At 32.8% G+C, this 72,089-nt stretch overlaps 1 protein-coding gene and 1 long non-coding RNA gene across 2 annotated transcripts; one reads left to right on the plus strand and one right to left on the minus strand.

Moving 5' to 3' along the window:
* Nucleotides 1-23,775: 23,775 nt before the first annotated feature.
* Nucleotides 23,776-25,275, minus strand: LOC108458605 (NAC domain-containing protein 1-like). The gene is made up of 3 exons (XM_017758015.2): nt 24,930-25,275; nt 24,477-24,766; nt 23,776-24,119 (listed from the first exon to the last, which is right to left on the minus strand). Exons 1-3 carry the CDS (start codon nt 25,162-25,164, stop codon nt 23,895-23,897), a joined length of 750 nt encoding a protein of 249 aa, XP_017613504.2. The 5' UTR covers nt 25,165-25,275; the 3' UTR covers nt 23,776-23,894.
* A 9,225-nt stretch (nt 25,276-34,500) lies between these two features.
* On the plus strand, nt 34,501-41,706 carry LOC128291879 (uncharacterized). The gene is made up of 3 exons (XR_008281850.1): nt 34,501-34,625; nt 35,539-35,580; nt 41,608-41,706. It is a non-coding gene; the product is annotated as an uncharacterized LOC128291879 (long non-coding RNA).
* Nucleotides 41,707-72,089: the final 30,383 nt, after the last annotated feature.

The following is a 72,089-nucleotide window of genomic DNA, read 5'->3' on the forward strand; positions in this document are numbered from 1 at the left end:
CTTCGATATGTAATCGCTCCCGAGTAAGTCCAAACCTATAATCAAACACATTTTACTCAGTTAATCCCTTAAAAAATTGAATTGCACAAAAACCCTAAAATAGATTAGACACTTCCCGAGCATAAAACCCTCACCATGCAAACCACAAGCGCTTTCTACTACAATTCGGTAGTAGAACAGCCTTTCACACTAGATTTCTTGCTGTCAAAATAGTTAACAAAACAAAACCTAATTATCATCTTAACACCATAACTTCAAGGCATCAAAACCACTTACCGAATCCGTACCAACACACTCCTCGACACAAGAGAAATCAATACTCAAGAATTGGAAAAGGACAAAAAGAAAAATGGAGGAATTTAGGAGAATTTCGGCAGAGAAAGATGGAAGAAGAGAACGCAAAAATTTTGGAGAAACAAAAATGAAAACTGATAATTTCCCCCCCCCCCCAAATCCCTTGATTATCTCCACTACTCAGAATTTCGATCCAATTGAAATTCTGACAGGCCATCGAACAAAAATAAACTCTCTTGCTCACGCAGGGATTCGAACTCCAGACCACCAACACACCAACACGCATCTTAACCACCAAACCAGCAGGCCCATTCTAATATGAAATTACAATTAGTTTAATACAAGCCTGGTGACTAGAAGTTAAGGCTTAATTCAAGAAAAGGCCAAATTTTGCCAAATAAAAGGCTTGAACTTGGGACCACTCACACTAACCCAGAACACTTAACCACTGAAGCAAATACACAGTTGTGTGTCAATTATTTACAAAAACAATTCTATCAAGTTTTGGGGTGTTACAGTATTTAATATGCAAATAAAATTGTTACGCTAGTAAATAGCAATAATATGAATATAATAATAAAAACAATTCACGATAATGACATAATATATACTACTTTAATACTAATATGAACAATCAAAGAAAAAATAAAATAAAATAACTAATAAAATGACTAATAACAATAATAATAATATCTAAATTTGAAATATATTGAAAATAGTAAATAAATAAATAAATAAAAAGGCACACTAAAAGAAAATATAAAATAAGCCAATGGTAAAAATAAAATAAAGGAAATATTAAGTAAATAAATAAGTGAATATCAATAAAACATTTGATTAAAATTGAAAATAAATAAATAAATAAATTAAACAAAATATACATGAAACAGTTTAAAATAATAAAAATTTTGAAGTTAAATAGACTAAGGATTAAATTGAAATTAAAAGGGAGTTTTGGGCTTAAATTATAATAAAATAAATGCAAAAAGGACTAAATTGAAGTTTAAACAGAATTTTAGGGACAAATCGAGATAAAACAAAAATAAAGGACTACATTGTAGTGCGCAAAAACGAGACAAGGACCGAATGGGAAAATATCCCAACTTCCCTATGTGCATCGTTCAAAGAGACCCAAATAAAAAAATTAAATTAAACGGGGTAAATTTTAAAAGAAAAAAAGAAATAGGACCATATTGTAAATCATCAAAAAAGCGGAAGGGTCACAAGCGCAAATAGCTCGTGTTTTAAAAAACACGCGAATCCTAGCTCTCGGGTCCAGGTCGGACGTGGGTCAAAGGCCAAAACGACACCGTTTTGGCGTCTAGAAATGAAACCCAAAACGACACCGTTTTGGAATGCTATAAAAGAAAAGATTTTAAGAAAAAACTCATTTGCTTCTCTTTTAGAAAAAAAATTATTTCTCTTCGTTTTCTCTGTGGGCACTGCGTAAGATCCGGCCATGGCTCCAGCCATCGGTGCCGCCGTCTCCGGTGGTCAAAAATTTCTAGGAAAACCATCCTTTGATCCTCTTAACCCCAGAATCCAAATATGGGGTTGGTTTTTTAGAAAAGTGGCCAAAAAATCGCCAAAACGAGATAGGACCCTTCAGCTCCCGACGACGGAGAACAAAACCAGGTAATTTTTTACTGTATTGTATATAATATAATATGCAAAAGAAAATTGAAGGAAAAAACCACCTTTGAAAATTTGACTGCTTTTTATTTCAATTTTTTTGTGTATTTCTCAGTCCAAATTACAATCGGTTTTTTTGTGGCTTTATAGCCGATTACAATATCACATGTTTTTTATACTGTTTGCTACTATTCCTCTGCTATTTTTGCTTTTCTTTTTTGTCTTTTTCTTCTTGCTTTGTTTGCAGGTCTAGGCGAGGTTAACGGAGGCGGGAAAGGCGGTCTTCTTGCCTCTTTGGTGAAAGGGTGGCAGACCTCAGGACGAAGAGCCTCGGGATGAGTACCTGTTGACGAGGTACTAAAGTAGCGGGATCCTAGAGCTAGGGTTCCCTGTTTTTCTAAAAATTTTAGGCTATGGACTTGTAAATTTTGTTGGGTTAGATTTTTTTTTATTTTGGGCTTGTAAAAAAATTGAACTTCGACTATTTAGTTTTAGTTTTATTTTTATTTTATATTTATTTATTTGGTCTTGGGTCCGGGCAAATTTGGGCCTTTACAACTGCCCCTCTTTGCCCATTGTCATGTAACGGGAATGAAGCAAAGACTTTAAAAAGGGCCAATTTTGCCAGGTCTTGCCGGATCTCGACTTCTTTGGTGTTCATTTTTTAAGTAGCCTCATTCCAACCCACTGCAACTTCAGAGGTATAAGATTTGTTGCTTTAATCTACTCCACTGCAACTTCAGGGAGATAATATTTGTGGCTTTAATCTACTCCACTGCAACTTTAAGGAAATAAGGTTTGCATCTTCAACCTATTCCACTACAACTTTAGGGAGATAAGATTTGTAACTTGTAGCTTTAATTTATTCCACTGCAACTTTAGGGAAATAAGACTCGTAACTTGTAGCTTTAATCTGTTCCACTACAACTTCAGGGAAATAAGATTAACATTTTCAATTTGCTCCACTGCAACTTCAGGGAGATAAGATTTGTAGCTTGTAGCTTTAGTCTATTCCACTTCAACTTCAGGGAGATAAGACTTGCTATGGTATATTAAATCCGACCTACTGCAACTTTAGTGGTATAGGACTTATCGTTTCAATCTACTCCACTACAACTTCAGGGAGATAAGATTAGTAGCTTCAATCTACTCCACTACAACTTTAGAGATATAAGATTTGTAGCTTCAATTTGCTCTACTGCAACTTTAGAGAGATAAGATTTGCTATTTTAAATTTACTCTACTGCAACTTTAGGGAGATAAGATTTGTAACTTCAATTTGCTCCACTGCAACTTTAGGGAGATAAGATTTGTAATTTGTAGCTTTAATCTGTTCCACTACAACTTCAGGGAAATAAGTTTCGCTATCTTCAATCTACTCCACTACTACTTCAGGGAGATAAGACTTGTAACTTCGACTTGTTACACTGTAATTTCAAGGAGATAAGGTTTATAGCTTTAATCTGCTCTACTACAATTTTAGAAAGATAAGATTTGCTATCTTCAATCTGCTCTATTGCAATTTTAGGGATATAAGATTTGTGGCTTTAATCTGCTCCACTGCAACTTCAAGGAGATAAGATTTACCATGATGACTTCAATCCGTCCCACTATAACTTCATGGGTATAGGATTTGTGGTTTCACTAATCTGTTACATCGTACTTTAAGGAATATGACCTGTAAAATCCGTTTCATGGGCCTATATTTATACCAAGCGATTAGGATGTTATGATCAGAATGAATCAAATGTTTCTAACTAGATGTGTATGAATGATATTTGCATGAATGCAAAATGTCATTTTTCAAGAATGATCCCCTTTTAATGCTTAGGTTGACATTGCTCGTTGTTTATCAAGGCTCTATCACTGGCGCATTACCCTGCCTTCTTGTTTAGCTGGTATCTTTAATAGAAAACCCAAAGAATTAATCATAATTTAGACTATTCGTTCCCAAAAGTTTCCAACTCTTAGATTTGGTTAGTTCTGACTAATGGTCCTATTTTAAGTCCTCATACTATTTAGAAAACCTTTCAAAGCAATATGCAAAACTCCTTTTACTTGAATATTATCAGTCCATTAATCGTTATTTCAATGAAAAATACTTGAAAAAGATCATAATAGTGGACAAGATTGAAATTTATTGGGACAAAGCTCGAAATGAATAGATTAATCGAAATAGAAAATATTGCTAAAATACAAAATGGATAAGATGAAACTAGGTTCCCCAGATATCGTAGCATGAGCTTCTCTGCGCTAACTTCTCGATGACCCTTTTGAATTTGATATGTGTTTAGGAGATCTAGAGTACTTTGCTGATGCTCCAAGATGTAATGTTCCTCCTCCTTGTTAATTCTGAGGGGACAAGACTATCACATGCCCCATCTTCGATCAAAATTTGAGTTACCCTTTCTTGGGTTTTCAACTCAAAACCACTTTGGTCTCAATACGCCCTTTTGGGTTTTGTAACACCCCTTACCCATATCCAACATCGGGATAGGGTTCGAGGCGTTAACGGACTTAAACATTCACAACAACACATAACATATTACCAACCATGCATGGCAAACAAGCATATGCACATCACCAATATCAAACACAACATAAATAGCTAGATTTATAAGTCAGAATCATTAGCTCACTAAAGACCAATATATTTGGCCAAATTATAATAACACATGTTATAAAACTAGGTCCCTATATATGTCACTCACTTGATAATTTTAGCATATGTGTTAATACTGTCAAGATGTTGGCTTGATAGTGTGATACTACCTCCGACGATCTCTAACCCTGAGCTAACCTGACAATACTAAAAGAAATGGAAAGGAGGGGGTAAGCTTTACGCTTAGTAAGCTCGCATGAAATAATAATAAGCAATTTACTAACATGCTTTCCATAGTAAAACTAACCCAATTGTACATTTACACATGTTTTGGTTAAGCTGCTTTCTTGAGTCACAGTCACTAAATCATTTATATCTGGAGTTATGGAACTCCAAATTAAGATCCGTAAATTTTCCTAGAAACTAGACTCATATATCTTTCCACCATAAAATTTTCAGAATTTTTGGTCTAGCCAATAAGTAAATTTTATTATTTAAAGTCTCCCCTGTTTCGTTGTTTGACAGCTTCGACCTTTCTTCACTAAAAAGACTCAGATAATGTTCCCATTTGTTTCTATTAAAAGTAGACTCATCAAAGATTCTAAGCATATAAATTATAACCCATAATTATATTTCTAAAATTTTTAACAAATTTTCCAAGTCAGAACAGGGGATCTCGAATTCATTCTGACACTATCTCACAAAAATTAGAATATCACATAATATACAACTCTTTTGCTCCCATTGTTTCCTTTATATGAAAATAGACTAATTAAGATTTAATTCCATAATTTATTTGAAATTTAATTCAACTTACACAATTTTTGGTGAATTTTCAAAGTCACACAATCTCATTGTCCAACACCGCTTTTACTACTAAAATTCACTCTTACATAATTTCACTTAATCCATTTTGTCTTATCAAAGTTCACTCAAATATCGAGCATATTGCTCAAAATTTTCTTAAACATATACCTGCAATTATTCATCATATAATCATGTTCACATGTATTTTTACTTAATCGATTCTCCCGTTGAACTCTTCGGAATAATAACTGATACTCAGTTGCCTGCACATATTTTCACACTTGTAGCCAAAGCTATCTGGTACGCATAGTAGCCTACACTTAGTACTACACATGCGACTAATTATCCAGTATACGTAGTAGCCTACACTTAGTACTACACATGTGACCTAACCATCTGATACACGTAGTAGCCTGCACTTAGTACCACACATGTGATCGAAGTTATCGGGTACGCATAGTAGCCTGCACTTAGAACTACACATGCGACCAATTATCTGGTACCCGTAGTAGCCTGCACTTAGTACTACACACGTGACCTCACAATAGGTCGTTCGTATCGTTTCTATTCCGAAGGCTCAACCAGGAAATTCCTCACTTTCCAACATGTTACAATTTATTCATAGTCCTTTTTCAATTTGCAATTTACAACAAATAATCATTCTATAAGCAGTCACATTTCATATCATAACAAAATATAATAAAATAAAAAGAATCGATAAATTATTTACGTATAATCTTACCTCAGATCTAGAAATGGCAATTTACCATTCTAGTCCATAACATAGTATTTTCCCGATTTAAGCCCAAATCTCGATTTCCTTGATTATTAAGCTTGGAAGCTTGGCCAAATCCTAAACATGGCTGTTCTTGGTACATTATGCTGTAGCAAGACAAAAGGGGCAGATTTGGAGTTTAAAATTTGTCTTTTAATTCATTTTACCCCTAAATGACCAAAATGCCCTTTTTACTATTCTTTCAAATTTTACCCAATCAAGGCCATTTTTGTCAAAAAAGTTATACAATGGTTTAATTATCATTTAAGGACCTCCCATTTAAAATTTCATAACAATTTGATACCTTTAACATGTAGAACTCAACTTTTGCACTTTTTATAATTTAGTCATTTTTACTAAATTGAGTGCCCAAACGTCGAAATTTTCGAACGAAATTTTCACGAAATCATTCCGTAAAATCGTAGATCATAAAAATATAATAAAAATGAAATTTTCCTTATCGGATTTGTGGTCCCGAAACCACTATTCTGATTAAGCCCAAAATCAAGATGTTACAGGTTTTCGCCTTGGCCTCTTCTTTTTTTTATTTTTTTTATTTTTTTTCAAGTGAAGTATTTCTTGACTGAATCAGAATTCATAGGATTAGGCAGGTTTTTTTCCATCCATTTCAGTTAAAATCAACGCTCTTTTAGAAAAAGACCTTTTTTTACCACATAAGGTCCTTCCCAGTTTGGCATCCACTTTCCTCTAAAGTCCTTTTATATGAGAAGGATCTTTTTCAATACTAGCTCCCCCTCATGGAATTCTCTAGGGTGAATTTTTTGTCATAATTTCGTATCATTCTTTTTTGGTACATCTGACCATGATATATAGCCCTTAGCCTCTTTTCTTCGATTAAATTCAGTTGATCATACCGGGATTGGATCCATTCTGCTTCATCTAACTTCAATTCTAACAAAACTCAGAGAGTAGGAATCTCGACTTCAATGGGAAAAATCGCCTTCATTCTATAAGCCAAAAAGAAAGGTGTTGCCCTGGTTGAGGTCCTGACAGATGTTCGATAAGCATAGAGGGCAAATGGTAACTTCTCATGCCAATCTTTATAAGTCTCAGTCATTTTCCCCATGATCTTTTTAATGTTCTTATTGGTTTCCTCTACCGCACCATTCATTTTTGGGCGATATGGTGATGAGTTGTGGTGTTTGATCTTAAACTGACTGCAGACTTCTAATATCATGCTATTGTTCCAATTTAATGCATTGTCAGATATGATCTTTTCTGGCATTCCATACCGATATATGATCTCTTTCCTCAAGAATTTGTTGACTACTAACTTTGTGACATTAGCATAAGAAGTGGTTTCTACCTACTTGGTGAAGTAGTCGATGACCACAGAGATGAATCGATGCTTATTGGAAGCTTTTGGTGAAATTGACCCAATGACATCCATGCCCCACATAGAGAAAAGGCTATGGTGAAATCATAACATGAAGTGAATGAGGCATATGAATTTTGTCTCCATAAATTTGACACTTATGACATCTCTTGGCATAACTGATACAATCCCCTTCTATGATGGACCAATAATACCCGAATCTCATGATTTATTTGGCCATTGTAAAACCATTAGCATGCGTTCTACAGATGCCCTCATGAACTTCTTCCAAAATCTTCTTAGCCTCAACAGCGTCCATACATCTTAGTAGCACCTGATCCTTTCTTCTTTTGTATAAGATCTCCCATCTAAGACATAGTCACTGGCCAGTTTCTTAGCGTACTTTTGTCATTCTTAGTTGCTTGGTCAAGGTATTCACGATTCTTCACATATCACAGTACATCGTGATACCAAGGGTGATCATCCTTTTCTTATTCTTCGATGTTGTAACAATGAGCTGGAGTCTCATAAATACTCATCTGGATAGATTTTACATCCTCTTGTTTATTCACTTTGACCATGGAAGCTAAGGTAGCCAGAGTATCAACCATTTGATTTTCATCTCGTAGGAGATAGCAGAAGGTGATGTCATCAAACTCTTCAATTAGCTCCAAAAGCAGCCTTCGATAATTGATCAATTCGGGATCTCTCGTCTCCCATTCACCTTTGAGCTGATAGATCACTAATGCAGAATTCCCATATACCTCTAGCACTTAGATCTTACGTTCTTTGGCTGCACAGATAGCCATGATGCATACTTCGTATTCTGACATATTGTTCGTGCAATCAAAATCCAATTTACTAGTGAAGGGATAATGATCTCCGTTTGGAGATACCAGGATTGCCCCCAATTTCGCTAACCATAACGTTTGAAGCTCCGTCGAAGTTTAGCTTCCAATGATGACCTTCTTAAAAGTCTTTTTTAGTCGTTGCAACATACATTAGATCTTCATTTGGAAAATTAAAGTTCAAAGGCTCGTAATCTTTTAGAGCTCTAATAGCCAGAAAATCTGCTATTGTGCTCCCTTTTATAGCCTTCTGATTCATATAAACTATATTATAATCGGAAAGTAGAATTTGCCATCGGTTTATTCTTCCATTCAAAGCAATCGACTCTATTATGTACTTTAGAAGGTCCAGTTTTGAGATTAGCCAAGTTGTATGGTATAACATGTATTGTCTCAGTCTCCGAGTCTTTCAGATTAAGGTGCAACACAATTTCTCAATTGGCAAGTACCTTGTCTCACATTCGGTAAACTTTTTTACTGAGGTAGTATGTCACTCTTTCTTTCCTACCTGATACATCATGTTGGCCCAGCACGCATCCCATAGAATTCCCAAATCCTGCCAAGTACAGTATCAATGGTTTATCTAAACTAGGTGGCATCAGCACTGGAGCATTGGACAAGTAATGTTTGACCTTGTCAAAATTTCTCTGGCACTTCTCATCCCATACACCTGGATTGTGCTTCTTAAGGAGACAGAATATGGGGTCACACTTTTCAGTTAGCTATAAAATAAACCGGGAGATGTATTAGTCTTCTTAAACCTTGAAATTTTTTTTGAGTACGCGGCGGAAGCAGCTCTTATATAGCCTTGACTTTCTCTGGGTCGATCTCAATCCCCTTTTCACTGATTATAAATCCTAGTAGCTTTTCGGACCTAGCTCCGAAGGTACATTTTGCTGGATTGAGTTTTAGCTGGAACTTTCTCAACCTTAAGAACAACTTCTTCAAGACTTGCAATGCTTCTTCTCTGTTCAGGACTTTACGATCATATCATTAACATAAACTTTGATTTCTTTGTGCATCATATCATGGAACAGGGTTACCATGGCTCTCTGATATGTCGCTCTTCCGTTTTTCAGTCTTAATGGCATCACCTTATAGCAAAATGTTCCCCACTTGGTTCGAATATGGTCTTTTCCATGTCTTCAGGGTGCATCTTTATCTAATTGTATCCAGAAAAACCATCTATGAAGGAGAACAGTGAGTAACCTGCCGTGTTGTCCACTAAGGTATCAATGTGAAGCAATGGGAAATTGTCCTTTAGGCTGGCTTTTTTCAAATCCCTATAGTCTACGTGCTTTTCTATCTTTTTTTTTTGGACGGGGACGATATTGGCTACCTATTCTGAGTATTTAACCACTTGTAAGAAACCAACATCGAATTGCTTCTTAACTTCCCTTTTATTTTCAACAAAACGCCAGGCCTTATCCTTCGGAACTTTTGTTGAACTGGCTTACACTCTTCCTTTATGGGGAGCCAATGTACCACGATATTAGTGCTTAGCCTGGGCATATCTTGATATGACCATACAAAGACATCTTTGAATTCTTAGAGTAACTCAATGAGGTCTCACTTTGTCTCTTCGGTGATGCAAGCTCCAATCTTCACTTCTTTTTCATCACCTAGGCTCACAATTTCCACTAACTCTTTGTAAGGTATGATCTATTTCTCATCCTGTTCTACCATCCTTAACAAATTAGGAGATAAGCTACAGTCTTGATCATCTTCAAAATCCTGAGGTTCCTCCGGACACATATCTTGCTCAAAAAGAAACTTTGAGTCAGTAGTAGTGTCGCTCATATCATTGATATCTGGAGACTTGTTATAGGGATGAAAGAAGACCCAAAGAACAAAATAATCTAAGAATAACTATTTGTATGGTATGATTATGAATGAAATGAAAGAATAAAAGAATATTTGCTCAGAATAAGACACAAAGATGCATTTTATTGAAATAAAGATGTTGGACATAAACCTATTTCATCAAAAGGATTTTTATTGCTCCTAGGCTTAGAGCAATAAGTGTGTTTTAAACACTACTCTAAAATGGTCTTAAAACTATAAGGATCTCATCCACAGTCCAGTTGTTCAGAACACTTCTGGGGATGTAGAAACAAATTCCTGATAGGTTTTTTTAGTTCCTTCTTCAAAGGCACAAACATCTTTCCCTTCTGAACCTTCGATATCTTTAAAGAATTCCAACTCTTTATTATCCGTCAAGTTCTGTACTAGAATTATAAATTTGACACACTTTTGGATTTTATGAAATGCAATGAAATGTAATGTTAATGAATGGAAAAGATGCATGCAAAAAAGGTGTTGATTCTAGTTCAATTCCATTAGAACAACTTTATTAGAAAACAAGTTTCTTTACATAAAGCAGATACATATACAGCTTCGCCTTCATACTCAAAACCTTAACTTTCCTAAGAAACAAAGCTAATTCTCGGCCCCGATCAGAATCCGATTCATATTTTAGTCTTTGAACGGCTAGGGTCTGTAAGTGGTCAGCCACTTCTCGTACTCAGACCAAAGCTTCACTTATAACGTGGTTCATATCTCTAACCTGCCCCTCTCACAGGCTATCACATTTCTCTTGTTAATTTTCCATGACAAGCTTTCTATTTAGCAACTGAACGTGAATCAAAACATTTTTCTATGATGAAAATGCAATGCAATCACAGTCAAAACAAAACGAAACAAGTCAGTACATTTCATACAAAGCTAGAATTTAAAGTAATTATGAAATAATAAATAGAGTACCCATTTAAGTGACCACTAAATGTAACAACCTGATTTTGGGCCTAATTAGAACAGTGGTTTCAGAACCACTATTCTGGGGCCAGAGAAATTATTATTTTTATTATTTTGGTGTTATAGCATGTTTTCATAAGAGCATGAAAATTTTGATGAATTAATTTTAGCATTTGGGAGCTTAATTTCGAAAAAGGACTAAATCGCATAAAGGGAAAAATTTTATTTTACTAGATAGATATACCAAATTCCTAGAGGACTATAATTGGGGGTGTTTAAAGTGCAAATAGACCTTTAATAAGTGCTTGGCCGGCCATAGGGGGCAAGAATTGACAAATTTGACAAAGCTAGGTGAGTTGGTGACTTAATTTGACTAAAAATAAAATAAGAAAAAGAAAACTAAGTGGTCATCTTCTTCACCACTGAAAATATCAGCAAACTTGGGGTTTTAGAAGCTTGAAAATTTCAGCCACTCTTCACCCTTGCAAGTTAGTGACTTTAATGGTTATTTTTGTTAATTTTTGTGTTTTTAGAACCCTTATAGCTTAATCTAGCTAATGAAAAGACTATTTTGCAAAATATTTGAATGTCTAAGGTTTTTCCATGTGAATACTCATATTGTTTACTAAATTTTTATGGAAGAAAATGAGTCATGGTTGTGTAATAAACAACTTTTGTGAAAGAAGTTTGCATGAAAACACCTAAAAAGGGTTATTTTGTAAAGTTGTAAAATAAGTTGTAAATGTGTGAAATAATTGAAATTTTGAGTTGCTATAGTTATAAAAAGAATTCTTCTAGGCTTGGTAAAAGAGGAAATTCAATAAAAATTGATTTACGAGCCTAAGGGCAAAATTGTAATTTTTGTAAAGTCAAAGGGCAAAACTTTCATTTTTCCAAATTGTGAATTATAGAATGTTTTAATTAATTTAATGATTAAAAGAGTGAATTTTATCATGTTAGATCAAGAAAATTGAGATTTGAGCTTAAATCGAAAAGTACGAGGTTATGGACTAAAATGGAGTAATTAGCCGAAATCGCATTCGAGGTAAGTCCGTATGACTAAATAAACATGTTATCCATGTTATTGTTAATATACTTGAAATCTATTTTGCTATGATTGTATTTAATTATATGTTGATAGGTTATGTTTGAGAAAGTGATGTCAAATGTTAATAACATTTTTGTGATGATTGAATACATTAGAAATTTGATGGAATATAGCATTCCATTGAAACAAGTAAGTTGTGCGTAAATATTACAACTTTATCGTTATGATGCATTGAATGTTTGATTTCGCATATAAGGCTTGAATGCATCTATGAGTAATGGTATGATGAGACTTATCATGATAAACTCCCGGTTGAACCTTAGGAATAGATTGGATAATCATACCATAACATTTGGGTGATATGTGTGCTAGTGTAAGACATGTCTGGGACATGCATCGACTACATTATGAGAGCTAGTGTAAGACATGTCTGAGACATGCATCAGCCTTGAGTTATGCAAGCCAGTGTAAGACCTGCCTGGGACATGGCATCGACTTGACATGTGTCAGTGGAAGACCTATCTAGGACATGGCATTGACACCGATAGATGAGAGCCAGTGTAAGACCTATCTGGGACATGGCATCGGCTTCGATATATGAAAGTCAGTGTAAGACCTGTCTGGAACATGGCATCGACTTAGATATGTGAGCCAGTGTAAGACCATGTTTGGAACATGGCATCGATATCGTACCCTATTTTTGATGCTTAGTGATTATCCTGTGGTATTCCAAATGGTTCAACGGGAAATTTAAGGTTTAAGTCAAAATGATAGAGCTTATGGCTATGTTGTAAGTGGTACAGGTACTTACATGAAATTAATGAGGTTTAAATTCAATTCATGTTGTATGATTAGTAATGAATGAATATGAGCATGTTGAGTAACACAGGTATGTATGCCAAGCTCATGAAAAATGATTTTGGTTTATGATGCACATTTGGTGAATATGTAAATAGGTAATTCATGCCTATGAGAATAATTTGTGATGACCTTGTGATTATAGGCCTATACTTATGATGTATAAATATGTATCTTTACTAATGTGGTGAAAATGAATTAATAAGGTGTGATAAACTTAGTATCATCAATTTACACTAAAACAGTTTTGGACAGCAGCCGTAGTTCAAATTTGAAAATCCACCAAAAAATCTGGAAATTGAGTTAGAGGCTATGAAATTAAATCTTAATAAGTCTAGTTTCACATAAAAGAAACAGTGTCAGCAAAAGAGTTTCATATTATGAAATATTTATATTGTTGTGAGACAGAGTTAGAATGGTTTCGAAATCCCCTGTCTTGATTTGGGAAAATCATTAAAATTTGTAAAAAAAATAATTATGGGTTAAAATTTATATGATTAGAATCCTTGATGAGCCTATTTTCAAAAGAAACAAATGGGAACATCATTCGAATCTCATGTGAGGAGATAATTAATTTTTAGTAAAGAAAGGTTGAAGCTATCGAACAATAGAATAGGGGTGACTTTGAAGAATAAACTGTACTAACTGATTAAACCAAAAATTCTGAAAATTTTATTGTAAGAATATATGTGAGTCTAGTTTCTGGAAAAATTAGTGGATATTAATTTGGAGTTCTTTAACTCCATATATAAATAATTTAGTGACTGTGACTTGAGAAAATAACTTGACCTGAACATAGGAAAAAAGGCAATTATGATAGTATTACCTTGAGATCATGTTGTAAGAATTGGTGGAAGCATATTGATAAATTACTTATTATTTTCATATGGACTTACTAAGTGTGAAGCTTACTCCCTCCTTTTCATTTCTTTTAGCTTGTCAGGTTAGCTCGGGTTTAGAGATCATCAGAAGCAACATCACACTATCAAGTCACTACCTTTGGAATAATGAAGCATATAATAAAAATTTCAAGTGAGTGGCTTGTATAAGGATCTAGTTTTTTGACTTGTGTTATTATGCTTTGGCCAAATGTATTGGCTTATATTGAGTTATATGTATATGCCCATGAGATGTGGCTCATATTGATTATGGCTTGTAAACCTAGCTATTCTTGTCATGTCTAATGTTTATGATGTGATTATGTTTGTTTGTCCTGCATGGTTGGTAATATGACATGTGTGTTGGATGTATTCCCTATGACCAATTGAGGTGATCATAGCGATGTAGTAATTACACGTTATAAAAACAATGTGATAATGGTTGAACATGAGTGCTTGATGGATAAGTTGGTAACCATAGTATAATGATAAAAGTGATCATCAAAATTACAAGTCTTATAATGTGAATTAAGGAATCTAGACTTAGTATTGCATGAGTAGATGCATTACATGTAAGAGGACATGTTAATGTTATGAATATGTCTTAATAAAGAATGCTTAATCACTAATATGATGTCATGATTTGTGGTTTTAATATGTATAAGGTTGTAAGGGTTTATGGGTAACATGAAGGCTTGGAAAATAGCCTAAGTGTTAACTACACGGGCTGAGACACGGTCGTGTGTCTCAACCGTGTGAAGGACACGGCCTGGAGACACGGGCGTGTGGCCCGACCGTGTGGTTCGATTTGCATGATGACGTCATAAACAGAGAGTTACACGGCCTGAGGACACGAGCGCGTCTCTATGTCCACACGGGCATGTGATCCTGTTTCATGGAAAGAAATTTTCTAAGTTTTTCCAAAACTTTCTAAGGTTCTCGTTTTAGTCCTTAACTACTTTCAATGCATGTTTAGGGCTTCGTAGGCCCATGTATGGGACATTATGTATGTGTATGAAAAGTTTTGAATTAAAAGAAATTTTGTAGCCCAATTTTTGCATGTTTGTGAACGATTAAGTTCGGTAATGCCTCGTACCCTGTTCCGGCGTCGGACATGGGTAAAAGGTGTTACACTAAAGGTTCGGTATGGTTCTATCTAGGGTATTCTTTTAAGGCTCATTATATGCTGTTCGGTTCTAAAGTAAGGATACCTGAACAAATAGATTCCTCGATCCTCACCCATTATAGGTTCATACGGACCGAGTTCAGTTTATAGGAATACATTTCCCTATGGCTATACGAAGATGAAAATCTCACGAAGACATAGGTACGGATGTATCCCGAAAGAGATCCGCTATCCTATATGGAGGTGAAGACCTCACAAAGGAATAGTTTCTCACTCCCATCTAAAAAGGGCAAAATCGAACGATTATGAAAATGCAATATTCGAAAATATACCCAGAGACTTGAACCAATAAATCAAATATATCATTATGTAACACTGCAAAAATGAAGGATGAAATGCAATTAAAGGATCGTAAATTTAAATCAAATAATCAATTTTCGAAAAAAAGACCAAAAGTAATCCACTCATGGCTTGACTCTCTTATTTTCTCCCCAGTGGAGTCGCCAAGTTGTCGAAACCTTTTTGAAATAAACTTTTATTTAAAAAAACGAAAGTGGGAGTCGCCACCAATCACTTTTAAGAGGTGTGATCGGGTCACCTCGTAATTTGTTCATTTTGATAAGAATTTTGATTTATTAAAACAATGTTTTTCGGTCTATAAAATCCAAAAAATAGGTTCGGGAGTCGGTTATGCACGAGGAAGGATTAGCACCCTCGTAACGCCCAAAATTGGTACCTAGTTGATTAATTAATGTCTTAGTGTTGGAAGTTGAAAACTTGAAAAGAGTTTAAAATACTATATCTCTTTGTATTAATGTTATTTTTACTTAAAAATTGCTTGAATAAATCGAAACGTATGTTAAAGACCCTCTCATCTCGAGGTAACAAAATGTCACATCTCGTAGGTTAGGACACAACACCTCGAATCCTTGAGAATAAGCTTGCCTTTTATTTTTTATTTAAATCTCATGTATTTTAATTTTAAAATGATATTTGGTCATTTAGGTTCAACGATAAAATCGAACCCTATAAGTTAGGGTACGACTTTCTCGAATCTCCAAATACGAAACATTGCCTATTTTTAAATTTTCTTTTTTGAAAAATAACAAGCGTTATATTTAAAACAATGGGTATTTATCCTATTTAAAACGATAATATGCGAATAAAATTCTGCGCTAGTAAATAGCAATAATATGAATATACTAATTGTAGCGACGTAAAAAAAATTTTTGTTTCGCTTGGTCGCTAATTGTGGCGATTTATTAAACATTTGAAAACCAACTTTCGATTTTATTAACAAATGGAGTCGCCACCGATCCTTTTTGATAGGTGTGATCGGACACCTAATAAAATTATTTTAAAACAAAAAGAAGGCCAAATTTAGGTCTACGTGAAAGTCCAGAGAAAAATTGGGGTTCGAAGTCGATTACGTATGAGGAAGGTATTAGCACCCTCGCGACGCCCAAAATTGGTATCTCATAAACATGTGTTGACTTGATTTTCAAAATACGAGTTCAATATAATATTTAATCGTGATCCGATTGAAAATGAAAATTTTAGTTTTCGATTTTTTTAGAAAGGGTGTCCGTTTTTTAACACAAGTTTATTTAATTTCACCCAACATAGCGATGAAATCGATGGCTTAATATTAAATCGGTACATTGCCTTATTTTTGAAATTAATTAAAACATGAGAAAAATATTCCTAAAGTGAGAAATTAAAAATAGATAAAGGACGAAAAAATGATATCATTAATGAAAAATATTAACATGGAATACTAGAATATTAGAATAACAATAATAATGATATTTACAAAATAAAACCAAATCATGTACTAATAATAAAATAGGAAAAATGATATATTTGGTAATAATAATATAAAATAATAATATGTACATAAAATACATATATATATATATGCATATAATAAAAGTATGTAATAATAATAATAATATCTACAATAAAAGAAAATATTAGGAAACGTACATAAAAATATATACATAAAAATTTACAGCAATAATATAAAATAATGATATGTGCAAAATATATATATATATACATATGTACATAAAATATACACTAATATAATAATAGTTATAATAATACTAGCAATAGTAATAATTTGTAATAATAATATATACACAATATGGTATTTAAAATATATATATATATATGTATATAATAGTATTTAAGAATATATACATAAGAAATATATAACTAATGGCATTAAAAATATATACATAATATATATAAAATCCTAAAAAAAAGGGGAAATAAGAGAGAAGGGAGGGGAAGGAAATCCGGCCAAGGGGGGCGGTCATCGGTCGATCGTCGGTCAGCGCCTTCGTCGACCACATCACCACCATACGGTGGCGAAAAAAGGTAAAAAATTTTAACAATATATGTATATACAAAGAAAGAAAAAAACAACACAAAAAAAAGAAAAAAAGATTCGAAAGAAGAGGAAAAAAAAGATGCAACCTTTTATTGATGTTTCTTTTGTGTTCAAAATTTGAAGGATTTTGTGTTTTTTTTCAATCTTTGTAAAATCCTCTTACATGATTTTGAATGGCTTTTTATAGCCATCTTTTACATGATTTTCTATTATTTCTTTTCTATTTTGTAGGTGGTGGTGATAGACAATGGATATCAAAATGGGAGGAAAAATGGGGCAAGTAGGAAAATGGCTAGGTGGCTAGGGTTTCTTGGTTTTTTTGGGGGTTAGGTTTTTCTTTTTTTTGGGGAGGTTAGGTTTTTTGGGGGCTTAATGGGCTTTTGAATTGGGTTTAATATTTAGGTTTTGTAATGGGTTTGGGTAGATGTAAATGGGTCATGGGTTAAGGGTTTTAGTGGGTTTAGAGGTTTGGTTGGGTTTTGATATAATCGGGCCCGGGCAATTTGGGCTTCTACACTAATAAAAACAATTCACGATAATCACACAATATATACTACTTTAATACTACTATGAACAATCAAAGAAAAAAATAAAATAAAATAACTAATAAAATGACTAATAACAATAATAATAATAATATCTAAATTTGAAATATATTGAAAATAGTAAATAAATAAATAAATAAAAGGCACAATAGAAGAAAATATAAAAAAGCCAATTGTAAAAAATAAAATAAAGGAAATATTAAGTAAATAAATAAATAAGTGAATATCAGTAAAACATTTGATTAAAAATTGAAAATAAATAAATAAATCAAACAAAATATACAAGAAACAGTTTAAAATAATAACAAATTTCGAAGTTAAATAGACTAAGGATTGAATTGAAATTAAAAGGGAGTTTGAGCTTAAATTATAATAAAATAAATGCAAAAAGGACTAAATTGAAGTTTAAACGGAATTTTAGGGACAAATCGATATAAAACAAAAATAAAGGACTACATTGTAGTGCGCAAAACGAGACAAGTACCGAATGGGAAAATATCCCAACTTCCTTATGAGCATCATTCAGGGGGACTCAAATAAAAAAATTAAATTAAATAGGGTAAATTTTAAAAGAAAAAAAAAGAAATAGGACCATATTGTAAATCGTCAAAAAAGTAGAAGGGTCACAAGGGTAAATAGCTCGTGTTTTAAAAAAAAATACCCAGATCCTAGCTCTAGGGTCGAATCGAACATGGGTCAAAGGCCAAAACGACTCTGTTTTAGCATCTGGAAATGAAACCCAAAACGACGCCATTTTGGAATGCTATAAAAGCATAAAATAAAATAAAAATCATATGCTTCCTTTTTAGAAAAGAATTTCTTTCTCTTCGTTTTCTCTCTAGGCACTAACTAAGATCCAGCCGCTGGCAACGGTGACCGCCGTCTCCGGTGGGCAAATTTTTTCAAAAAAACCCTTCTTCGATCCTCTCGACCGCCAAAATCCAAATCTGGGGTCAGTTTTTTAGAAAAGTGGCCAAAAAATCACCAAAAAAGGATAGGGCCCTTCGCCTCCCGAGACAGAGAACAAAACCAGGTAAATTTTCGTTGTATTTTATAAATATATAATATATTCAAAAGAAAAATGAAGGAAAAGACCACCTTTGAAAATTTGACTGCTTTATATTTCGATTTTTTTTGTGTATTTCTCCATCCAAATTACAAACGGTTTTGTTGTGGCTTTATAGCTGATTACAATATCACATGTTTTCTATACTGTTTGCTACTATTCCTCTGCTAGTTCTGCTTTTCTTTTCTGTCTTTTTCTTCTTGCTTTGTTTGCAGGTCTTGGCAAGGTCAACGGAGGCGGGAAAAGCAGTCTTCTTGCCTCTTTGGTGAAAGGGTGGCAAACCTCGGGACGAGTACCTGCTGATGTGGCACGAGAGTAGCGATGCATCTAGAGCTAGGGTTTCCTATTTTTTCTGAAAATTTTGGGCTATGGACTTGTAAATTTTGTTGGGCTAGGGTTTTTTGTATTTTGGGCTTGTAAAAAATTTGGACTTGGACTATTTAATTTTAGTTTTGTTTTTTTATTTTGGTTTTATTTATTTGGTCTTGGGCCCGAGCAAATTTGGGCCTTTACATATATTTTTTCAAATTTATGTTGTGTATTATATTTGATTTCGAAATTTAAAAAAAGCATATATAAGGATAAAACTCTGTATTATTTTCTATGATTTTTAAATGATTATATATAAAAAATAAATGTAATAAATGGGGATTAATATAATTTACCATTATAATTTTAAGATTATCTTCAATTTCAAAATAGATTATAATTTTAAATTATTATATTTTATTAATTTTAAAATAAAAATGTTATATATAAAGAATTGTCATATATTAACAAAATAAATATGACACGTGTCAAAATGTTTTAGTTCTTTTATCTGCTATCTATTATTACCAGTACAAAAGTCAATAGATTGAACTTTTTGATTTTTTGATCAAATCATGAGGCTTAAACACCTTCAAAGCAAGCTCATTCATCTTTTTGATAAAAAAACATGAGGTGTAAACACCTTATACTTAGATGGACGGATGAGCTTGCTTTAGATGGATGGAGAAGGGCTTAAACACTTTCAAAGCAATTCTTGGGGTAATTTGACAAAAAACGCATGTTTAAAGGTTAAAAGAGACGAAAATTTAAATAGAGGATTAAAATTTTTTTTTATAAAGTTGGAGGGCCAAATAAATCATTGTGCATTTTAAGATTGTGGTAATCTTTGATCAACCAAATAATAAAATATTGATATGATTACAAATTTGGCTATTAATGCTTACATCTTTTGTCAATTTGGCAATTTTATTGAGCTAAATTTGGCCTTCAACCTTTAAAAAATTAAATTTTATCATCAATCTTTTAAAAGAGTCTATTTTTTAACGAAAATATTAACTAAAATATTAAAATTTTAAATATAGTAGCTTGCATAGCAATCCGTGTACTTCATATAACTTTTTTTGAACTTTTATAACTCTTTTTTATTTTTAAATATTTTAAATTATTTGTTAATGTGACATATAAGATAAGTAATTTTATATTAGCATGAAGTACATATATACTACTACGTGAGTTGTCATGTCGATATCATTATGAAAATTAATGTTTTAATCATTATTTTCATTAAAAGAAAGCGATTTGACTTTTTTAAAATTAATAGTTAAATTTAGCTCACAAAAGAATAATAACCAAAATGACAAAAATATCAACATTAAAAGCTATTTTATCATTATGCCTAAAATATTTAGTTCGAACTTTAACACATGCCCAGTAATTATGTGTGAACTAATCTAATATTTTGGTAATAAGGGTATTAAGTAATCATATGTTGTAATGATTTTATGACCTTATAATCAATGATAATCTTACCTTTTATGAACCAATCACCCCATAAAGATAATGTTGTTTGTCAATTCCCAAAAATAGGGGTAAAAAATATGAAAAAAATTAAGATTTTTATCTTTTAAACATAGAGTAATAGAGTTTAGAATGCCTTAAAAATTATACTTAATAGATAATTAACAAGAATGAGTTTGCTGGTTCAGTGGTAGAACTTTAATTTTCTCTTAAGTCCCAAGTTTGAAACCCCTTGTGCACCTTTCATTCAAAATATTTTACTTTCTTATTTTTACCACATAAAGTACGAAATTTTCAAACTAGCATAGACCAAAATCTTTTTTTTTTAATTGGGTCATTAATTCAAAATAATCCTAATTCTACATGAATTCCTAAAACCTATTTCAATTAGGGGAAAAGAGTTTTATAAATAGTCAATCTTTTCAAACCCTAGAATTTATATCTAAAGAATTTTTCAAGAAAAACTCTCAAAGTTCTTCTTTTCACCTCCATTGCCGAAGCAAATTTCAACTAAAGATTTTCAAATCACATCCTTCTTCTCCCAAGTAGATCGTCGATCTCCTCATCCAAATTAAGGTTGTGGGATCTAAACTTAAATCATTGTGTATAATTAATTGAAGTATTAGAAATTAAGTAATTTATATATGTGCGAACCCCTGTATGTGAACCCTTAGTAAATGCTAGGCGATCCCTTAATATATTTATGTGAACCCTTACATTCATTAATATACATGCAAACCATGTTGTAATTGGATAGGTGAACTGTAGCTCTCAAAAGCTCCCTCCCCCATTTCTTTACCTCTTAGGTAACACAGAGAACTAAGGCTCGGAATAGTATTAGAGGAACTTCGGACTAGCAACTCATTTTCTTTTATTATCATTTAAAAGTTTCCATTAAAGCTTCCTTAATTGTTCTTTTTTTGGGGGGGTTGTAATTATTAATTCTTGCTTTTATATCTTAAGTTTGAGATTGTTTACCTTATTTATTTTAAGCATGATACTTAGTTAATACTATGAAATTTGTATGTTATTTGGTTTAAAAAATTATTATCTTTAATAAATAGTTTTCATTGCTTTACAAAATACTCAAATTTTGATAAATCTTTTCTTAAAAGCCTTAATCCATTTTTCAAATCTTCACGTTAATAATATTGTAATTAAGTTACTAGGAAAATTCGGTTTAATGAATAAATATTTTCCTAAAAACAAAGGAGCGATTTTCATACAAATCAACTTAAGCAAATGGAGGGCTTTATAGGATCACTTCGGTGATCAAATGTAGCACTTTTGACTTAGGGGAAACTCCTAAATCGAGTCGAGAGTGTTACATTATTTATCTTTTTATATTAATAATATAACAATATGCTGAATAATTATAAAAAAAACAACAGTAAAATGATATTACACTTAATTGGATATTAATTCAATAGAAAAATTACTGGCAGACGAAATTTACATAAAAAATAAATCAATAAAAATTTTAGTAAATATAAAAAAAACACTATACCAGCAACAAAATAATGTACAACATCAAAGGTAATAATTAAATTGTTATAAAAATATATTTGTATATAACTCTTTGCGAATTGTTGAGATACAGTACTATTACAAAGCAGAAATCTTAATGCCATAAGTCAGCATTGCTACTACAAAGCATAATAAATCTCCAAGTCAAAATCAACATTCAAAAGAAACCTATCAGATTTGAGAAGTTCAAATCATTACTCCCAAAATTTTGGGGGCATTCTTCTCTTGAATCTAGGTTTGTACTTCAGAAAGGTCACCTACCTTGACTTTCTGGGGTCTCGTACGACGTTTTTTCGTTCAAAACTGATCTGAATCACTTAAATCGGATTATTCAATCGATAAACACGCAAGAATTAGAGGTTGCTTTCAAGATTTATGGAGTTTGTCGACAATAATGTAAGAGATTTGTAAATGAATTAGAAGATTTAATGAAACACAATGAAATTCAAAATTGAAGAGTTTTAATAAATCGAAATGAGAATTTTTATCAAACTTTTGACGAATTTACGGGATGTGATTGACGGAACTCAACAACTGGTAAGAAAATGAGTTGAAATTGGGAATAGGTTTTGATTTGGGAACAAAGATAATTATCAATAGAAAATATTTTCAAAGAAAAAAATGGAAAGAAAAGGGAAAAAGAATAAATAGAAGAAATAAATTCTATTATGATTTGAAAAGAATTAATTTGAAATTCGAATTAGGATAAAAAGTTAAAAAGGTGATGGAATTCTTATCCTTATTTAAAAAGTTTGGGGGCGTGACTAAAATTTCCCATACTTGGCCTAATCAAAAGAAAAGCGTAGAGGGAAGGCGTGATCCGAAATCTGGTCGCATGAGAGACTAGCGCCTCAATCACTGGGCTATGGACCTTTTCTTTAGTTTTGTTGCTGTAATTTAAATTATCTTTTTGCATGTTTTTAACCGAAATGTAATAGAAGCAAAAAGGAAAATAGGGACTCGTAATCGGGTATGCAGTGCAAGGGAATAGGAAAGCGTGTTCACCTACAATTCTTGCTATTTTTCAACGCTTAAGAGAATTCATATGTTTCTGGGATGGTGTGGATAAAATAATGAATAAATTGGGAAGAAGGATTTTGAATCTAGGAAATCTAACATTAGTTCTAACGTGCTAACAAATAGACACAAACCTATTCTTTGATCATGAATTTCCTCTAACAGTATTTGTTGTATTATGGATTTTATCCTAGGTTACTAGGAGGAAAGAAATTAATGAGGAATGGAGTTTGAAACTAGAATCTCAAGGGATCATACAAGCTTTAATCGGTTAATAATATTGTAATTAAATTACTTGGTAAAGTCAGTTTAATGAGTGAATGTGTTCCTACAAATCAACCCAAGTAAAAGGAGGACTTTACAAGATCACTTTGACGATCAAATGAAACACCTTTAATTTAGCCAAAGCTCTTAAACCGAATCATGTGTGTTACATTATTTATCTGTTTATATTAATAATAAAATCATATACTGAATAATTAAAAAAAATCCAACTAAATTGATGTTAGAAAAATTGCACGAAATTTACATAAAAAAATTAATCAATGAAGTTACAATACTATTACAAAGCAAAAATCTCAATGCGTTAGCAGTAGTACTACAAAGAATAAATTCCTATGCCAAAATTAGCATACAAAAGAAAACTATCAGATTCTGAGAAGTTCAAATCTTCAGTCCCAAAATTTTGGAGAGCACTCTGCTCTCCAATCTGATTTTGGATATTCAAATTGTTACTCCCAAAATTTTGGGGAGAACTCTTCTCTGGAGCCTTTGGGGCTTCAGGCTTTCTGTTATATACTCTACATAATGCCCATCCATCAAGCTGGATTATGAAAAACATAATTAATTAATAAACAACAATAACATTACTATTCATACTCGAATTACGATTAATAAAACATGTATAGCAGTGCAACATAAAAGGAAAAAAATTGCATATCTCCAGTTATGATAAATATACAGGATGAAGAAAGTTAAAATCACGTCAAAATATTAGGGGTTAAAGTGGTATTAAATTTTGGGATCTAATTTAAATTTTCAAAAACTTTGTACGTTTAATGAAATTTATCAAAATTTTGGGGCCAAAGCTCCTTTCACTCCAGTTACATTCAGCCACTCATGATACGAACACAATCGAGAACAGTATAAATATAGAAATTAAAAGAAAAGAAAAAGTTACCTGGTGATCATTTTTATGAGTTGTTTGAGGAGGATCGCTTAATACATATTCATGCATGATCCAATTGGTTTTCTGAGCTTTTGAAGGTTTCCCTCTGCAATAAACTAGGGTTTTCTTCAAACCAACTAACTTTCCATGGGACTTGACATGTTTATCAGAGTTGACAGCCTTCCAGAACCCGTCGCCGGCGGCTCGATTTGGTCTTTTGCCCTGAGGATGCTTCCGATCCCTCGACGTGAAGAAATACCATTCATTTATCGTTCCATTTGACGACATGTTCCCGCTTCTGGCTGCGTTTAATATAAATCGTTAAAACAAAACAAAACAAAACCACAAACCCTTCATTCATTCATAATATAAAGATTGAAATGAAAAACCCTACATTTTACCGATTCAAAAGAAAAAGAACCCCCCACCGCCCCCAAGAAAATATGCAGATTATGAAATAAATACCTGTAAGATTATCGGGATCATATTTGTAAAGTGGAACCTCCTTGATTCTGGTGGGTGGTAATGGTTTACTACGAGCTTTGTACATCAAGTAAAATATAAGTTCATCATCTGTAGGCTTGAAACGAAAACCAGACGGCATTGACTTCAGATATGCTTCGTCTTCGGCCTCCTTCATGCGTACCATTAATTCTTGATTACCATCTTCTTCCATGGCTGCCGACTTATTTATAGACATAAGATTTACAATAAGGGGGTTAAAAATAATTGTTCAAAGTTCAAAGTGTTTATTTATAGACATGAGAGAAGTATAAATTACATAGAATTCTAACATCACATTAAACTTAATTCACTTAATGATAAAATTTTCAAAATAAACTTATCTTATAAATTATCAAAATAAATTATTTTTAAATAATTTAAATTAAATAAAATTAAATACACAAGATAAGTATTCATAATTTTAAATATATAAAATTTCGTAAATAAATTTAAAAAGCTAAATATATGGATAATTTTCAAAATTTACTTGAATTCCTTATTTTGATAAGTGATCAAAATATATTATTTTTGAATAATTTAAAATAAATAAATTTGAAATATAAAATTATTTTGATATATATATATATATATATATTTTTTTTTGAAATTGAGAATTGATTTTGATTTGGGTACAAAGATAATTATCAACAATGATGAGAAAATATTTTCAAAGAAAAGGGAAAGAGAATAAGGATTAATTTGAAATTTGAATTAGGATAAGAAGTTTAAAAGGTGATGTAATTTGAATTTTGAGGAAAGATAAGATATGAAATCTAGTTAGGATTGGATTGGGGTGAATTTCTAAGGTTTATAAACGTTCAGGGAGTTACTGCAATTTTTTCGAAGTTTGCCGAATTAAAAGCTTTTTGGCTTGTTTCGAACTGGGGTCCCATGAGAGACTGGCGCCTCAACCACTGGCTATCGTCCACTCCTTAGTTATATTTGTTGCTATAATTTAAATTTTGTTTTAAGGTGTTACAACCGAAGAAACAAAAGGGGTAGGGGAACTCGAAATCGGGTATGCAGGGAAATAGGAAAGAGTGTTAACAATTTGGCAACTGCGGAATTCTTGTCTGTTTTACAACGCTTACAGCGGTGTGGGTAAAATTATGAATAAAAAGGGAAGAAGGGTTTTAAACCTGGTCCCAACGTGCTAACCATTAAGCCTAAATCTATTCCATTTTCAATTTTTCCTCCAACTTAGTCTCTCAAAGAAACATACAAACTACTTAACCATCTAGCCTAAGCCTTATTTCTTACTTAATTTTGTCACTTAAATCTATATATTTATTTAGATTTTATCTTACATATTCCTTAATAGTACCTTACACATTTACCTCCTCCTTTTTGTTTCTTCTTTAGCTTATTCAATATATAATTCCTAACACATTCTAGTGTAATATTCAATCATTAATATTCATTTTTACCCTTTTTTTCTGGTCTTAACTCAAGTAAAACATTTTTTTCCAATTAAACCTCCTAATGAAGTTTTGTTTTGGATTGATACCATAATATCTAATTACTCTAAACCCCTAAATTTCAGGGTGTTACAATGAATTTTGATCTTGGATTGAGATGTGGAAAGGCTTCCCTGTACCTTTCACTTTATTCCTATTTAACTGCCTTTTGTATATCGCCTCACTGCAATTATTGTAATTAAAAAGAGTAAAATGATTACGAGCCCCGTGATAGCCAAAGCGACCACTAGAGGCCGTGCCAGGGGTCAGGCGCCTCCAAAATGGTAAAATTTTAGTTTTAGTCCTTCTAAAACTCCAGGCGTTCTAGTGCCTTAAAAAGCATTCTAGTTGAGAAGAATAAAATGAATTATACATATCTCTGAAAGGTCTTCAACAACCGCATGTATTAAAAAAAATTAGCAGGTAAGCAGGACAAATTTGTATTTAAAACCTGACTTGAAGCAAAGATCTAACTTCACATTGCAGAATCTTAACAAAAACTGATTTAGACATTTGTTGATCAAACAGTTTTAATAATAAGAAGAAAAGATTTGTAGATCAAAAGGAAAATATGAGGAGAAGCTAAATAGGATTAATTGTTGGTATTGTATCAAACTCAAGGCCCTTTGCTTAATCAGTTCCCTCAAAGCATATCATCTACCATTGTAACAGAAAGGGTTTTCCAGAACAAATTCAGTACCCAAAAAAAGAAAAACAGAAATCTAAGCACAGATTGTGATTCAAGCAATGAAAAAAAAGGAACTCACATTGATGCATATAATCGTTGTCTAGTGCCAACAGAACCAGGCGAGTTTCCTCTTATTTTTCTAAGTGTTTAGCAGCAAACTCAGGCATGCAACATCTGATAATCCAGAAAGAAAAAAATGTGTTTTTATATACAATTATTAAAACTTTTTAAAAATTTAAAAACTTATCTTAATTTTTTGAACTATTTTATATTTAGCACTAATAAATGAATAAATAAAAGCATTTTTAAATACAATATAAAATAATTTATCCAAAGTTTTATGCATATTTTAGAGTAAAAGATTTATACATTTTAAGAGTTTCATAAATTTGAAATACTATTTTAAAACAGTTTTAAAGTTGAAAAATATTGTTTATAATTTTTTGAAACTAAATAAAATACATTTATCAAAATTTAAATAGATTACATAAATTTAATGTAATTCTTTATGACTATCAAATCTTTTTATAAAACACACGAGTGCACGCTATAAAACAAGTTACGTTATATTATCAAAATATATAAATCCTGATTTGATAATTTAAATAAATATTTTAATAATTTTAATAATTTTATATATTTTCAACTTTATCTTGTATTATATTTTATTTTTAAATAATATATATAATGATAAAAGATCTATTATTTTCTATTTTTGTTTAAAATAATTATATATAAAGAATAATAACAAATGGGGATTAATATAATTTACCATTATAATTTTAAAATTATCTTCAATTTAAAATATATTATATTATTTTAATTTAAAATGAAAAATGGTCATATATAAAAGTTATCGCATGTTAACAAAATGAATATGACATGTGTTAAAATATTATGTCTCAATATCAATTGAGAACCTAAAATCTTGTAATGTATATGATATTATAAAAGAAAGCTTGACCCAACCCGTTTACTCGACCTACCTTCTAAAAAGACACATACTCTTAGTTTTTTAAATATTGGGTTCGCAATACCAACCTAGTTTGAAACAGAAGGTGAAATTTTAGTGGGTGAAAGTACCCCATCCATTGTTGTATTATCAATAAGTGAGCAAATAAATGGCATGGCATGGCATATGACTATTTGGGTAATTATGAAATCTCATTGAGGATGATGACATGTATTTATAAAATGTTAATATTTAATACAATATAAAAATTTTAAAATTTACAAAATAATTGCACATGTTACTAATTATGATTGGCTATAATAATTAGGGATAATATCATATTTGGTACTTGTACTTTGAAATGTCCAATGTGACATTTGAGCAATCAATATATGTGTTATACCTCTTCCCAACAATAACATGTGGTAGAGCTTAAACAGAAGCCCATAGATGGTCCCCTGTTGAGTATCCTTTATTGTGACCCCCTGTTGGATTTTACATAACTAGTGTAGCGACGTAAAAATTTTAGCTTAGTCGCTAATTGTGGCGATTTATTAAGCATTTGATTTTGAAATAAAAGGGAGTCGCCACCGATCCTTTTTATAGGTGTGATCGGACACCTAATAAATTTTTTTTTAAAACAAAAAGTAGGTCGAGTTTAGGTCTACGTCAAAATCCAGAGAAAAAGTAGGGTTCGGGAGTCGGTTACGTGCGAGGAAGGTATTAGCACCCTCGCGACGCCCAAAATTGGTATCTTATAAACATGTGTTGTCTTGATTTTCAAAAATACGAGTTTAATGTAACATTTAGTCGTGATTCAATTGGAAAGACGAGAAATTTTAGTTTTTGGTTTTTTAGAAGGGTGTTCCGCCTTTAACTCGAGCCGACAAATTTCATCCAACTTAGCGATGAAATTCGATGACTTAATGTTAAATCGGTACATTGCCTTGATTATTGAAATTAGTTAAAAAATACGAATGGGATTTTCGAAGTAATGTAAAACAAATTGAGATGAAATAAATGGAAGAACTAGAAATATATTGAAGCAAGTAACAAATATGACAATAATATTAAAACACTAACAAATACATGCAAGATTAAATGTAATTATAATATCAAACACGAGAACACAACGAATATACATATGTAAAAAATGACATTAAGATTATATACGTAACAATATATATAAGTATGGTATTGAAAGCATGCATAACGTGTATAAAAGATATATGTAATATAATACACAAGTATATTAAATTCACATACATAACCATAATATATAAAAATATTACAATAAAGTTGAAAGTGATACTATGTGCAAATATATATATGTATACATATTTAATGAAAATATTTACTAATATTATATAACAATAATACTAAAATGATGGTATAATATATATAAAAAACAAGTATAATATAATAACAATATTAAAATAAAGTAATTAAGATAATACTATATATAAGCGTACAAAATACAACAAAAATACATATACATATATATATGATAAAGTATTAGAAAATGCATACATATATTAGGGATAATAATAGTAAAAGAAAACCATTAACAATGCAACATAAATAGACGAGAGTAGTGGTATATACAAAATATTGCATTAAGATATTTACATAGTATATGCATATAATATAGTTATTGAAAAATATACAACATATATATGGCATTAAAATGTACATGATAGTTATTAAAATATATACATAAAGTAACATCAAAATATGCAACTAATAGTAAAAATATTAAATAAATAAGAAAAATACATGATATATAAATACATACGATATACATATTAGAAGTGAGAAAATGCAAAGACGATACATAAATACGTACATATATAATAATGACGTAAGAAATACTTAATATATAATATTTGAAATATATGCATAAAAATATAATGTTAGTAAATATACATAATATATAGGTATTAAAAAATAATAAAACTATTGACAATATTTCAAAAATATATAGGTATACACTAAAATGCACATAATTATATTGAGATCGTATGTTTTAATAAATGAGAAATATATATATATATATAGAATACAATATTAAAATATTTACATAATATACATTTTAAAAAGAACTAATAATAATGTTTCATAAATATATAAATATACTAAATATATACACATATATGTACATAATACAATATACGCCACTACATACATAAAATATAGTAAATATAATGAAAATATAAAGATTATAATTAATAATAATAAATAATGAAAATGAAAAACAAATAATTTAAAAATAAAGCGGTAATATAATAAAGAGGACTAAATCGAATTAAAAAACAAAGTTTGGGGCTAATTTTAAAGGAAAGCAAAGAGGAAAGGACTCATTTGAATACGCATGAAAATGTGGGGGACCAAGAGTGCAAAATTCCCAGTCATTAAAACGCTGTGCAGCGAAAAGGGATCAATTTATAAAACAGATTAAATTTCAAGGCCAAATTAAAAATAACGAGAAAACTCGATTGTAAATGCCAGAAAAGCGGAAGTACTGCGCGCATAAATATCCCATTCAAACAAAAACACGCGAACCCTGAGGCGGGTCGGGTCGGATGGTTGGGTCATGCTCGAAACGACGTCGTTTTGGGGCTTAAGTATAGCCCCCAAAACGACATCGTTTTGGAAGGCTATAAATAGGCCTAATTTTAGAAAAAAAGTCATTTGTAAGAGGAAGAAGAAAAAAAAGAAAGAGAGGAAGAGAGAAAAAAAGAGAGGAGGAGAGGAGAAGGATTTCGGTGGGAGGAGAGGCACCGATCCTTCACCGGACCTTCGCCAACGTTGGCGCCGGCCACCGTACACGGTGGCCGGAAAAGGTAAGAAATTTAAATTTTTTTATATTTTTTTATTTTCGAATGTATGTATATATATATGTTAGAAAAGAAGAAGAAAAGAAAAAAAAACAAATTTAAGAAGATAATAAAGAAAATGAAAAAAAGAAATCACCTTCCGATTTATGTTTTCTTTCCTTGTTTCTTTTTGAATTTTCCTCTGCTTTTTATATTTGGTCTATGCTATTTGTTGTTAGAATCTATTGATGGTATTGTTATTTTTCCTCAAAAATCAATTATTTTTCTTGTTTCTTTGCTTGAATTGTCCAACCCTTTTACAAATATTGTGTTCGGGTCTTTATAGCCATTCTTACACTGTCTTGCTTCCCTAGAATTTGATGTTTGCGTGCTCCCTTTGTTTTGCAGGGTATGGCTGGTGCTGGTGGTGGCAGAGGCTGGTATGGTGGTGGATGGGACAAGGGTAGGTGCAAGTGGCCGGATGGGACGGGGTTAGGTGGTGTTAGGGTTTCGGTTGTGAGCTGGTTAGGGTTAGGGGTAATTTGGGTCTGTTATTGGGTAGTGGGTTTTGATGGGTTAGTGGGCTGTTAATTTAGTGGGTTAGGTGTTGGGTAAGGGTTTAATGGGTTTATGTTGTATTTGGGTTTTGGGCATGGGGTTGTTAAATGGGTAGTTTTAGGTTTAATTTGGAAATGTAACTGGGCTGAGTAGTTTAAAACGGTCCAAAATTGGCCTATAACAACTAGCCATCACTGCATTCCACTTAAAACAACTAGGAGATTGCCTGTTTCTAGCCACTCGCTTGAAAGGCCATATAGTCTCAAAGTCGAGTTTCAAGGGATGATTTTTCATTAAGGTTGGTTTGAGAGACTCAAACGGTTCAAACAAAAATTCACCTAAATTATTTTCAAAATTCTATGCCTCCTAGGAGTTCACCTCAAGAAATTACAAAGTCAATTCTAGAGACTTAAACGTTCATGCATACTTAGCTTTTCCAAGGAATTAAAAGTTTCATGGTTTGATTTACATATTTTATTAAGACTAACATTATGTCATAATTCAGGCAACATAACAATTATTGAGATAATAGAACTTTATTTATACTAAAGTTTAACATTATCAACAAAATTTCAAAATTTTAAGCAAAATATAACTTAATCATAGTTTGATAGAAAAAATGAATTCTTAAAAAAAAAATTAATTTTTGGTTCCTCACTTAAGATGAACAATACCCCCATTGTTAAAAACGTTAGACAGAAGGGACGAAAATATAGAAGTGAATAGATAATGTGCACCAAGTAGGATTCCAAAAAAGAGAGGTGTGTAACACCCAAAAAATGATAGATTTTTAATTCTGCAAGCATGTCAATTAATTTGATTTGGTGTGTGGGTTAAGTGCCTTGAAAGTCTATTGTAGGTCTTGTGTTTGGTTCTCTTATTTTGAATTTTCCTATTTATTGTGGCATTATCTCAAGCTTGATTTTTCAGGCTTATTTTATATTCTTCGTTGGGTTATGAGAAGGATGAGCCTACTAGTTCAATGTTTAAGCCTTTGTATACTTTTTGGTCTTGAATTTGAATCTTGGCGTAAGCAAATGAAGTATTTTTGTTGATTGCATTTGTTAATAGTTGAGTTCTTTTGAATTACAGTAGTCTGATGGTTGGTTATTATAGGATATTTTATTTTATTTTCTTAAGTTATCAAAATAAAAAAAAACAACCCTAAAATCACTCTACTTTTGCATGCCCCACAATCTCTCCTTTCACATTTATCTCTCTTTTTCTTGTTTACTTTTTTTCTTTTGAAGTTTTCCTTTTTTGTTTTTTTCTTCTTCTTCTTTTCTTTTTTGCTAGTACTCACTTGCTACCATTCCATTTTTTCCCTTGTATTCGTGCATGGTGTTGTTATTTGATCGTATTTCTGAACCTGGAGTAAGTTTCATTGGATTATTTTTATTCTTTTGCTTTGAAATTGTTTATTGAACAAGACAGGAGTTGTGCTTATGTCTGATCTTCGTTCTTAGTTATGATGAACATTCTTGTGTTTTTTATTAGGCGAAGGGGGTGAGAATCAAATTCCTCCAGTGGAGTAGTTCTCGTATTTGGCGTTGTTTTTGAGTAGTAAGTATACAAATCTCATTTTAGGGTCTGAATTTTTGACAAAAGAATGCCAATTTGGATGGGTATTTGATGATTATTTGGTGCAATTTGTTGAATGATTGTAGGATTTGTGAGTTCCTGATAGTGTGGTTAGTCAATTACATCATTAGGTGTGTGAACTAACTCGAAAAACTCATCAAAATCTCATAAAATAAAAAAATAGGGGTTGTTTTTTAAACTACCCAGTATTACACGACTGTGTGACGGACCATGTGCACCACACAACCGTGTGGAGCACACAACCGTGTGCAATTTTCTAGCCTGTGTTAGTAGACCGTGTGGGCCACACAGCCGTGTAGGCATTTTGGCCCAATTTTGAGGCCCGAATAATGCCAATTAAGGGACTCGAAAATTGGGTCCATGGGCATTATGTAGGCCTAAAAAAAGGCGTAAGTTTCAGTATAAAAACATAGGTATGTGTAGGAAGCATGTTAAGTAGGTTTCGATAAGTATATTAATATGATATGATATGCTCTATAAGTATGTACATTAACCATGCAAGTTATACGATTTGTGAGTACCTTATGCTAGTTTCATATAAAAATATGTGTATGCATGCCATACGATTTATGTTATAAGGATGTACGATATTGTGTCTATGTTTTGGGGTGGGATTAATATGATGGAGGAAGTGTTATATGGTAGTATCTACTGCAATTATGGCGGCTAGACCACACATTTCTATATGGCAGCTCATTTGCATATTTATGAGTGGCATACCGCCACGTACTAGTGTGATTGGATGGATGGACTTTTGTAGTACTCCTAATTGGTGTGATTGGTTGGACGAAGATGGTGTGTAGTGGATGAGGGTGGGATATGATATATTATAAGATATGTTCCGGTCTAAAATCTGATATGATATGATATGATATGTATAAGAAATATTCCGAAATGGATTTTGATATGCTATGATACATTCTGGTATATATATTTGTAACGCCCCAATTTTCGGGAATTCTGTGAATGTTGGCATAGGTTTAATTATGTTAGTGGGCCTCTAGAAAGCCCAAGCTTAAGATAGAACCCGACAATTTTAGTTAATTTTTGTTCCATAAGAAAAAGGGGGTGAAATGATGAAATAGGACCTATGTGAAAATGTTTGAAAATGCTATAGGCTAAATTGAAGTGGCCAAATAAATAGGAGTGCAAAATAGGAGGATTTGCATGACAAACCTCCCATTTTACATGAAGTGGCCAACCATCATGTTGTTGTAGACAAAATGTACACTTGATATCCATAATTTATGGTACAAATTGATACAAATTGATAATAGGTTAGGTAAATGTTCCATGATAATGGGTTAGGTAAATGTTTCATGATAATAGGTTAGGTAAATGTTCCATGATAATGGGTTAGGTAAATGTTTCATGATAATGGGTTAGGTAAATGTTTCATGATAAGAATATCATGTCTTTTGTATTAAAGAATTAAATGGATGAAATATGAAGTTTTATTAAAAGAAAAAGGGTGAAAAGAACAAAGTTTTGTCCATCTTTGTTCATCATAGCTGAAAGTTAGAGAAGAGAAAGGAGAGGAGAAAGCTCTTGAGTATTCGGTCATTAGGAGAAGGAAAATTGAAGGTAAGTTCTTGGTACCTTGCTTCTATTTTGAGGTTCATGAGTTTTCTTGATTCTACCTTAACTCTTGAAGTATATTTTGATTTTTAGTTGTGTTGTGAGCATTTAGTCATGAATTAAAATGAAGGAAATGGTTGTTGTTTCATGTTTTTTGATGAAAAATGGAAGATAGGTGAAGTTGAGCCAAACAAATGAGCATGCATGTGCCTTAGATGCTAAAGGAAAAATCGGCTAACATGTTGTGCTTTAAAATGATGAAATGGAGATTATACTTAAGTAAAATCATAGATATGTGATGATTGATTGGTGATATACATGTTTAAATAACAAGCATGCAAGTTAGGTGTGAAAGAGTGATTTGGTAATAAATCTGCTTGGGACAGTAGCAGTAACGTGACTTTGGAAAATCACCATAAATTGTGGGAGATGAATTAGAAGCTGAATAAATTATGTAATTAAAGCTTATTGAGTCTAGTTTCTAATGAAATAAACAAGAACATATTTTGAATTCTGTACAATGAGAAATTTGATTCGTAATGAAGGGTGGTCAGATTAGTCAAACAGTGAAACATGGGAAAATTTGAGAAAATTCTGGTATTGATTAGCTAAACCAAAAATTCTGAAAATTTTATGGATAGAAGATACATGAGTCTATTTTCAGGGAAAATTAACGGAACTTGATTTGGAGTTTCGTAGCTCCAGTTATAAATGATTTAGTGACTGTTGCTCAGGAAGACAGCTTGCAGTGAAATTATGATTATGTGGTAAACATTGACAAAAATTTGTTAATGAGTTGCTTATTGATTTCTTATAAGCTTACTATGATATGTAGGTGTGGTTGACTGAATATTGTAAGGGGTTAATACGTAGTTCGTATTTGAATAGTTAGATTAACGTGTTAGTAATCCAATTGTAGGCAGTTCGTGTGTGGATCTCGTCAGCATATCGTTGCAAACAGGTGTGTAACTAACACCCTCTTTCTTAGTCCGGATCGGCAAAAGTCGAAAAGTCGAAATCTTTCAAAACCGGTATTTTGTAGATTTGCGTGTGCGAATGCTCGTAAGGTAAATCGATTAATGTTTTTGGTAAGCTGCAAAATTTGGACGCAAAGTGCATGATTTACGTGCCATCGATATTTTTGGGCTTAATGGGCCAAAATTGGAATGATAGGCCAACAGCCCAATTCGTAAGAACCCTCGATGCGTGATTACGTTAGTACGTGAAAGGTAGGAATATGCATGAAAAACCCTAAAATAGATAAATTACTGAAATACCTTTAAAAGTGGAAAATTTACGTTTACCCCTAGTAGATAAATTACCAAATACCCCTAGGGTTAAATTGACCTAAATGCATGTTTGATGTTGTTATTTACTTGCATGCCATGTTGTTATTATCGATGCATGGATGGGATATTGACGGAGGAAATCTTGAAAGTGGCTTGTCCACGTCTTGGAGGCTTTGCCTCAATTTATGATAACCGAGAGCAATCTCGCAAGCTGTGGAGTGTTAAATTTGGGTGGGTTGAGCTATCCCACATGGAGTGTATGGCTGAATACGGGTGGAGTGTAGTGGTTGGTGGGTTGAGTAGTCTCCCAAATGGGTTTGCATATGTTATTGATGTTGCATGTATTTTGAAATGGGCCTATGGGCCATCATTATCTGAATAAGGGCTAAGGCCCGTTTATTATAATCTGAAAAGGGCTTTGGCCCAGTATCACTGTTACCTAAATGGGCTTGCATATGTTATTGATGTTGCATGTATTTTGAAATGGGCCTATGGGCCATATTGTTATCTGAATAAGGGGCTAAGGCCCAGTTTATTGTAATCTGAAAAGGGCTCGCCCAATATCACCATTACTGAATGGGCTTAGGCCCAATAGGCTTGAGTGACTTGGGCTTTGAATGGGTTTTCCTTACACACCGAGTTTCCCAAACTCACCCTTTTATTTTCATCTACGCAGAAATCCCCAACCATAGTGGGCTTGAAGTCGTGAGGGAATTTGAGTGGCCACCGCTCGAAAGTTTGATTTTCTTTTGGTGAACTGGACATCCTTTTAATTACATTTGAGGTTTTGGGCTTTTAAATGTAATAAGGCCGCTTATTTATTTTTGATGGTTTTATATGTTTTATTAAGATAGATAATATTTATTTTAACTGTTGAAATTGGATAGCTTTAGGCGTTTTCAAAAACAACAGATTGATTTCAAAATAACACGACAACAAGCAAAGCTTCGCAATAAAAGTATTTTCCAAAATTAATCACTTTTCCTAAAATGACTTAATCAAGTCGGTTTCTAGAAATATCCATGACGTTAAAGTGTGGCAATGGCGGTATACATGTCTAGGATTGGATCCGAAGGAGCTTGGTACTTAGCAATCAGATGGACTCACCATCTCTTTTCGGTTTCCTACCGGTGCATGACTTCCATTCACTTTAACCCTTAATGAATTAATCTTTGAACATCAAGTACGATTTTCTGGACTTAGAATGGAAAAAAAAAATTTAACGTTTTTGATGTGGCATGTCGGATCCGACCATAACTTCTGGGCCGGGTTTGGGGTGCTACATTTAGTGGTATCAGAGCCTAGGTTACAATAACTCAGCTGTGGAATAGGTTTACAAAAACAAAGATTTTTGAAAGCAAAAATTTTATAAAGAATGCGAAAAACTTGATTTTCAAAATTTAGATCATTAGAAGGTGGCATTCCGAATCTCCGGCTCAAGTCTGTAAGTATTCTGAATTTTTTTGAATATTTTCCTGAATTATCTGTCTGTACTGAAATCCTACTAGGATAGTCTAGATAGGATGATTCTGAACATAGGAAAATTTGATAAGAGACTGAAACTGTTGCTAGACTTCGATTCTACGAAAACAAACTTTGAATTACTGTCTGATTCATAAAACATCTGTAATAAACACTGGAATATTAATTGATGCATAAAAATTCGTAATCAAGATAAATCGATATGAGTACAAGAGCTACTCGGGGAAGAGGCCGTGGTCGAGGCCGAGGTAGTACTCAAGCTGGATCTTCGTCTTCTGAACACATTCCCACTGGAGTAGCACGACCACCACCGACGGATGAGAATGGGCCGTATGATAGGGCCGCCGAGGATGATACCTGTCACAGGCAATACTTCATGTTCTGGAAAGGGTTGCCTGAGCAAGTTCAGGCAACGAAATTCAGGGATCTATGTCTGAATAACTTCTGGACTAACGGAACAGAGATCTTTAAGAGCATGTCTGGTATAGCCTCGAATGTGGCGGAATATTGGTTGGAGGCCACAGAACGGATTATGGACGACTTGGACTGCTCTGAGGAGATTGTGAATAGGGTATCTGTACTAAGTCCCTTGGGTCACTCGGTTAGGGTAGACAAACTGTATAGGAATGTACCCTTAGAAACTCAAGGTAGGATTTTCCCTGGAGATCTGATGGAGTTACCGTTCGGAGAGTTTGATCTTATTTTGGGAATGGACTGGCTTGTTAAGCATAAGGCGACTCTGGATTGTGCTACTAAACGAACGGAGTTAAGGACCACAAAGGATGAGGAGGTTATAGTGATAGGTGAGCGAAGGGATTATTTATCCAATGTGGTGTCGGCTTTAAGAGCCGAAAAGTAGATTCGGAAAGGTTGTGAGGCCTATTTGGCATTTGTAAGTCAGTCAGAAGAGGAGGGACTGACAGTGGATAAGGTTAGGACAGTAAAGGAGTTCCAAGATGTTTTTCTCGAGGAGCTTCCAAGATTGCCTCCGAATCGAGAAGTTGAGTTTGGAATAGACTTGTTGCCTAGAATGGCGCCTGTGTCTATCACACCGTATAGGATGGCACCGAAGGAGTTAGTAGAGTTAAATGCTCAAATTCAAGAGTTGTTGGATAGGGACTTCATTAGGCCAAGCGTGTCTCTATGGGGAGCACCGGTGCTATTCGTGAAAAAGAAGGATGGTACGATGCAGATGTGCATTGATTATCGCCAGTTGAACAAACTGACGATTAAGAATAAGTATCCACTGCCAAGGATTGACGATCTATTTGACCAGCTTAGAGGAGCTTCTATATTTTCCAAGATCGACCTTCGATCTGGATATCATCAGTTAAGGGTCAAGGAGGCAGATATCCAAAAGACGACATTCAGGACTCGGTATGGTCATTACGAGTTTCTGGTTATGCCATATGGACTAACGAAATCTCCTGCAGCGTTTATGGATCTGATGAATCATGTGTTCCAACCATTTTTAGATCAATTCGTAGTCGTCTTTATTGACGATATCCTGGTATATTCTGAAACTAAAATGAAACATGATGAGAATCTCCGTATAGTACTGTAAGTATTAAGGGAGAAGGAACTCTTTGTGAAGTTCAGCAAGTGTGAATTTTGGTTGAGGGAGGTAACTTTCTTAGGACATGTGGTCTCTGCTGAGGGGATTAAAGTGGACCCTCAGAAAATTGAAGCGGTTTTGGAATGGAAGCCACCTAGGTCAGTGTCAAAAATACGGAGTTTCCTAGGACTGGCAGGATACTACAGAAGGTTTGTAGAAGGTTTTTCTGTGATGGCAGCACCTCTAACAAAACTCATAAGGAAAGGAGTACCGTTTGTATGGACTAAGAAGCAGCAAAAAGCATTTAAGAAGTTGAAGAAAGTTCTAACTGAAGCACTTGTATTAATTTAGCCGGAGTCTGGGAATGATTTTACTGTGTACAGTGACGCATCAGATGTGAGTTTGGGCTGCGTGTTAATGCAAGAGGGTAAGGTGGTTGCATATGCATCACGATAGCTTAAGCCTCATGAGGGAAACTGTTTGACTCATGATTTAGAGTTGGCAGCAGTGATATTTGCACTTAAGATTTGGAGACATTACTTGTACGGAGAAAGGCCTATTATATACACTGGCCATAAAGTCTTAAGTATTTGTTGACTCAGAAGGAGCTGAACCTTAGGCAAAGGAGCTGGATTGAGTTGCTTAAGGATTATGACTATTCGATCGAGTATCACCCAAGCAAGGCTAATGTGGTAGCCGATGCTCTAAGTCGTAGAGCTGTATCTGATCTGAGAGCCATGTTTGCCCGTCTGAGTCTGTATGATGATTGAAGTCTGTTGGCTGAGTTGCAAGTGAGGCCAACCTGGGTGGATCAGATTAAGGAAAAACAGGTTTAACGATGAGTCTTTGGTCGCTCGTTTTCAACAAGTTAAGGAAGGAAACTTGAGTTTGGGAGCCAGAAGAGACGATGCAATAGCAATACCCTCATCTGTTTGATTAGGTAAATTTCGAGGACGAAATTTCTTTAAGGAGGGTAGAGTTGTAACGCCCCAATTTTCGGGAATTCTGTGAATGTTGGCATAGGTTTAATTATGTTAGTGGGCCTCTAGAAAGCCCAAGCTTAAGATAGAACCCGACAATTTTAGTTAATTTTTGTTCCATAAGAAAAAGGGGGTGAAATGATGAAATAGGACCTATGTGAAAATGTTTGAAAATGCTATAGGCTAAATTGAAGTGGCCAAATAAATAGGAGTGCAAAATAGGAGGATTTGCATGACAAACCTCCCATTTTACATGAAGTGGCCAACCATCATGTTGTTGTAGACAAAATGTACACTTGATATCCATAATTTATGGTACAAATTGATACAAATTGATAATAGGTTAGGTAAATGTTCCATGATAATGGGTTAGGTAAATGTTCCATGATAATAGGTTAGGTAAATGTTCCATGATAATGGGTTAGGTAAATGTTTCATGATAATGGGTTAGGTAAATGTTTCATGATAAGAATATCATGTCTTTTGTATTAAAGAATTAAATGGATGAAATATGAAGTTTTATTAAAAGAAAAAGGGGTGAAAAGAACAAAGTTTTGTCCATCTTTGTTCATCATAGCTGAAAGTTAGAGAAGAGAAAGGAGAGGAGAAAGCTCTTGAGTATTCGGTCATTAGGAGAAGGAAAATTGAAGGTAAGTTCTTGGTACCTTGCTTCTATTTTGAGGTTCATGAGTTCTTCTTGATTCTACCTTAACTCTTGAAGTATATTTTGATTTTTAGTTGTGTTGTGAGCATTTAGTCATGAATTAAAATGAAGGAAATGGTTGTTGTTTCATGTTTTTTGATGAAAAATGGAAGATAGGTGAAGTTGAGCCAAACAAATGAGCATGCATGTGCCTTAGATGCTAAAGGAAAAATCGGCTAACATGTTGTGCTTTAAAATGATGAAATGGAGATTATACTTAAGTAAAATCATAGATATGTGATGATTGATTGGTGATATACATGTTTAAATAACAAGCATGCAAGTTAGGTGTGAAAGAGTGATTTGGTAATAAATCTGCTTGGGACAGTAGCAGTAACGTGACTTTGGAAAATCACCATAAATTGTGGGAGATGAATTAGAAGCTGAATAAATTATGTAATTAAAGCTTATTGAGTCTAGTTTCTAATGAAATAAACAAGAACATATTTTGAATTCTGTACAATGAGAAATTTGATTCGTAATGAAGGGTGGTCAGATTAGTCAAACAGTGAAACATGGGAAAATTTGAGAAAATTCTGGTATTGATTGGCTAAACCAAAAATTCTGAAAATTTTATGGATAGAAGATACATGAGTCTATTTTCAGGGAAAATTAACGGAACTTGATTTGGAGTTTCGTAGCTCCAGTTATAAATGATTTAGTGACTGTTGCTCAGGAAGACAGCTTGCAGTGAAATTATGATTATGTGGTAAACATTGACAAAAATTTGTTAATGAGTTGCTTATTGATTTCTTATAAGCTTACTATGATATGTAGGTGTGGTTGACTGAATATTGTAAGGGGTTAATCGTAGTTCGTATTTGAATAGTTAGATTAACGTGTTAGTAATCCAATTGTAGGCAGTTCGTGTGTGGATCTCGTCAAGATATCGTTGCAAGCAAGTGTGTAACTAACACCTCTTTCTTAGTCCGGATCGGCAAAAGTCGAAAAGCGAAATGTGAAAACCGGTATTTTGTAGATTTGCGAGTGTGCGAATGCTCGTAAGGTAAATCGATTAATGTTTTTGGTAAGCTGCAAAATTTGGACCGCAAAGTGCATGATTTACGTGCCATCGATATTTTTGGGCTTAATGGGCCAAAATTGGAATGATGGGCCAACGGCCCAATTCGTAAGAACCCTCGATGCGTGATTCTCGTTAGTACGTGAAAGGTAGAAATATGCATGAAAAACCCTAAAATAGATAAATTACTGAAATACCTTTAAAAGTGGAAAATTTACGCTTTACCCTAGTAGATAAATTACCAAATACCCCTAGGGTTAAATTGACCTAAATGCATGTTTGATTGTTGTTATTTATCTGCATGCCATGTTGTTATTATCGATGCATGGGATGGGATATTGACGGAGGAAGTACTGAAAGTGGCTTGTCCACGTCTTGGAGGCTTTGCCTCAATTTATTGTTAATCGAGCGACAATGCCGCAACTGTGGAGTGTTAAATTTGGGTGGGTTGAGCTATCCCACATGGAGTGTATGGCTGGTACGGTGGAGTGTAGTGGTTGGTGGGTTGAGTAGTCTCCCAAATGGGTTTGCATATGTTATTGATGTTGCATGTATTTTGAAATGGGCCTATGGGCCATATCATTATCTGAATAAGGGGCTAAGGCCCGTTTATTATAATCTGAAAAGGGCTTTGGCCCAAGATCACTATTACCCAAATGGGCTTGCATATGTTATTGATGTTGCATGTATTTTGAAATGGGCCTATGGGCCATATTGTTATCTGAATAAGGGCTAAGGCCCGTTTATTGTAATCTGAAAGGGCTCGCCCAAGATCTTTATTACTGAATGGGCTTAGGCCCAATAGGCTTGAGTGACTTGGGCTTTGAATGGGTTTTCCTTACACACCGAGTTTCCCCAAACTCACCCTTTTATTTTCATCTACGCAGAAATCCCCAACCATAGTGGGCTTGAAGTCGTGAGGGAATTCGGAGTGGCCACCGCTCGAAAGTTTGATTTTCTTTTGGTGAACTGGACATTCTTTTAATTACATTTGAGGTTTTGGGCTTTTAAATGTAATAAGGCCGCTTATTTATTTTTGATGGTTTTTATATGTTTTATTAAGATAGATAATATTTATTTTAACTGTTGAAATTGGATAGCTTTAGGGCGCGTTTTCAAAAACAACAGTTGATTTCAAAATAACACGACAACAAGCAAAGCTTCCGCAATAAAAGTATTTTCCAAAATTAATCACTTTTCCTAAAAATGACTTAATCAAGTCGGTTTCCTAGAAATATCCATGACGTTAAAGTGTGGCAATGGCGGTATACATGTCTAGGATTGGATCCGAAGGGAGCTTGGTACTTAAGCAGTCCGATGGACTCACCATCTCTTTTCCGGTTTCCTACCTGGTGCACAGCTTCCATTCACTTTAACCCTTAATGAATTAATCTTTGAACATCAAGTACGATTTTCTGGACTTAGAATGGAAAAAAAAAATTTAACGTTTTTGATGTGGCATGTCGGATCCGGCCATAACTTCTGGGCCGGGTTTGGGGTGCTACATTTAGTGGTATCAGAGCCTAGGTTACAATAACTCAGCTGTGGAATAGGTTTACAAAAACAAAGATTTTTGAAAGTGATGGTTTTTATATGTTTTATTAAGATAGATAATATTTATTTTAACTATTGAAATTGGATAGCTTTAGGGCGCGTTTTCAAAAACAACAGTTGATTTCAAAATAACACGACAACAAGCAAAGCTTCCGCAATAAAAGTATTTTCCAAAATTAATCACTTTTCCTAAAAATGACTTAATCAAGTCGGTTTCCTAGAAATATCCATGACGTTAAAGTGTGGCAATGGCGGTATACATGTCTAGGATTGGATCCGAAGGGAGCTTGGTACTTAAGCAGTCCGATGGACTCACCATCTCTTTTCCGGTTTCCTACCTGGTGCACAGCTTCCATTCACTTTAACCCTTAATGAATTAATCTTTGAACATCAAGTACGATTTTCTGGACTTAGAATGAAAAAAAAAAATTTAACGTTTTTGATGTGGCATATCGGATCCGGCCATAACTTCTGGGCCGGGTTTGGGGTGCTACAATATTTATATTGTTCTGTTTGTGTGGGCTATATCACACACGGGGCGTAAAGCTCACACATTTGTTTTTTCCGTTTCAGGTGACTTAGGGTTGGACGACGATAAAAAAGCTTAGTTTCCACACTTTTGGTCTAGTACATTATGAACTGATATTTTTATGGACTTTTACGGACTTTTGGGACATTTTAATTTTGTTTGGGATTTCAAACTTTATTTTGGTGTTTCGTTATGCAAAAGTTATGGTTTTTAATCAGTATTTAAAATTAGACCAAGTTGCTAAAAGGGTTTCGCTGCCAAATTTTGTTGAAATCTACTAGAATGTTTTGTCACGTAAATGAATTAATTTAGTTGGATCTATTTTAGTAAAAGGTATTAAACATGGTTTTTCTTAAAGTTGAAGTGGTTTTTCACCAAAACTTAAGCAATAACGTTTTCTCAAATGATGTAACCTCTACAATTCAACTGTAACGTCTAGCTAGGTTTGGGTGTTACAAGGTGAGTCAAGTTTGATTACGAGACTAATAGTTGAGGTAAAATGAGTAACGATTTAATAGTTTAGGTACTAGTTCTGACCAAAAAAAAAGTTTAGGTGTCAATTTAGGAACACTAGTATGGTTTAGGTATCAGTTTGTTGTTTAAGCCTATTATTTTTTAACTAGTAAAATGAGTTGGGTTTGGATTTAAAAAATATAAGTCTTATTAATCTTGGGTTAGTATTTGGTACACTGGTAATGTACATTTTTTATTCCACAAGTAACCTTAAAAAATTATCGCGTGTCTTCTTTTAAAAATATTTATTTTTTAAAATATTTTATTATATCTCTATAGGGCACTTGTCAACCCATTGACTCTGTTTATGAAGTCTAAAAAATCATCCGGCAATGCATCAAATATTTTCCAATTAATCTTAAAACAATTATTTGATATATTGGTATTAGTTTTTTGGTTTAATGATGCAAAAAGGCCACAAGCTTTAAAAAAAAAAAAAGCAATTAAGTCCCTATTTTTTTTTGCACTGAAATTTCAAAATGTATCAAAAAAGCCCTCACACCTTTTCAAATAAGGCCCTACTTTTTTTTTGCACTAAATTGGGTACTTGAACTTTCAAAATGCATCAAAAAAACCCTCAAACTTTTTAAAAAAAAAGCAATTAAGCGCTGCTTTTATTAAAAATTAAAAAAATAAAATCAATAAAAGCTATAAATGTTATTAAGTTTTAATAAAAGTTTCAAATATTAAAAATTTATTAAAATTAGAAAAAATATATAAAAGAATTGTAAAATTTTATAAAATAGTAAAAAATATAAAATATATAGAAAAATAAAAATTATAAAATTTTATAAAGTTGTAAGAAAATTATACAAAATATAAAGAAAAATAAATTTTGTAAAAAATTATAAAAATTATAGTACCAAAAGAAGCATTTTATAATTTTCTATAACTTAAATTGGTTTTTATTTTTTATCATTTTTCGCCACATATTAAACTATGTTGCTAGACATGATGACTTTAATTGAAAAAACTAGGGTTGTTAATTTTTTATGATTTTTATAAAAATTTAATTTTTAATAAAATTTTTAATTTTAGTAAAATTAATATTTTTTATAAAATTTAATATTTAATATTTATTATAATTGTTTTTCTAATTTTTAATAAGAGTAGGGGCTTAATTGCTTTTTTTGAAGAAGTTTGAAGGTCTTTTTTTGAGTGGAAAAAAAGGAGGGGCTTAATTGCATTTTTTTATAAAAAAATTGAGGGCTTTTTACACCCTTAAGCATAATTTTTTTAACACCATAATCGATATTTTCTAAATATCACAAGTGGATTAAAATATAGTTATAAGTTAGTATTTGATACATTAGCAGTATACTTTTTTTTTAATTTCACAAGCAATTTAAAAAATTGCTATGTGTCTCTTTTTAAATATCTATTTTAATATTTTATTATATTGCTATAAGACACTTGTGGAATCTAAAAATTCCAATGACAATATACCAAATATTTTCCGTCTTATTTTTCTTTTATTTTTTAATTATAACTTAAAAACACATATCAATTTTTAATCTAGATTATAAGATTAAAAGCTATAATAACATATATCAAATAATACTTTTAACAATTTCTTATGGCTTAGCAAAATATAGAATTTCCAGCTATGAGAATTGGAATCAAATCTATAATAAAAGAATTTGGAAGCATCTTATTCATCTCATATAAAAGTAAAAATATTTGAGAGTTGGGAGAGAGAGGGGAAAGAATATGCTGTCAAAACCAAATTCCAATGGTATAACATGTGATAAAAGTTTTTAAACATCTTTTGCACTTAAAATTTGACACTTTCATTTTTCATTCCTGGCCACTTATCCTAACCTATCCAAAAGGAACCTTGGGGAATTAATAAATTAATCTATTAAATTTGTGTTTAACATTGTTTTTAGGAAGTATTTACTATTTCAGAGAAAAAGTATTCTTTTCACATTAAAAATTAGCTCAAAAACACCTTTTTCACAAATTAAAATTTTTAGCTTTTACTTAATTTGAGAAACACTGTTAAACTAAGTTTAATAAATGTTAAGTGTAGTAATAGTGCACATTTTATTTTCAAAAGAGGATGAAATTTTAAATATTAATATTCATAAACAGTAAAATAAAAAAAACAATTTAATTGTAGGAGAAAAAAATCATTGATGCCTTTCACATCTCTTCTTTTTAATTGGAAAAACATAAGAGTTTGGTAAATATTTTATTTGTATTCCATAAAGCAAAAAGTTAATTACATTTGTTGTTTGAAAATTATATAATGATGTTATTGTTTTCTATTTAAAAGTATTAACTAAACATTCATGCTTCGTTAACAATATGAGAAAAAAAACTTTATTATATATATTATAATAATTAGACATAAAATAAATAATATATAATATAAATTTAAACAAATATAAGTAATAACTCATCTAAGAATAAGTCTTCTTTAAAATAATCGAAAAATTTTCTTTTTTTACTAAAAATATTATCAATTGAATTAATCTATTGTTCACTCTTATGTTAAAACATATGTAAAATATAATACTTTAATATGATAAAAAAACCTAACAATAATATCACATGATACAAATATGTATATTTATATATATGATACAAATACATAGCATGCTAGAGTTTATAAAAAAATAATTATTAATGTATCAAAATATATAGAGAGAGTTTCCTCAAAATATATACTGAGAGAGTCTAAGCACAATTATAATATAATACGTGAAAAATACTTAATATATGGATAAATTACATTATTTGTCACCTTAAAATGGCATCGTTCCTATTTTGATCATTTTTTTGTTAACTTAGTCACTTTAATTAACATAATTGCTCAAATTGGTCACTGTTATTAAAAATTTTGTTAATCTACTAACAAATTGTTGACATGACATTTTTGTTTACTTTTAACTAAAGTTAGGAACCTCTCTAAAATTAGTTCAAAATATTTTTCTTCTTTTTAAATTTATTTGCAACATAAAAATTTCATTGGTAATATTATCAATATTTGAATTTTGAATTTTCTTTAAAAATAAAAAATTTAGTGATGTGAACAATAAACACCCTACTCTTTTTAACGAGTGCACTGGCGATCCTACCGCTACCAACACCATCAACGACTTGGTCATAGTTTGGCAGCAACAGCAGGAAATGTGAAAATGGTGAAAGGAAGAAACGTAAAATTGGTGGCCAGGAAGAATGATAAGTGTAGAAGTCTACGTCCCTATCTGCAGCACATACGGGACAGCCCATCATCAGGTGAGATTGGTTTCATTCAAACCGTTCGACATCGTTTGATACTCTTGTATTGGACGTTGATCTGAAGAACAAGGTCAAAGCTGATCTCAAAATGTTCCTCGGGTATACCATACATTCACTTTGGAATGATTTAATAGAAAATTTTAATTTTTAAATTAAAAAAACAAATTTCTTTAAAAAATATATATTAATTTATAATAAAGGAAAGAGAATTAAAGTTATGGGGTATTTTATGTGTAAACCCATCATTTCCTATCTCAAAATAATTCATTGTTATATCTTTTTCCTTTTCTTAATTCACTTGTTTTATACTATGATATGATAATGATTCCATTATAAAGGTGCTTCTTAATCTCGTCTTTATTATAAAGCAGGAATTAATATCTTGATTTCTTAATCACCTTATCTAAAAATTTGGTGTTTATCTAAGGATAATACACAATATAAACTTTTTAATAAAATATTAAAAATAAATAGATATTTACTCATCACTTAAAAATTACATTCAGATTATTTTATTTCTTTTAAAATTAAATTATCTTTTAAAGATTTTATGTTTATTCTACATTCACTTCTTCAGCCTCTTCTATTTAAAATGTTTTTTTAAATAAATCAACAATTATATGTAAAATTTTCTTATATTTCTATTTTAATATTTCTCAAACAATTTAATTATATTAATATATTTTTTAGGAGAATGAGTTTATTTGGGATCGAACTCAATAATATAATGCTCTTGCCACTAGGCCAAGAGATTGTTATAATTAGATTAATACTTAATTTTAAGTATAGGTAAAATTTTTAATTTAAATTTAGTACAAAATCCAATTTTTAAAAACACCAACTTATATTTAGGAAATCCAACAATTAGTTAATGTTAATCTAATTTAACTCATAGCTGCTAACGGGGAAATCCTAAAGGAAAAGTTGAGGTTGCTTAATTAATTGATGTTATTATCCAATCACAAATTCCTTTATTATATAAGATCGCTTTATTCTTTTCTATTTTTGTTGTTATATTCTCCTTCAAATCATGTTAAAGTTATGAATTTTAAGTTGTGATTTATTAGTTAAATATTCGTTTTATTTTTAAAAATTGTTTAGACTCGAATTACAGGAGTGTTGATGCTATAATGTGTGTTGACAATAATTTCTTCTTATAAGTAATGTGAGAGTTATTAAAACAAATATTATTTGTTAAATGAATAATTAATTAATTTCTTGAAATAGCAATTATTTTTTTATTTGAATTCAGGCTCTATTAATTTTTACACTAACTTATTGACTTGATTTAAATAAAGAAAAGATATATACAATAGATTCATACAATTTATTCTATATGGAATATGTGTCAAGATTTTAATCAAAATACTTCATCCATAGATTAGACACAAATAATAATTATTAAATTTTGATTTAAAAGCAGTTTATGTTTTTTTTACTAAAAGAAATCAAAATCTGAAACCTTCTCAATCTTTTCTCAAACAACATATATTCGGTCTCTTTGATTCTTCAAAGATTTGTGAAATAGAAAGATTACTATAATATCTTCATTGCATGGCATATGGGTATCTTCAATTTCAATGATTCTGCTCCAAGCTTAATATATACATTGAAAACACCCAGGAGTCAACTATTTATTATGCAACTAAGGCATCCACAACATCAACTTGACCCTAACCAAACCAACCTTATTCATTTTATCTCATTGTCAAGCATCAATGATGTGAAAAATAAAATAGAATAAAATAAATAAAAATAAAGAACACATAAATTTTACGTGGAAACCCTTTCGGGAAAAAAAAAACCACGGGCAGAGGAGAAGAAAATTCACTATGTCGAAAAATTTTTACTCAAATACAAGAGGAATAGACTATGTCTATTTATAGGCTTGCAAAGCCATATTCTAGTAGGATTGAAACACCTTATCCTAATCAATATAAAATAGATGGAGTTTAATAAGGTTTAAAAACCTTATTCTAAAATAAAATAAAAGAAGTCTAGTTCTATATGGATTTTACTTTTATTTTATTTTCCATCGTATTTTATTTAAATAAGAATTTGGGTCACTTAATTCTAACAATCTCCACCTTGACACAAATTCTCAATGAACAAGTTCTTCATCGCGAACTTTCAATAAACAAGTTCTTCACCTCTTCCAAAAAAACCCCTTAAGGGTTTAACTTCAACAATGAACACCAATCAAGTCTAAGCAATGCTCAAACTTGGTTATAGGAAGTGACTTAGTCATCATATCTGCAGGATTTTCATGAGTGCTAATTTTGCTCACAACAATATCACCACGAGCAATAATATCACGAACAAAATGATACCGAATATCAATGTGTTTTGTTCTCTCATGAAACATTTGATCTTTTGTAAGAAAGATGGCACTGATTGTCACAAAATCTCGTGTTGATTTGAAGGTCTTCATTGAGTTCACTAAATAGTCCCTTCAACCAAATAGCTTCTTTACAAGCCTCATTAATCACCATGTACTCACTTGTTGGTAGACAAAGCGATCATAGTTTGCAAAGTGGCTTTCCAACTAATTGCACAACCTCCGATTGTAAAGACGTAACCTGTGAGAGATCTTCTTCTATCAAGGTCTCCAGCAAAATCAGCATCAACATACCCTATAACTCCATCTTTAGTTCTTCCAAACTGTAAGCAAACATTAGTAGTGCCTCGTAAGTATCTTAAAATCCATCGAATCGCTTTCCGGTGTTCTTTACCGAGATTCGCCATGTATCTCGCTAAGCTGACTTGATCGCATATGATAAATCTGGACGTGAACAAACCATAGCATACATGAGAGATCCTACTGCACTAGAGTATGGAACATGTGACATGTACTCAATCTCATTATCTGATTGAGGAGATAAGGCCGATGAAAGTCCGAAATGGGCTGCTAAAGGAGTACTAACGAAGCTTAGCACTCTGCATATTGAACTCGCAAAAACTTTCTCAATGTACCCTTCCGACTTAGGTACAATTTACTTGCTTTTCTATCTCTGAGAATCTCCATACCAAGTATCTTCTTTGCTGGTCCTAAATCTTTCATCTCAAATTCTTCACTTAGTTGGGCTTTAACCTTTCTTATCTCTCTTTTATCTTTTGCTGCTATCAACATGTCATCAACATAAAGAAGTAGATACACAAAAGAACCATCACTTATTTTTCTTAAAGTAGACACAACTGTCAAAACTACTTCTTTTGAAATCATGAGAAGTCATAAAGGAATCAAACCTCTTGTACCTTTGTCTTGGTATTGTTTCAAACCGTAAAGGGACTTTTTCAACAAGCAAACATAGTCCTCTTTTTCGAGACTATAAAACCCTCGGTTGTTGCATGTAAATATCTTCCTCAAGTTCTCCATGCAAAATGCGTTTTACATCTAACCGCTCAAGCTCCAAATCATGCATGGCCACAATACCAAGCAAAGCTCGAATCGAACTATGCTTAACAACTGGAGAGAACACATCTGTGAAGTCCACTCGGAATTTGATGTAACCCTTTGCAACAAGCCTTGCTTTATATCCGGTTCTTCAACTCCGGAGTCCTTCTTTCTTTTAAACACCCATTTACAACGAATGCCTTTTTACCTTTAGGAAGTTTTACAAGATCCCATGTTCGCTTTTTGTGGAGTGATTCCATCTCCTCTTGCATAGCAAACATCCACTTTTCGAGTCTTCACAGCCTAATCGCCTCTCGAATAATTAAATGGCTCTTGATTCGCATCTATATCTTCACCACATTTAAAGCATAAGCAACTAGATCAACCTCGGCATACTTCTTTGGAGGTTTAATTTCTCTTCTTGTCCTGTTTTTGGCGATAGAGTATTGCGGTGAAGAAGCAACTCTATTCTCAATTTTGTCTTGGCTTGAGGAGTTGATTACGTATTAATCGATGCTCCACCGCTTTTGGTTTTCTTTATTGGAAGAGTCTTTAAGAGATAAGTTAGGTAGCATAGCGGTTTCATCAAAAACAACATCTCTGCTAATCACAACTTTTCTATTTTCGGACACCATAACTTATAGCCTTTTACACCACTTTATAACCAAGAAAACGCATTTAATAGATCTCGGTTCTAATTTTCCATTATCAACATGAGCATACGCAGACACCCAAAAATCTTTAAATCGAATAATTAGCAGGATTACGGACCATACCTCTTGTGGAGTCTTTTTCTCAATGGCAACGGATGGAGATCGGTTGATCAAAAACATGCGAGAGGTCGTACGCCCAAAATGACTTCGTAAGTTGGCATTTGACAACATACATCGAACCTTCTCCATGATCGTTCTGTTCATTCGCTCGCAACGCCGCTTTTTTGTGGAGTATGACGAATCGTCAAGTGTCTCATGATTCCTTCGACTTGCACAATCTATTAAACTCATCGAAGAACTCTAAGCCATTATGCTGACGGAGGTATTTTATCTGCATTTTCCGTCTGCTTTTTCAATCATAATTTTCCAAGACTTAAATGTGGAAAACACATCGCTTTTACGCTTGGAAGAACGCCCAAACTTTTCTCGGAAAAATCATCAATAAAGGTTAGCATATAATTAGCTCCACCTCTCGAAGGCACTCGGACGGCCCCACGGATCGTAATGGATATACTCCAATGTTTCCTTCGTGTTATGGATTCCTCTAGTGAATCGAACTCTCTTTTGCTTCCAAAAACACAGTGCTCACGAAATTCGGTTTGCAAATTCCTTGCCCATTAAGAAGTCCTCTTTGCTTAATTCGCCATGCCATTCTCACTCATATGCCCTAGGCGCATATGCCAAAGTTTAGTAATATCATCATCGACAAGGAAGAGGAAGCGACAATTGCATCACCGAGAATGATGAGAACCTCAGAAAACATATAACTTGGCAATCTTTCTTTGCCCTTTCATCACAACAAGGACCCTTTGAAATCTTTAAAACCCCACTTTCGGTGTGTATCTGCCCTTTTGAATCAAGAGTACTCAACGAAATTAAATTTCTTTTCAATTCGGAACATGCCGACGTCACTAAGTGTTCGACAACTCCATCAAACATCTTAACTTTAATTGTTCCAACACTGCGATTTTACATGAAGCATTATTTCCCATCAAAACAACACCTTGAGACATTGTTTCATAAGTTGTAAACCAATCCCGATTGGGACTCATGTGGAAGGTGCAGCTGAATCAAGTATCCACTCGCTTACTTTAGAATCATTGATGAAGCAACTAGAAGTTCACCATCATTGTAGTCTTCTACAACATCACTTCACCGAATTTTAATTTGTTTTCCCTTTTGATTCATGACCTCCTTTTAATCTTATTTTGTAGCTTATAGCACTCAGATTTAATGTGCCCTTTCTTCTTGCGAAGTTGCAAGTTTTACCTCTGTTTGAAGATTTCGATCTACCCTTAGATTTACCACGAGGATTCCGTTCTGTGTTCTACCACGATCATCATCAACATTCGGTCTTGTCTCCCACGAACAATGAGACCCTCTCCACGAGAGTTGGGTTTAACCACAAGATGCTTCATCTTATCATACGAGGTTAAAGAATCATAAACCTCATCAACTGTGAGAGACTCGCGGCTATATAAAATCGTGTCTCTAAAGGTTGAATAAGACAGGGCAACGAACAAAGTAGAATCAACCCTAGATCTTCCTTATCATCTTGAACCTCCATGGCCTCCAAGTTTGAGAGAATTTCTTTAAACACTTTGTTAAGTGTTCGTGTCTGACGCACCTTCCTCCAAACGATGAGCATAAAGACGACGCTTCATATGCAACTTGCTTGTTAGAGTTTTCGACATACATATTTGTTCTAGCCTCTTCCATAATGCAATGGTAGTTTTCTCTTTCATCACATCCTGCAAAATTTCGTTGGACAAATGCAGATGTAATTGTGTTAATGCCTTCGATCCTTACGCTTCTTCTCTTCATCTGTTAATGTCGAAGGCATCTTATCTATCCTAGCAGGGCATCCTCTAGATCCATCTGCAAGAAGCGCTTGCATCTTAATTTGCCACAACGCAAATCGGTGTTGCGATCCAACAATGAATTTCATACTTCAAAGACGCCATTACCGTGATCGAGATGAATAACCCTAAGCTCGATACCAATTTGTGAAAAATAAAATAGAATAAAATAAATAAAAATAAAGAACACATAAATTTTACGTGAAACCCTTTCGGAAAAAAAAACCACAGGCGAGGAGAAGAAAATTCACTATGTCGAAAAATTTTACTCAAATACAAGAGGAATAAACTATGTCTATTTATAGGCTTGCAAAGCCATATTCTAGTAGGATTGAAACACCTTATCCTAATCAATATAAAATAGATGGAGTTTAATAAGGTTTAAAACCTTATTCTAAAATAAAATAAAAGAAGTCTAGTTCTATATGGATTTTACTTTTATTTTATTTTCCATCGTATTTTATTTAAATAAGAATTTGGGTCACTTAATTCTAACAAATGACTAACAAAGAGTCTTCTTCATAACTCCTTTTAAGAGCCCTATCATATAAATATGTGTCAACTTTAAAATTGTTCAAAGTTTCAAAATTTTAAAGTAAATAAAGTTATATTACTTAAATATGTAATTTTATTATTTTATTTAAATTTAAATTAATAAATACTTAAAATAGAGTTATGTTATATGTATACCTCATAAGTTCACGACCTTGTTAGTAAAAGCACTTTTGACCAAAGAGAATCACCTTCCCTAAGATCTTGCGAGCAAAAGAACTCGCGAGCTCGAATCATAAAGACAACATACCTGACATGGACAACATGTTCGCCATCCACACATACACATATTTTTTCCCAAACATGACAACCCATACCTACGGTGACAAGGCATCAATAAGTTAGCTAATTTCCACCAAGTTTGAAACCAATATATGGGTGACAAGTGGCTCCTTAAGAATTATCAAAAGCAACACCTTAAAGGTTTATTAGCACCAAGAAAAGGGGAAAAACATCTTCTCCTTAAACTAAACTCTCAACTCTCTTCTCTCCTCTCTAATCGTCTCTTGGCATCCACATTCTAATCATCCTTACCTTCCTACAACTCTCTGCCCTTTGGGTGAATCTTCATAAACTATCATAATCTCCTCTTTTTATCAAGAATTGTGTGATAAGTGTGGACTCACTTCCAACCATCAAAATCAATAAAAAATGATTTATCCCAACAACAACTTCCCATTGACTCAAACTTCTCAAACAACCAAAGCTTTCCAAACATCCCCAACTTCCAAACCATGCCAACCAGAAGAGTCAAGTCCCTTGAAGAAACAAAAACTTTAGTCAACAGTATCATGATCCTATTGGATCCGGTGCCCTAAATGTAGTATATTCGTCTTTGTACACTTGTATTTTTCAAACAAATTGATTTAATAAAATATCCATTGGTTACATTAATATTTCTTCTATATAGTCCTTAAAGATTTTTTTCACAAAAAGTAAAATGAAAGAAAATATTGGTTCATTGATTATCTAACGATTGACTAATACTAAGCAATATTACGTGGTCGGATAGTAATATAGAAAAATAGCTTGTATTAGTAGATAATCTAAATATGTCTTTAGCCTAATCAGAAACAAGCAAATTGATTGAAACACTAATTTTTCGTCCATCATGTCTAATTTGGGAGATGTCTTGTCTTCAGCATCAGAACGAATGACTTCTAAAAGATAGAGACATAGATGTAATTTATTGGACTGACAGGACCCTAGTAGAATATATCCTAGATTCATTTATGAATCTATTCATTTGTGACATTCATAGTGTAGCATACCTTAATTCTGAGTGGATGATAGACTATGTATATGTGACTCGTATACTTTGATGTAGGTAAAAGCTTGAGTTCAAATAGATAATGAACTGAAAGCTGATGTATTGGGTATAGGACTTCAGAGTATGTAGCATCATTCACAATAGTGGAATTCTTAGCCCAACTAATGGGTAAATGATATTCTCTCATTGATATTACATGATAAATTAAAAGTAAAAGTGGTCACAAGTCATATGTATTTGTGATAAATGATTTGATTACTATATGATAGTAATTGACTTTTCATGAAGGAAGATGCAATGGTTACCATGAGATAAAATAGGATCATACTGGGAGAATGAATTTATCCCAAAGATATTAAGGATACCCTATGCGAGTAACACACTCATGACAAAGCCATTGGACGAGCACTTATTAAGTAGCTTTCATAATGGTATGTAATTAGAGAGAGCTTAATCACGATATTATATTGGAATAACTTTCTGACTAAATAATTTTATAATTAATAGGTGAACAACTGAAACTATTAATTATAAACTATTTAAGCCCTAATTATACATGTACAATCGGTTCCTTCTCTAGCTCATTGAAACCCAACATGCATTGCATGTAGAACCAAATTAATAAAAATGAATAAAAATAATGAAGTTAGAGAAATAGGCCACATTCACAAATAAAAGTGTTTTTTTGACCGAATTTTTAGACTACGATAGGTGTAGTAAGCAAAATTATTTGAGTACTTTTATGTGAATCAAAGTCCGACTGGATATTGGTGCTCCGTTGATATGGAAAAAAAAGATTCAGTAGCAGGAGGACAATTTTGTGAAGGCTTTGTTTAGTCATGAATGTATACCTGTGGTTCAATATTTGTATGGGATCATTTGGCACAGTTAGTCAAATTGTCGTAAGATGCTTAAGATGCCAGAGAAGTCATGGTGAAGGAATGGTCGAAGGAATTTCCTAATGAAATAGAGCTTGGAACTAACAACCATGTGTTTAGTAAGAAAAGAGAAATTTCCTAATGAAATTGTAGGCCCTAAGCAAAGAAACTACAAAGTCAAATTAAAAAAATAAGTGTATATTCAAATAACAAAAATTATTATTGAATGAAGTAAGTGAAAACTCTTCATTGAGTAAGAAGCTAATATGTGGTAAATGCTCTAAACGGGTAAAGTGAATAATTAAAAAGAATCAAATTTAATCCTTATTGATAAGTGGCGTAATTAAATTTAAGTATTATACTTATAAAAGGCAATATAGGAAATTTTAGTGAATTTACCAAACACTTCAAGCTTAACACATTAGTGATTTAAACGCTTAGATGGAAGATCTTTTGCATGAAACTAGAGAGCGTCTTCAAACGATCACATCATCATACGAGATTTGAAGGACTTAGAGAATTTAGTTTTTCACTCCTTGTGTTAGAAGAGTTTTAAAATGACATGTGTATAGACTAAGTGTATTATATATTAAATTAGAAAGCTTAATGATGATTTGTGTTGATTTGATTTGATTTGATTTAATAATGTTTTTAAAATGAATTTATGCTCAAATTAGTATTGATACAATTATAGAATGAATTGGGATGTAATGATATGATTTCTTGAGATTTAAGAATGAATTTGAGTTTAAATGAGCTTTGAAAATGTTTTAGAAATGAAGTGTCTTTGGTTAGTGTTGTTTGGACTGGTAGTTGTAGGGTCATTTAGATGGCAGAGTATAACTATTCATATAGAAGGAAAATTGTCTTAAGAGATGTGTTTTTACCAAAATGTTATTTGAGGGGGAGGGGGGATTAGCCACCTAAATTACATCAGGATTGCTTTAACATATGTAAAATTGTGTTGATTGCATTTTAATTTATCGGAAGTCCACTTTATGTAATTGTCATATCCAAACACTTAGGGGGTCATTTGATATGGTTTTTAAAATGTCTTTGAGCCATAAAAAATGTTGGAATTTTTTTTATGATATTTTTATTAAATGATTTTAAAAATGTATTAAAGCTTTGAAAATGTTTTAGAAATGAAGTGTCTTTGGTTAGTGTTGTTTGGGCTAGTAGTTGCAAGGTCATCTAGATGGCAGAATTTAGCTATCTAGATGGAGGACAAATTGTCTTAAGAGATGTGCTTTTGTCAAACCGTCATTTGAACGGGAGGGGGGAATAGCCACCTAAATTGCATCAGGATTGCTTCAATATATGTAAAAGTGTGTTAATTGCATTTTAATTTATTGGAAGTCCATTTTATGTAATTGTCATATCCGAACACTTAGGGGGTGATTTGATATGAGTTTTAAAATGTCTTTGAGCCTAGAAAAATGTTGGAATTTGTTTTTATGATATTTTTATTAAATGATTTTAAAACTGTATTAAAACTTTGAAAATGTTTTAGAAAAGAAGTATCTTTGGTAAGCAGAGGCGAAGCAAAAAATTTTTTTTAAGGGGGGCGGATGAAATTTTAATTTTTTATAGTTTGTATTTTTATAATTTGTAAAGGATTAAGTTAAATTTTTATAATTTTAGGGGGGGCCAAAGTGGAATTTTACCTTTACTAATTTAAAAGTTTTAAAAAATTTCAAGGACCTAAAATAAAATTTTCCATTTTAAGGGGGGTCGGAGCCCATGCCAGCCCCCCTCTGGCTATGCCCCAGTTGGTAAGTGTTGTTTGGATTGGTAGTTGCAGGGCCATCTAGATGGTGAAATTTAGCTATTCAGATGGAGTGCAAATTGTCTTAAGAGATGTGCTTTTGCCAAAACGTCATTTAAGGAGAGGGGGGAATAGCCACCTGAATTGCAGCAGGATTGTTTTAACATATGTAAAAGTGTGTTGATTGTATTTTAATTTACCGGAAGTCCATTTCATGTAATTGTCATATCCAAACACTTAGAGGGTGATTTGATATGATTTTTAAAATGTATTTGAGCCTTATAAAATGTTGGAATTTGTTTTTATGATTTTTATTAAATGACTTTAAAAATGTATTAAAGTTGTTTAAATGTTTAAAATTGTTCTAAAAGATTTAATAAGTGAAAATTTGATGCTTTTGTATAAAAAAATTGTATAAGCAAACAAAATATCAATAAGACATCACGTATCCATCTTGATCATTAGATCCGATAAGGAGATGTTACAAACTCAATTGATTGATATAGTTTTTAGTAAGTACTTAAATTTATTTGCATGAAATGGATATCAAATTCTCAATGAATTTTAATAGTTTTGATATTTAAATTTATTTATTAAAATTTTCAATTTAAAAGGTAGAATTGCAATGAAAGAAAAGTTAAAATGTTACTTTAAATTTGTAAATAAAATGAGTCTGCCTTTTGGCACGATTTCGCCTGTCTCTTAACATGTTTCTTGTTTGTTTTCTTCATTCTGTTTCTCCCAGTTTTTCTTAGTTCAGGCTTTTGTTAGTGGTTTTGGCTTGCTCTGGTTTTCTTGGTACTATGGAGGACGACTTGGCAAATTTAAATCTGGTGGACGAGGAAGAAGAGGCCTTCTAGGAGGATGCAGCGGTGGTAGATTAGAATCTGCAACTAAGTTTGGTGGGATGCTGTTTAACTGATAGCATTGTGAATTTTCCTTCACTAAGAAACACTATGGCCGACTTGTGGCATCCTATTCGGGGCATTTGCATCTCAGATTTGGGAGAGAGACATTTTCTTTTCCAATTTTTTCATGAAGTGGATATTCAGAGAGTGTTGTGGGAACACCATGGTTTTTTAACAATCATCTTCTTTTACTTCACAGATTATAGCCAGGTGAGAATCCATCTTTTGTGCAGTTAAATTCATCAGATTTTTGGGTTCAAGTTCATGATTTCCCTCCGAGTTTGATAACGGAATCAATGGCTAAATAGTTTGGGAATTTTCTAGGCCAGTTTATAGAGTATGATACGTCTTTCCGATCAATAAGTTCCCATTCTTTTATGCGCATTAGAGTTCGTTTAGATGTTACTTTTCCATTAAAGTGAAAAAAGAAAATTGTGATTGGCACCGACTGAAAATTTTATGCTCATTTCCAATACGAAAAGCTGAGTCTTTTCTGCTTTATTTGTGGAAAACTTGGGCACAGAGAGAGTTTTTGTCCTGTTAGAACTAGATTTGATCCATCAAACATCATTTTGGGATCTATCCTTACGCGTGGCTGTGAGAAGGAGCGTCTCATCTGTTAGTCGATGGCTTCGGGAAGCAGATGGAACAGAGTGTTTCTTGATGGAAAAGGAAAGGGATTTTAAAGGCCGAAATTTAGGCAATTTGAGAGATCTTGGGAATAATCACAAGGATGCTTTGGTTCAACTTTATCCAAATTCGAATTTCATTCCCTTTAGATCTGGTCAATCAACGCATAATAAAGGATTGCCTAAGTGGACTAACGTGGCAAATCAAGCATTTAATGAGGCGATGGATGGATAGGGGCCTATGGAGTTGTAAGCAGATGATGAGAATGACCCTTTACATGCTTTAGAAGGAAAGAAATGTCAACGTATGATGAATAATTTGATACAAAGATCGGGCCAGTTACCTGACGAAAAAATTAACGAATTATCGGCTAGCTCTGCCGAGCAGAGCAGTCGGACGCAATGAAGTTATTTAGTTGGAATATTCATTGTTTGGGGAGACCTCAGACTGTAAATAGGCTCCGTAACAAATTAAGGGCCATTAATCCCCCTATTTTGTGTCTTATTGAAACAAAATTGAATTCGAAAAAAATGAAAATGGTGTGTTTGAAATGTGGTTTCCGAAACGGGATCAGTATTGGCGCTGTTGGTTCAAAGGACGGTTTATCCCTGGGTTGGAAAGGTAATAATTTGGTCTCAATTAGAAGTTACTCACTTTATCATGTGGATACGGACATTCACTACCCTAAAAATGGAAAAACATGGAGGCTTACTGGTTTTTATGGTAATCCTGATGACCATTCTAGACAGGGATCTTGGGATTTGATTCATCTTTGGGGGCATGATGTTTCAATACCTTGGCTTGTGTTTAGAGATTTTAATGAAAGGTAGGCTTCGATCAGAAGTTCAAATGGCTGAGTTTCGATTTGTTTTGAAGGATTGCTCGTTTTATGATATTGGGTTCGATGGCAGATGGTTCACTTAGGAAAGGGGGAGATTTTTGTCTACTAATATTCGGGAAAGACTGGACAAGGGTGTTGCAACTTTGCAATGGATAGATCTTTTTCCAAGCTTCTCGTTGGAACATCTAAGCCACTCGTTTTCTGATCACTGCTCGATTCTTGTAGAAATCATGGGAAATTTGAGGCATGACAAAAGTTGTAAGTCAAACCAATTCCATTTTGAAGCTAAATGGTGTTTGGATAATTCTTTTGAAGAGGCAGTTCGAAAGGTATGGGCTACTTATAATGACAGTTTGTCGATGAAGTTAATTAATATGGGACATCATTTTTAACAATGGAGTCGTTCAAGATATCATGAACAAAAAGGGAACCGTTTGAAGTTTGAAAAAAGGCTTTCTGCTCTTATTGCTCAAGATCCGACTGATGAGGTTTTGGCTGAAATTCTAGAGGTGCAGCTTGGGTTAAATTTTGAAGTGGATAAAGATGAGGTTTTTTGGTCACAGCATGCTCGTGTGAATTAGCTGCAAAATGGTGACAGGAACACTAGTTTTTTTCACAAAGCTGCTGTGGCTCGTCATAATCGTAACCGGATCTTTGGTTTAGAGGACGAGTCTAATCAATGAGTTTCTAATTTTGAGGATATGATAAACCATAATATATACATATTTTTACCCCATTCTTCGCATATTTATGGATGATTTTTCATTGATTTCATTGAATTTGATGCTCTTAATCCTTTAAATTCATGTTTTATACTTAGGTGAGCATAGGAAAGCGAAAAGAGCAAGAAACGAGCCAAAAACGGACCAAATGGGCCTAAATCATTGTTTCACACGGCCTAGGAACTCCTATACGGGTAAACCACACACTTGTATGAGGCACACTGGCAGGCCACATGCCCGTGTGTCATGGCCGTGTCGACTAGAAACCAAGTCAGAATTATACACGGCTTGAGCACTTGCACATGGGCGTGGCACACAGCCGTGTCCCTGTTAAACCTAAGTTTAATTCTATTCAGAAAAGGCTAATTTTCGGATATTTTGGGCATTCCAAAGTCTATTTAAACATGCTAGAAGAGGAAAAAAGGGGCACGTAGAGTAGAAGGCAGAAAATACCTAAGGACAACTATCGTAATAAACTCGAAGGCAGAATCTAAATCAAGACTAAAGATTTCCATTCAATTTTGGAGGAGTTCTTTAGGTTTCTTTATGTTTTGTTGTTTTCTAAATCTTGAGATGTTTTCCATTATTATGAACTAAACTCCCTAAATACCTAAAGGAGATGAAACCTAAGACGAATCTTATTACTATTTGAAATTATATGATAAATACTTGTTCTTATTTTTAATTGCGAGATTAATCATTGCGTTAATATTCCAAGATATTAATTCAGGTTCTGATGTGCTTATTCAGTGGAGGAAAAGTCCCTGTTTAAGAGTAGATCATTCATAATTAAGCGGAGTTGTATGCAATCTTAGAGATAGGACGACATAAATCTGCAGTATTAGAGTCAAATCTAATAAGAGAATCCATAGATCAAGTTAATGCGACAATAGGGGTTCTAATTAGGAAGAGATTTCAATTAATCAACCTAGAGTCAGTTGTTTTTAGTCTCGAGAGAGATATTAACATAAATCAAGGATTTCTACAGATTAAGTCAAGTGAACAAATTGTCTAATTCAGAAGTAATAAGTAAAGTCTAGGTGAATTGTTCTTTGGGTATTGTCTTCTTCATCGGTTTTCCAAAAAGTATTTTCCAGTTTTAATCTCTTTCGTAAATTTTAGTTAATTAAATAATTAGTTTTAGTTGAAAACCTCCCTTAATTCTTAGGCTAGATAATAAAACGATAATAATTACTAGTACTTTTAGTCCTTGTGGATACGATATTTTCGGTCTCACCATAACTATACTACTGTTCGATAGGTGTGCTGACCTTAGTCAAATTTTTAGTTAGTTTAGCGACCATCAGGATATGCTCAGGGTGGTTTTGAAACATTTTGGAGATCTTTTTACGGCTTCTGACTCGGAAGGAGACGGTAGGGTGCTTGATCTTGTTGAGAAGAAGATCTCAAGCAGCATGAATAAAAATCTTCTTAAACTTTTCTCAAAGGAAGAAATTTGGCTTGCGGTCAAATCGATGACACCTCTAAAAGCTCTAGGGATTAATGGTTTTCCAGCACTGTTCTATCAACGGTACTAGCATATTGTCAATGACGAGGTTTCACACTTTTGTTTGGAGGTTTTAAATGGTAGGATTGAAATGAAGGAAATTAATAAAAACCCATTTGGTTCTTATTCCCAAAGTTGACAAGCCAAAAAATCTTTCGCAATTCCGGCATATAAGCTTATGTAATGTTCTTTATAAGATCATTGCAAAAGTCCTAGTGGATTGAATGAGCCCTTACTTAGGTTTTTGTATTGACGAAGCTCAAGGTACTTTTATTCCTGGAAGGCAAATATCGGACAACACTTTAATTGCCTATGAAGTACTGCATTCTTTAAAGATGAAAAAGAAAGGAAAAAACGAGACTTTTTCCCTGAAGCTTGATCTTAGCAAAGCATACGATCGAGTTGAATGGGATTTTTTGGCTGGCATGTTATCTATGATGGGTTTTCACCAAGATTGGGTTGTTCTCATTATGCACTGTGTTTGTTCTGTTACATATACGGTGAGAATAAATGAGTTTATCAGTGAGTGCTTTGTACCATCTAGAGGTTTGCGTCAAGGTGACCCATTCAGTCCCTATCTCTTCCTTCTTTGTGCGGAAGGTCTCTCTTATTTATTGAATGAGGCTAAAATCAATAATAAGTTAAGGGATGCTTTGATTGGTAGAGGCAAGTTATCAATTACTCATTTTTTATTTGCTGATGATTGCATCATATTTGGTGATGCCTCTGTTGAGGGTGCTCACACTGTTCGTAACATTCTTTTGGAATACGAGATAGCTTCGGGGCAACGAATTAATTTGGATGCTCATCTATTTTGGCTCATGGGTCGGGTGTAAGGTTAGGAATATGATTGCAAGCATTTTGGGTGTTAGATTAGCAATGAACCCTGAAAAATATTTGGGCTTGCCTATGATGATTGGGAGGAAGAAAAAATGGGCTTTTGCTAATTTCGTTGACAGATTTCGCAGGAGAATTGAGGGTTGAAAGATTCGATATTTATCGATGGGCGGTAAAGAAATATTTATTAAGGCTGTTGTTTAAGTAATTCTGATTTATGTGATGCAATGTTTTGCATTACCAAAAAAGTTATGTTATTAACTTGAAGGTATATTGAACAAGTTTTGGTGGGCAAATAGTAAAACTACCAAAAGAATCCATTGGGGCACTTGGAGTGCGCTCTGTTTGCCGAAAGTTAATGGTGGGGTGGGTTTTCTGGACCTCTATTTGTTCAATAAAGCCTTTTTAGCTAAGCAAGTCTGGAGGCTTTTAACCCAGCTCGACTACCTTCTCTCGAAAGTCTTTAAGTCCCGATATTATCCTTTTACTAATATACTATCAGCTAAAATTGGTTCTTATCCTTCTTTTATATGGAGGAGTATCTGCTGTGCTCAGGACATGTTTGATGATGGACTCCTGTGGAGATTTGGCAATGGTACGAAGGTAAATATCTGGAATGATCCCTGGCTCCCTAGTCCTGGAAATGGCAGACTATTAGTAACAAATATGGATACTCGTTGGTCTACTGTTGATCAATTGATTAATGCGAATTCTGGTACCTGGAAAAAGGAGGTGATTTTTAAGATATGCGATGAAGTTCATGCTCGACGAATTCTTAACATTCCTCTCGCTGGGTGTAGTATTTCTGATTTGCTTGTTTGGTGCCATGATGCTTCAGGGGAGTACTCGATGAAGAGTGGATATCGAGCGTTACTTACAAAAGTGACCCAGCATACAGACAGTAATTTGAGTACAAACAATAACGGAAAAAAACTCTATATATCTATTTGGGACCTTCAAATTGCTACTAAGATTAAAATTCATCTATGGCATACTCTAAAGGACTATGTGCCTCATTTCTCCAATTTGGCCAAAAGGAGACTGCGAGTTGATAATGTCTGTCCTTTGTGTAAGGAGGCCCTGGAGGAAATGCATCATCTATTACGGTCTTATAGTGTCTTGCATCAACTCTGGCTTTCTCTGCACCTCTCTTTTGATAACAGTATAGGTCCCTCAGATGGAAGAACACAATTCATAAGTTTCTTTCTTGCATTTGATATGAAATTTAAGAAACTTATAACTATTTCTTTGTGGGCCCTTTGGTTTAAGAGGAATAGGTTGGTAAATAAAGGTCTCAATTTTGACGTACATGAGATTGTGGGATTTGTTCAAAGTTATGCCCAGGATTTCAATACCAGTAGAGTTCAAAGTTTTTTTTCCTGATATACCAAGGAACGTTTTGTGGCGGCCACCTACATCTGGGTTTATTAAGCTAAATTTTGACGCATCGTTTATGGACAACACTAAGATTTCTATTGCAGCAGTGTTAGCTAGGGATGAGGAAGGAAAGATATTGGGTGCTTATACTTACCCGATAGCGGATGTGGCAGATGCTTTTGTAGCTGAGGCGAGAGCGTGTGAAAGGGCTCTTTACTTTGCGTTGGATATGGGTTTCAGAAATATCATCCTGGAATGTGACTCTCTTACTGTTATTAAAAAGCTAAACTCAAACATAGTGGATAGATCTATTTTAAGCCCAATTTCACAGAATATTTGGCTTTTATAGAGGTTTTTTGAGGCAGTGGCGTACCAGTTTGTTCCTAGAGATACTAATTGGGCGACACATGCATTGGCGATGGATGGTCGTCATCGGATCTCACCATGTTTCTGGGTTGAGGAGGCACCAAATTCAGTTGCAGTGTTGGCCGGGATGGATCGATCTACGAGGTATCATAGGTGCTAAGCTGGTTGTGGGCTTTGAAGATTGGAGAAGGTTCGTTGGATCTCTTGTGCTGGGTTTCAAAGTCGTCTCTTTCTGTTTCTTTTTTGAGAATATGAAGGGGTTCTATTCGTCGGAAAGAATTGGTCGGTATTCTTAGTGGGTTTCTCTGCTGATGGTTTTGATTTGGTGGTTGTTTTTTGTGTCTATTGGTTTTTTGTTTGTTTTTGTTATTTTGGTTAGTGTGCTTCTGTAGTGGGTTTAATTGTTTTCTATCGACTATGTTTCCTTTATGTCGTTTCCTATTTTATGTGTCAGTCTTTTTGAGCCACTTAATCTTTTTAATGGAATATCAAGTATTATCTTCAAAAAAATTTGTAAATAAAATATTAAAAGCTTATTCTTAATTTTATAATAATTAATGTTTATTTAAGTATTATCTGAACATAATTTTAAAAGGAAAGTATTATCTAAACATATTTTAATAACTATAATAAATATAAGAAATAACTTATTTTAATAAATTTGAAAAATGTTTATAGTTTTTATAGTATGAATTTTAAAAAATGTTATCGATTAAATTGTTGCGAAGTCATGTAGACAATAAATTATTGATAATGAATTTTTTTAATAATCTCAATTTAAATTCTTATAAATTAATCTTTTTGACACAATGTTTAGAACTACCTATAGCCCTTCTCAAACCCATAAATAAGAGAATAATGCGCTTTAGCGCACTCACATCCCCGTCCTCCTGCATTGACAACAATACTCATACCAATCGAGTTAAGACTCAATAGACTAATGAAAATTAAATATTAATTAAAATATGTTTTGTTGATACATGGTGTTAGCAAAAGTGAAGAAGGAGGTGGTCGGTGTTTTGTGAAGAAGTAGAGAGGAAAAAGATAATCCAATCCTGTCTAGAATCCCCTTAAATGGAGCATTTTAGGGTTATTTAAACAATGGGTTTTCGGGTTGGATCCGGGTCGGGTTATTACATATTTTATTATAATTGTATAACAATTTGTCCCCACCTAGTCAAAGAAGAGTTATAAAGTGACTCTTCACAGACAATCTAACATTTATGAAGTGTGTGTAATTTGAGGCTTACCATATAGGTTTTAACTTGAAGCTTTATTGAACAAGTTTTGTTGTTTGATAATGTGACACAGAAGTAAAAAATTGTATTTGCAGAATACTGTGAACTATATTTCCCGTAAAAAAGAATTTGTATGTAAATTAACGGACTCAAAGAAAATTTAAATTAGTGAGCTGTTTGGGAGTTGCGATCCTAAATCAGCTAACTCAAAAGAACTTAGGTTGTGAGCTTAACTTAGCTAACTCAAATAACTAGAAGTTATGAGCTTAATTCAACTAACCTTTAATCATTAGTTGGGAATGTAGGTCCGCGAGATGTTTCAGAGTTGCAAGCTTAACTCGGCTAACTCAAATAATTTGAGGTTTCAAGCTTAACTCAGCTAACCTTTAATCATCAACTAGGAGCGTAGGTCTGCAAGTTGTTTCAGAGTTACGAGCTTAACTCAGCTAACTCAAATAATTGGAGGTTACGAGCTTAACTCTGCTAACCTTTAATCATCAGTTCAGAACATAGGTTAGCGAGCTATTTCGGAGGTTGCGATTTTAAATCAGCGAGCCTTTATATTGAAGGTCGCAGTATGAATGTTGAGCAAACTTATATAGTTGAACAAGACTACTTTCTCATATACTACTCTACAATCTCAAATAACATTCAAATAATTGAGCCACCTAGACATACTTCAAGAATTTGTAAATTTGTAGTGATCATCAACGGTATGTAAACAAGACCCTCAAATACAAGAAACTCTAAATATTTCCTGATTTTATCATATGACACATTTAGTTCTCGAGCCATGACATCAGAATGTACCCTAATCTCTAATGCACTAAAAACATAATTGAAATTTATGTTTATAACCCTCAGAATATTGATCAAAACAAATCACCCAAACTGCAAATAGTCAAATGCAACCAAACTTCTGTTGGACAATAACACATTAGCGAACATATAATTAATTATAAATAAACATATATAAAATAAAATACAAATAGAATGATTTATAATTAATTTGTCAAATACAAAAATCAAACAATACCCCAATAAAAAATTAAAATAAAGAAGAATAGAGATTTTACGATACGTTGAGGCCTATAAGACACAATTTTCTTAAGATAGATTCGGTCGCTCCTACAGTACTTAGAGAAACATTGATCGAATGTCTCCCAGGATACAACAACAGTGATCAAAGTAGAAGTACCTCGACAACGATCAACGAACGAACATTGTCTTTTTCTATCACTAGAACGTTTGAAAAATACGGAGAAGAAAAGGAATAGTTTTAAGAGTAGAAGAGTTTCAGAAAGAGAGTGTGAGTGTATAAAATTCTACAGAATACACAGCCTTTTATAGGCATTTAGGATGGTGGAAAATTTAGAAATAACCACAAAATCTATCATTAAGGAGTGAAAAAATCAATTTGATTTAATTTAAAATTAAATCAAATTTATTGCAATCAGATTCTGTCCATATATAAGCAAATTATGTTTAGGTCCAATCGATCCGGACATTTTGCGTCACTGCACCCAAATCCCATCGGGTTTAGACTTGCACCCCCTTGTGTGCGAGGCAAGGTTACAAGCTTAGTCATTCAATTACCTTTCAAGAGGGTTCACATATATATGCACATCTCGCGCTTGGTATTTAACCAATGTGGGATCTAAGCCTTTACTTTTCCTCAACAATATTTCTAAGTAGCTTACTTTGAGCATCAATTTCTCATTCACCACTCAACCATTTTGAGCATATATACCGTTGCAAAGGTATCATGGAGTACAATATGAAACCATAAAATTATGATTCAACTCTCCAACTTTACCTATTGAGAATATACCTCAAAGTTCTCATAAAATGTAATTTTTCTAACAACTTCTAAGTGTGTAAAAACATGAAATGAGGCATGCTGGTCGTCGCGAGTATTGTAAGACCCTTGAACTAACACCATGGATCTATTATTCGATAGTGTTATACTGGCCAAAAAACTAGTTTGTTAGGTTAGCTTGATAACCATAGCCCTTTGTTTGGTTACCAAAATTTGAATTTGCCACCTGAGGCTGAGTGGTCATGCCACCCTACACACAAAGTTGGGATAAAAGAAATAGTTCTTAACATTAAAAATATAAATATTTACATTCAAACAAGCTGAAAGTGTCATTTTGCAAACTAGAGCTTCAACTCTTACCCTCAAATTGGTGTTGTACAAATGAACATACATACAGTCAATGAAGTGTTTTGCAATCTCATTAAAATCAATAACAGGCCTGAAAGTAGCACCAAATTTCAAAGAATAGAAGTATGCACAACATCCAAAAATTTGACAAGAACATAACAATGGCAAAAGCAAAATCAATTAACAACTCAGATGGGAAAATTTCCATTCCTTTGAAATGCAGGATTATGAACAAAATTTCAATATATATCATTCCATGATGTTTCTGATTTATTTGGTATAACTAGCACTATGGAGACTAATTATTGAAGGAACATAAATCATATAATTGCAAAATTTGAATCACAACCTATTGATGTGATGCTAGTATTCTATTATTATGAATTCATATAAATGTAAAATATTTATTTTATTGCAAGAAAATGTCTAGATCTGCCATTCTACCATCCTTCAAGTCAAGAACAAGGAACAAATGAAAGAATAACAAATAAAAACAATATAAACCACTTTCAGCATGACAAACTTCTCTTTCAAATCAAGAGAAAACAAGTAAATAGAAATTTACCTCCTTTAAGAGGAACTTAAGCACATTTAAAAAAATAAAAAAAATAAAAAATCCCCAATTAAATAAAATTTTAAACATAAATGAAAGGAGAACTAAATCCATAGAGTTTCCAAAGGGATAAATATACAATATCCACGAACAACACCAAGGGAAATTTCTTTCATTCATGATTCATGCATTCACTCACATAACTATAAACTAACTAGTATTTTCTAGCACAGATATAAGTTTCTGATTTTTACCTCTTGTGTAATGGACACATAATCTAGCTTGATAACAACAATTTTATAAAAAAACCAGTACCTGTCTTGATTCTAGATAATTTAATTTTCTAGATAATTTGATAACAAAAAGTTATGGTTGCTTGACTCTAATAGCAGTAAACCAAAATAAGAGATGACTGCAAAAGTAATATTACTACCTAGTTAGCTTATAAGTTTTAGAAATTTTGACCTATTATACTATAAACAGAAAATGTAAAATTCAACGACATGTCGAATCTAAGATAATATGGAATAAGAAAGTTCTTCACGTATTGGTGCATTAATCAAACTTAGCATCCTCCTCAGCCTCTTCATTAACTTAGCATCCTCCTCAGCCTCTTCATTACTTAATAGGCCATACTTTCTAGAGAAAATGGATTGGGTTGTAAGGTTCTTCGTTATCTGCTCTACAAGCATCAGCCTTGTACCATGACTAGGTGGCCATAATTTCATTGACAGCGAGCGTTGTTGAAATGCTTGCGTTCCAAATTCCATATCTAATTGACCTAGGAACACCGGATATTACAAATACATCATAAAGATGAGATGAGAAAATATAGGACCCATAAATGTAACAAAAACCAAAACAATCACCAAAGCTGAAGTTCTTGTTAAATGAAGTAGTTATACAACATAGTAAGAACATGAATAAAATACGTAAAAATGGCATAGAACAAATCAAAATTGTAGAAATCAAAATCTCAGTAATTTTGTAACACTAAAAAATAACCTTAATTTTGAAACCCACCCTGTATGAATAGCATATAGGTTCTGGCTATGAAATTCTTATCATGATAGATCTATTAGCCAATTCCTTCACAAACAGTTTATGCAACTTTAGTAAGAAATAACCAAAATAGTCTTATTTTATTCTAACTAAACCCCCATGACTTCAATTACACTTCATACAGCAAAACCAATTACCAAAATGACATTAGCAATAGTGACGGTGATAGCATGTGGCCATCAAAGGATTAGAAAAATATAAGCATTATCAATGATACCAGAGTGGCAAATCTTAGATTCTACAAATCAGAGTTTTGATGGAAAGAGAAAAATGAAATAATAACAGTAGTAACAAAGAACTTGCAACAATAATTTGGGCAAACAATACAATACAAAACAAAACCCAATTTTTTTCCTAATCTGGGATGATAGGCAACCAATTTCTCTCAAAGTTCATTTTTTTCCCTTTAATATGACATTTCTTCTCCTACTCCAACAAACAGAAAATACCTAGACTTTGTTTTCATCATCCCTTTGATTTTCACACCACAAACCACATAAATTGATTTTCTGGGGAATTTCTTTTTCTAAAAAAAAAATCATTTTCTTTTAACTACACTACATGACAAGATAACAAATTTAATAAAATAGAACCTCTGTAGGACTGCTCATGTGATTAATTCTGTAAATTCACAAAATTGTAGCATTTCATTATTACATATAAAAAGAGAAAGTAAGACTTATTTGGGAAATGATGTGAGTCCAGTGTCTGACGGTTCAATTTAGTTGCATGCAGAAACTAATGACAAGTTCAATGGTAACCCTTAATGACAATGAAGGGTGATGATGCCAGATATCGAATAGTGATGGGTTTTGGAAAATTTCTAACAAGCTTGACAAGTTGTCTTCAAATCCAACTGAACCAAGGTTTTATAAGGTGTAGAACCCACCAATTGAGAGATTTTGGATTGAAGGTACCTCTGTAATATGAAGGTCACGTTTTCATTCTATACTCACCACACAAATTGTTGATACATCGTGTAAGCAGAAGTGGAGAATGAGATAGTCGGTGTTTTTATAAAGAAGTAGAGAAGAAAAAGATAATCCAATTCTGTCTGGAATCCCCTCAAATGGAGCATCTTGGAGTTATTTAAACCATGAGTTATCCATGAATTTTTGGGTTAGGTCATCAAGTAGAATCCGAATCGGGTTATTACATATTTTATTATAATTGTATAACATATTTAAAAAGTATATAAAATTTAGTGATGAAATTATAACTTTTCTAATTAAAATAAAACTTTTTGAAAATTTAAAAGGTAAATATTTTAATTTATCTTCTTTTAATTTCAAATTTATAATACCATGTGAAGAATACTATTTGGTAGGTTGAAATGCATGGTAATACAACCTATCATCCACCATAATAATACTACATCACATAATTATTGGTCTCCAGCGATTGGGTGCCTAAATTTTTATGTTTATAATGTTAATGCTTAAGTTAATAATTTTTACAATTGGGTAATTGAGTGATTGATTAAATATTATATGTATACTTTATTCATATTATATGTATACTTTATCCATAACATTTGATAAAAATCATAACTAAAAATATATTTTATATATGATAAATAATTTACAAGATAAATTTTGAGATATAAGTTCTTTTAGGAACACAAATTAAATTTCGGCTATATATGTCCTCTTTTCTCTTCCATAAAATTGTATAACAAAACAATATTTGAAGTGGGATTCATTTGAATTTAATAAAGATGATTTATACAACTTGTACTACTATATATTAAGCCTGTAATTGAGTTGTTGTTATGAGTTAATCGAGAATTAACTCAATTAATAATGAATAAAATATAATTACTTTATAAAATAAATTATATTATTTAATTATGTTTTTATTTTTATATCTTTTATATAAATATTATACACCTAGGATTTGACTTAAGACACTATATTTTTAACATATTTGGTTTATCATTTCAGCCAAAGACTCAAT

The sequence above is a fragment of the Gossypium arboreum genome, chromosome 4, assembly GCF_025698485.1.
Source record: "Gossypium arboreum isolate Shixiya-1 chromosome 4, ASM2569848v2, whole genome shotgun sequence".
NCBI classification, from domain to species: Eukaryota; Viridiplantae; Streptophyta; class Magnoliopsida; order Malvales; family Malvaceae; genus Gossypium; species Gossypium arboreum.

What these genes read in the sequence shown, in the direction of transcription:
- LOC108458605 (XM_017758015.2), bottom strand. Translation starts at nt 25,164, where the DNA reads ATGTCTATAAATAAGTCGGCAGCCATGGAAGAAGATGGTAATCAAGAA. An exon ending in TGATCCCGATAATCTTACAG is followed by an intron (nt 24,767 to 24,929) that starts GTATTTATTTCA and finishes TATTAAACGCAG; the next exon opens with CCAGAAGCGGGAACATGTCG. An exon ending in CTCATAAAAATGATCACCAG is followed by an intron (nt 24,120 to 24,476) that starts GTAACTTTTTCT and finishes TTCATAATCCAG; the next exon opens with CTTGATGGATGGGCATTATG.